Source organism: Brachyhypopomus gauderio, chromosome 4 (genome assembly GCF_052324685.1).
Source record: "Brachyhypopomus gauderio isolate BG-103 chromosome 4, BGAUD_0.2, whole genome shotgun sequence".
NCBI lineage: Eukaryota > Metazoa > Chordata > Actinopteri > Gymnotiformes > Hypopomidae > Brachyhypopomus > Brachyhypopomus gauderio.
In genome coordinates, this window is record NC_135214.1 from 21,216,732 (window position 1) to 21,273,356 (window position 56,625).

Genomic DNA, 56,625 nt, shown 5'->3' on the forward strand with positions numbered 1-56,625 from the left:
AAGGTCCCACACACTCCTCCTGCGGGTAAGCTCCTCCCTCTCCCTACACCCAGGCAACCGTGGACACATATCCCTCTGGACTTCGTCACGGACCTCCCTCCGTCTGAGGAGAACACGGTCATTATGGTGGTGATTGACCGATTCTTGAAGATGGTTCGCTTCCTTCCCCTGCATGGCCTGCCCACCGCGTGGGAGACAGCGGATCTCTTGTTTCGGCACATATTCAGGCAGTTCGGTCTGCCCGAGGATATTGTGTCGGACAGGGGACCGCAGTTCCACACATTCCAGCACGGGGAGGACACCATTTGAGTGCATGCTCGGTCGCCAGCCGCCGCTCTACCCCTGGAACACCGGCTCCTCGGATCAACCCATCATCGAGGAGTGGTGTCGGAGAAGCGAGCGGGTGTGGGAGGATACCCATTGGCGGCTGAACGAGGCGATCAGGCGGTTTAAGCGGAAGGCTGACCGTCGAAGGGGAGAGACCCCATCGGTAACACTTTATTTTAAGGAACACAAATTAGGCACTTATTAATGTCTTATTATTTGCTTAATAAAGCCTTAATTCGACATTTGTAAATGATTTATTCACTGCTTATTAGACTTTATTCTGTGTAAGTGTTATTGGCGCTTAATTAGGGGTCTGTTATGTGGAAATGACTAATAATGGCTATATTAGTACTTATAGTGCACAATAAACAGTTATGTTAGCACCCTGTTAAGCAGATTATTAAGCATTAACTATTAGCTAATTCTACATGTTATTAGTGTACAATTGGCAGTTTGTGAGTTTGGCAGGGTTACGACTGTGCTGGAGTTTATTGAGTTAATAAAGGCTTAATAAGTCACTAATAGACCAAGAAGTGTACCATATTCTAAAGTGAGGTTCTGTTCATCACTAATTAGACACTAAAAAGCACAAAATAAACATTTAATAAGTCAATCTCCATCAGCATTAGCTAATATGAGCTTAATAAGTCACTAATAGACCAAGAAGTGTACCATATTCTAAAGTGAGGTTCTGTTCATCACTAATTAGACACTAAAAAGCACAAAATAAACATTTAATAAGTCAATCTCCATCAGCATTTAGCTAATAAGAGCTTAATAAGTCACTAATAGACCAAGAAGTGTACCATATTCTAAAGTGAGATTCTGTTCATCACTAATTAGACAATAAAAAGAACTGAATATACCGAACTGATAAAGAACTCTCACAGATTCAGAACCTGTTCATACTTTATTTGCAATACAATCTATGATGTCAGTGTGTGTTCAATATAGTCAATTTTGGTTAGAAAGAGTTTATCATTTCAGTTAATTAATTAATTAATTGTAGGTGCTATCACAAAGAACCAAAAACATGCAAAAGAAAGAAGCATGTTAAAATAAAATGTATTTAAGCCAGTAACTAATGATCCAGAGTCTAAGATCTCAATTACAAATAAAATCATTTAGAAGCTTATGGAACAAATCAAAATCAACACATGCTAAAATAAAGTTTACAATGATATCTAACACTTAAATGAAAACACTAACATCCACCATTAATGCATTGGGACAAATATGGACCATTCCACAATTTCAACCTCATACAGTATATTTTTTCTTATGTCATGTAAAAGCATGCCAAGGGGACCTCCACTGTGCTTATTTCCCCTCCAGTAGGTCCATTCTATTAAATCAAAATGTTCCTTCAGGGATATTTCAGACCTGTTGCCTCGTAGTCTCCATACAGAGGATTTGCAGACTCCCCACATCCGCTCAATGTTTTGGGTGTGTGCTCCAGTCATAGGGTCAACAAAAGACTCTTTATGATTGACTATGAGATGAAGATATCCCTCATTCTCAAGACAGCTGTATGCTCTCCATCCATCTGATATCACTGTGCTCCCATGCTTCACATACTTCTTCAGGATGGGCATCAGGTGTCTTGTGGATCTGTTCTTCACAATGCGTAACACAGGTCTCCTCCCCTGATTCTGAACACCCAGCATCCCAAACACCCAGGAATTTCGGTTACTGCTTCTTCCCCTGTTGTACTAAATGCAAAAACAAATGTTTAAAATGTAATATATATATTTTTTCAAACCAAATATCATGGAAAGATACTTATCACTCTGCTATGGCCAAAGATTAAGCATGAGACAAATACTTAATGTAATTTATATAAAATGAGTTCAATACAGAATCTGGCCTTATAATGTACATGATAGAATTCTGACATGACTAATTTGAAAGTGAAAATAGAACACATGTTTAATGCCCTTACCACAGTCAGTGGTTACTTAAGGGTCTTAGATCTACAATTGCAGATCTTCTTTCCTGAAGGTTTGACGACCTAACCATATTTAACACACTCATACAGATAACTACTGGTGTCTGAAGCCAGTAATTAAATGAGCCAGGTTCAACTGAATAAAGTTGGAGCTGAAATCTGCAGGAAGCAAGATGTGTAAGAGTACAGTTGATGACCACTGTCCAAGTAACAAAAACACAAAACAGACATGGCTGAATAAACTTACTTTGCGTTTGTGGCCAAACTTGCTTTCATCAATCATTACAACTTCACGTGTGCTTCCGATTCTCTGCCTTTTATCTCTCCTCATTCTTTTCATGGCAGATTTGCACACCTTGCGAAGTTTGCTAGCCAGTTTGCTCAAGGTTGTGGAACTTCGTGTAATGCCCTCCTGAAGCATATCTATCTGGCAAAGGCGGAGCCCTTGGGCAAATCTATATAAAAATGTGTGGATATAAAGAAAGATACTATGTAATTACATTACATTTGATGTTGTACATAAATGATAACTGGGTGTAAGATGAAATCAGATTTAATACTTAGACTTAATAATTCTTTTCCACAGCAAATGCTATGATTAATCAAATCTGAATTAAACAGTATTTATAGATCAGCACTCAATTTCATTTTTCTTTTTAACTTGATCTTACCAACCTCAACTTGCAATTTGCAATTCTGAGTACTGTGAACTTTGGTGTTTCACACCTATAGTTGGATGGAATTACTTAAAAGGTTTGGAGCATTTTTTGGTTTGTTTGTTTTGTTCACATTGAGAAAAATCCGAAACGTGAACCGAAATGTGGCAAAAAAAAACCCCAAAAAAAAACATGACCATGTTCTCTCTGTTTATTGGTCAGAACTGTCTGGGGTGGAAGAAAGTAAATAAGAACATAAATATAGTAAATAAAGTCAGATCACACCTCTCCAGAGTTTTGGCCCGCATCTTACCATATTCAAACCTGCCCAAACGAATCAAGGGTGAATAACTTCCATACACGACTGCCCCATTGTAACGTGTAAGCAACAAAGTAACTGAATCTGGTGAATCAACGAAAGTAATTAGTAGTGAAAAACAATGTGTGTGTGCTGTGGTGTCTGTACAGTTACATGAAATGAAAAAAGCTGCCAACTTACCAATCTGGTTCTTGCTTTTGCCATACTGGAGCTTCATTTCATGGCGACAGGAAGGACATTTCATATGTCTTTTGATTAGTCTATTTTTCATTAACCAATGAAAAAATGTTTTGTTTTTTGCAGAATGTATTTTATGCATTAAATCATAATGCGATGCCATGTCTACAAAAATTCTCTCTGTATGGCTCTGGTCCCGCTTTCCTGTCTGAGCCAATCAGAGTGTTACCTTTACCCGCGCAAGTAATACGCATGTGCATTTAAAAATGTAAAATAATTATATTTATATAAAACATATAGCTTGTTTTCATGTGTATTTTACAATAATACAAAGAATAATAAAAAATAAAATAATAGGAAGAATAGGAAGGTAGAAAGGAGGAGGGGAATAAATTGCACATCGCTAGAAGCGTGGGAACAACGCACAGTCATACACTGTCGAACTGCGAAGAAGCTCAGAAGCAGAGAGAGATGGTGAGTACTGTTTAGCTAACCAATTGGTTTAACCTTAACTTTAACTTGTTTTGGGGATTGGTATTCATGTCCAGCGCTTACACATACACAAAAATAACACAGGAAAATGAGTGTAAACGAATTGTTAGGCTATTATTTACTACATTTGGTTAAATCAACTAGCTGGCGAACTAGCATGTATCTAGGTGGCTAGTGGTAACTAACAGCTAACTAGCTAGCTAGCCATTGTAGCTAGCTAACGTGTATAACGTTTAGCTCGGCAACATTAATCAATAATTGTCATACACTGCCTGGCCAAAAAAACGTCGCCACCTGGATGTAACTTAGCAAACAGGTACTAGCCTCCTATTGGATAATTACTGCACGGGCGATTATTTTTCAGCTGGCAACACGTTATTTAACCCCAACTGGTGCAATGAGTTGTTTCTCATGCGAACGGAACTCAAGGGATTCGGACAGAACAGCTGTGTAGCCTTATGAAAACCACTAATCAGTTAGGCTAACCGGAAAAAGGCTTCAATTTGTTAGGGAGCATAAGGATTGGACTCTGGAGCAAAATGAGTCAATTCTGGCCGTTCGATTCATTCACAGAATCTATATAGCGTGTTGGCCAGAGTACCCACATTTGTGGTATTGCTGGAGTGTTAAATGAAAGCTCAAATTTTAACTAATTTAAATGCACATGTACGTTGTTTAATTAATGCTGTTATTCTTTATCTTTGGCTGTCTTTATGTGCAATTTCTATTGTAAAATCTTAAAATGTCACAATTTAGTGAACTTGATTTGCTTGTGGTGTGTTTTTAATTTCAACGTTAAAGTTATCACTGTAATCCACAGGCTAAAAGGCGGGCAAACAAACAACTTAAAGCCCTTGGAACTGAAGAGGACATAGTTACTAAAGAAAATGAGTGCCAAGAAGGAAAAGGTAAGAAAAAAATAACATTCATGAGAGTCCTCTATAAAAGTTAGTTGAAAATATTTAAACATTTGATGGTACTATTTTCCTGTATAAATACAGTACTGGACCTGGGGACAAGGGACAAGGGAAACTCCAGGATCAAGTAGAAGCATCACATCAGACTTCAGTAAGCAGCCAACTTGTAAAATAGTAAATGTCTATAATGCCATGTGTGTGAAAAATAAAAAATAATGTTAAGAAACATTTTTATTTCTTATTTAAAAATAACAAACTGTTATTTTGTTATGATTATTTTTGGCTGCAAATATGAATGCCATTACCCTCCAGGTTTTTTTTTTTTTGTGAACATTGATGTATTTATGTTTTTAATTTGTTGTTCTTAATTCTAGGCACTGCCTCTTCAATGTCTAAATGTGAATTTCTGGAAGAAAAGTTAAGATGGCAAGAAAAAAAGATAAGGGATTTAGAAGATGAGAGAGACTTTCTTAGGGGCCAGCTCCAAAACAAAGGTTTGGAAGTACACTCAAGGATCATTGTAGGTTTTTTTTTTTTTTTTTTAGTTTTCCGAACTCTTAGTTAAAAATTTTGGAATGACTTAGCTTTATTAATTTTTTAGAAATTACCTGAACCAGAAATGACATTGCAGGGTCTGCAGAAAGGGTGCAAAACTTTAATAATGCTTAGTATTCCGTATTCTCATACTTAAAAGAATCAGCATTTCTTAATCCCCTTTCCCTCGTAGTACTTAAATTTATTCATAACCTACAAGCATGCAAATTTTAGACCGTCAAAACTGCTATGGTCATTCTAGCTGAATCCTGGTCTGTCTAGTATTATTTTTCTATTATAAAAGTAATTTAATTTCATGTCTGTCATAAATTTTTACAATAAACATTTGTCTAATTATATTTTTGTGGTATAATATGGTATAATAATGAGAAAATATATGTAGATCGTTGGCTCATTGCCTCTGCAACTGTGCTGGAAAAGCACAGCCAGTTTAACAGTGTCAACAAATTTAAAACTTTTGGGAAACAGTTGCAATACTGTTGTTCTTAAAGTTGTTTGGAAATGTATTGGGTCAGTTGTTAGCATTAAATGCACCAAGAACATTTGTGAAAAGTAGTACATTTTCAATGTTTTTTTTTTTTTATGTAATCAACTTTTTTTATGAAAAGAAGTGTGATTGAAATGACACATTTAAGTTATATAAATTCAGAATCCTTTTAGATTGCACTTAAATACTTATAAATCACTTGTTTTCTGAGCATTTACAGTTTTTGCAAAATGGCTAAACATTTAAATGAATGTCATATGTCTGTACATAGGTATGATTCCTGATCCTGTAAATAAGGACATCAAAGTCAGTGTAGATGATTCTTCATCTGAATCATCTAGTTCACCTGGAATCAGTGACTCTTCGGAATCTGATAAGGCTTACAAAAAGGCCAAAAAAAAGAAGAAGCACATGAACAAAGTAGCAAAACACTTTCATGCTAGAGGTAAGTTAAAAGACTTGTCCTGACTGAATTGCTCATAGTAACGGGAGTAACAACAACACAGTGTACTGCATAGTGATCATCTATCTCAGGGTTTTTCAAACTATGGGTCGCGACCCTAAAATGGGTCGCGAGGCAAAAAAAAAGGGTCGCTAAAAAATGTTAATATATTTAATAAATTATATTTATAGCGCGCGACTGCACGAACGGCGGATGCGTTAATACTTGGCGATCGATCGCGATATAATAGTTAAACTCCGTCAACAACTAGAAAAAAAGTTTGAAAAACACTGATCTATCTAACTATGACTAAAGTCTCTAAGACACAGGTTTCATTATCAGTTCTCCAGTTAGTAAACCTAGTAACAGCGGTTCAGCTGAGTTTGTCAGACAGACCTGCGTGTGTTGTACTGTGTTGAACAGAATGGTAGTTAGCATTAGCTATGATGTATCTAAGTGAAGTCTTCTGATTAACTGTGCTAAACATTGTTTAATTGTCAGACTGTTTAACATTTACTGTATGACTGACTTGCTGCTACTTTTTAGTCAAAGTACAGTGGGGCAAAAAAGTATTTAGTTTTCCTCAAGAGAGGTCTGTAATTTTCATCATAGGTACACTTCAACTATGAGAGACAAAAAGAGAGAGACAAAATCCAGGAAATCACATTTATCACGTAGGGCTACGCCCCCCTCTCCCCGCTGTCACTCCAATGTCTGTTCCTCGTGTTTTCTGTTATTCCTTGCCTGTTTATCCCGCCCTGCTCGTTGTCTCCGTGAGTCCTCGTTTGTTTCCACGCCCCCGTGTCATTATCACCTGTTCCTTGTTTCAGTTCTATGTATTTAAGTCCCGTCATTCCCCCAGTCGAGTCATCCGTGGTTTTGTTCTATCAGTCATTTTGTGCTTTCACGTTCGCTGTTTTTCTAGCCCTGTGTTTCCCATCATCTGTTTGTTCCTGCCTGGTCCATGAGTCTTCCCTGTTCTCGTCTCGTCATGCCTGTTTCTTGTTCTTGTTCGGACTGCTTGCACGTTATGACCCCTGCCCGTTCTATCGACTCTGGTTTTGGTATTCCCTGTATTAAATCTCGCTCATCTCTGCATTTGTGTCCGTCTCCTCGCTCCGTGGCGCGAGCCACGTTACAACATTGTAGGATTTTTAAAGAATTTATTTGTAAATTATGTTGGAAAATAAGTATTTTGTCAATAACAAATTCAATGTAGAAGTGCAATCACACTCTTATTCAGAATCTGACCAAGTTGGCTGTAGGTCAAATTAAACATTAAATGTATTTTTTGTGATCAAAATGAGTTTAAACAATGTGCTGGTTGGCTTCAGCATCATGCCAAGCGACTGTTTAGTGGAGTGATACAGTTAATACAGCTAAAATAGTCAGATAACGTGGCTATTAATTAGACGTAATTTATATACTCCATGGCTAAAAAGCTAAAGTATTCGTAAAAGCTGTCAATGGTCTACGTAATCCCCAACATTCCATGTGACCACCTTTTTAAAAGGAAAAGTGCAGGGTTTAGAGAAAGCAGTGAGGAATTACAAATTTTCAAAAAAAAATTCCACTCCTCATCTGCTGACCTTAAAGCTTGTCAGACATAGCAACATTAAACGTTGGTTGGTTAACAAATCAAGTGCAGTGTACTACATTTAATGACTTTGTTACTTTTATTATTAATGTTTTTTTCCAGCTCAAAGTCCTGAGGAGGTCATCATTCGATACCGCAAGGTGCTCAAGACTTTTCAGAGGGTACGCACCATGACTGAAGCATTCAACCGCCATAATGTTGACCGCGGAACAATTGCTTTCACTGCGGCAATTGCAGAACTTGCGATTGTTGATCCCAAAGCTTATGAAAGTCTTGCTGCTATGTCAACAAAAGAGACCTTGGCTGCATTTGCAAAAAAATGTGCAGCCCACATCAATGAAGAAACAAAGAACAAGATTGAAGACATGAAGGCAAAGGGACAGCTTCTTCCCATTCGCTGCAAATGAGTTATTTGTTGAAAATAAGGTATAACCAAAATATGTAGGCTCTGTTTTTTGTTGTTGTTTTAATATATTTGGGAATAATTTTACATATTTGGGAATGTTTTAATATATTTGGGAATAATTTTACATATTTGGGAATGTTTTTGTATATGTGGGAATAATTTTACATATTTGGGGATGTTTTTGTATATGTGAGAATAATTTTATATATTTGGAACAATTTAGTATATTTAGGAATGTTTTTGTATATTTGGGAATTATTTTTACAGACTTTCTAGTTTTTTGTAACAAGTATAATTAAAGTCATGTTCATGTTGCCTTTGCTGTTACTGTTGCCATTTTAGCTATATTGGTATCTGCACGTAAAACCAGTCAGTATTTCTGCATTTTAAATTTAGAAGTTGAGAGTCTACATCTAACAGAAAATAAAACTGCTTGAATTCAAAAGAGAGTAAACATGCTAAAATGTGTTTTCTGTTATTCCATTAAGACAATTGCATTTTTGACATTCAACTTCTGTACATGGGAGGTTAAATACACAGTTCTTTTTAGTGTCTAATTAGTGATGAACAGAACCTCACTATAGAATATGGTACACTTCTTGGTCTATTAGTGACTTATTAAGCCTTTATTAACTCAATAAACTCCAGCACAGTCGTAACCCTGCCAAACTCACAAACTGCCAATTATACACTAATAACATGTAGAATTAGCTAATAGTTAATGCTTAATAATCTGCTTAACAGGGTGCTAACATAACTGTTTATTGTGCACTATAAGTACTAATATAGCCATTATTAGTCATTTCCACATAACAGACCCCTAATTAAGCGCCAATAACACTTACACAGAATAAAGCCTAATAAGCAGTGAATAAATCATTTACGAATGTCGAATTAAGGCTTTATTAAGCAAATAATAAGACATTAATAAGTGCCTAATTTGTGTTCCTTAAAATAAAGTGTTACCACCCCATCTTATCAGGTGGGGGATAAGGTGTGGGTTTCCACCGGAGACAGGCGCTTGGGCAAAAAAGGTAAGCTGGGGGAGAGATATGCGGGCCCGTACGTCATCTTGAGGCGCATAAACCCAGTTACCTATCGCATCAGTCTGCCCGAAGACCGGCGTGTCTCGCGCGCCTTTCATGTGTCCGCCCTCAAGCCCTACAAAGAGGGTGCGCTGGAGGAGGCCTCGACCACGAGGCCGCCCTCGCCGCTGCAGTTATCGGACGGACCCGCATACCTCGTGGAGAGGCTACTGGACTTGCGGCACAGAAGAGGTGATTTACAGTACTTGGTGGACTGGGTCGGATACGGGCCAGAGGAGCGCTGCTGGATTCCGGCGTCTCAAGTGGTAGGCCCCTCCCTTATCGCCGACTTCCACAGGGAACATCCAGACCGGCCAGCCCCGCGGCGGCGGGGAAGACCGCGTGGGAGTCGACAGGAGGGGTCCTTGGGGAGGGGCTCTGTCACGGTGAGGGGGCCGGGTCACCACCGGAGGGCGCACATCCCGGTCAGCAGCCGATCCCAGCACACACCCCCGAGCACGCAACCACTCCCACCATCGCAGTATCCCGAATACTAACACCTGTTCACAATTACGTTGCTCTTTTTAAGCCCGCAGGTCGTCCAGTCCGGTGCTGCACATTGCCGTTACGAGCCGTACTGGACCGTCAAGCGCTGCCTTCGAGTTACCATTGCCTTTGCTCATTACGAGTCATCTCGTTTGCTTTGCTTACATTTTGGTTGTCGTATTATGGAGAATAAAACTCGTTCATTCCACCTGCGTCTCTGGCTGCCTCTGTCCCGATGCCTTCGGTGTCACACTGGCTAGATTTATGCCCTGGGCGAACACGAGCTAAAAGCTCACGAGACACCAACCACACAGAACTGACGCACAAGGACCAGTGAGAAATAACCTGAGACCATTGGAGCACGCCCCACGATTCTAATTCGATAATATGATTGGTTGATAAAACTGCCAATCTATAATAAAAGCTCTCAATGTAAAAGGCAAGGGTATGCGACCAGTGACGGTATATACCAGACATGTGAACAAGTCACTAAGTTGCAAGTAACAAGTAAGTCTCAAGTCTTCACAATCAAGTCTCGAGTCAAGTCCCAAGTCAATACAAACGAGTCTCGAGTCAAGTCCCAAGTCAATACAAGCGAGTCTCGAGTCCTAGTCAAGTCACCAGATGTAATTTCAATATTTAACACAATTGATGCAGTTGATTAGTACTAGGGCTGGGTATCGATTCAAATTCCAAGAATCGATCCGATTCCGATTCTGAAGATTAAGAATCGATTTATTTTGATTTAATCCGATTTAATCGATTTGATCCGATTCAATCCAATTCAGGGTTTAGTGTTATTAAAAATGTATTCGAGCTGTTTCCTGACTATGTACAGAAGCAACATGTTAAAACTAGTATTATATCAATATTAATCAGCAAATAGTTACTGATAGTTGGTAGTTACTGATGGCTGGAAGACTGGTGAAAAGGGTCATCATAAATCTACCTTCAAGAAAGGTAATCCAGGACAATAAACAGAGGACATCTTTGAGGTGTCTATATCTGCAACAGTGGACTCCTACTGGGACACTAACCAGTGCATTATTATTATGATTGAAATAATTAAGAAGTCACCCAAAAGCTGTTGCTACCAAATGCATTTTTATTTTTAAAGTGCTCACACTTAATAAACTGAAAGTATAAAATGTAAAGTGTATTTTTCTTTAAAGTGAGATTATAAGAACAGAACTCTCACGTTACGGTCCCCGACCCCTCCCTGTTGGGCGTGTGTTACCGTTGTCTGCGTCTGTGGATCTCCGTGGGTGCGGGTGCGTCTTGTGATAATCCTCACCTGTGACTCGTCTCGTCATCACGTGGGGTTTATGTGGTTTGTCTATTTAATGTGCGTTCGCGCAGCGTCTGCGCTTCGGTAAATTTAATAAACGTAACGATTTGGAAAGTGCAAAGGATTCTGTCTCGTCCATCGCCTTACGCCCAACGTTACAAGAGCATTTTTAACTTTTTTAAACTGTAAAAACACTGGGTAAACTGTCAGTAACATGGACTAACTGTAAATAGTCACTGACACTGGATAAACTGTCCTTCTGTTTTTAGATTGCAGATTTGACTATCATTGTTACCGTCACTTTCCGACGCCATGTTGTTTTACAGTTAGTTAGACCGAGCGCGCCTGCGTGAATTCAGTGACGAGGCGGGGGTAAAAGTTAACTAAAAAAATCGATCTTTGGACTTACTAATCGATTATCAGATCATCATATGCGAATCGATTCTGAATCGGAAAACCGATTTTTTCAACACAGGCCTAATTAGTACTATATTAAGTTAGTCAGACTAACTAACATTAGGCGTTTGAGTGTTTCCATTTGCTTGAGTGAGATGTCGTCGCAATTGTCGTCGTCACCTACCCCCCCACCCCCGCCACAGTTACTTTCGTCCGTCTGTCCGTCCGTGTCACCACCCACCCCCCCGCTGTCCCCGCTTTTGAATTATCGTTAGTGCGGACACAAATCAAGTTGCTCATGTGGACCCTTGTAAAAGTTAATTTTTGACCCCTGAGTTATCACATCCCAGCTAGCTAGCTAACCGTTATAGCATTATGTTAAATATACATAGCAGAGACTTGCTTTTCTTTGTGCAGCCTCAAATGTCGAACAAAGTTTGAAGTGGTTGCATCTCCATCTCTTATCCTGACTCCACATGTCTTGCATGTCGCAGTTCTTCTTTTATTCACAACAGCATAATCTTTATAACTGAACAGGATAATTTTTGGGAGCATGTTGCATGTCCTCTCTGCACAAATTCAACGCTGCTGCCGCCCCTCCCCTCCCCCGATCGGTTACGTATAAACTGAGCTGAGCAGTTCATATTTTACAGCACCATTTAATACAAAATAATCCAGTTATGTGATTCTATATTACTTATTTATTATGTTAAAATAAGGATTTCAAGTCTTTTCAAGTCTTAAAGCTCAAGTCCGATTCCAAGTCCAAGTCAGTAAAGGTAAGTCTAAGTCAAGTCGCAAGTCTTCAGTGATGTTGTCGAGTCAAGTCACAAGTCTTCAGTTTAGTGACTCGAGTCGGACTCAAGTCCAAGTCATGTGACTCGAGTCCACACGTCTGGTATATACCAGTGGCATATTCCACTCGGGTATATCGCACTTAGCTGTACATTTTCTAAAGGTACACTGCTACATCAGGTAACGTTAGCTTAGCCTTTTAGCCTAATGTTTTTTTCTTTCGGAAAATGTTTAAAGTGGGAAAGTCCACTAAAAGTCGAGTATATTCCTCTTAGACAGTGGCATATACCACAGGACACCGGAAAGTGCCAGTGGCACGTGAAACATCATTTCCTTTTATGCCAGTGGCATAAAAACGTCACATGCCAGTCCACAAAATACTGCTACCCTGAAGCCACCCCGAAGCGAGAGTAGGGTTATAGTTAGCGACAGAATAAAACAGAAAAGTTTAGCTAAATTATTTGATTATGTTTATTAATGTGATTAAACATTTTCTTGAAGGCCCTTGGAATAAATAATCATATGTTCTTATAAATGCCAATATAATATGCCAACTCGAAGACCATGTCATAACTTCTTTGTATTATCAGGTTGATGCTACTTTTAGGATGGAGGAATTTATACAAAGTAACCTGTAAACGTATAGTAAACATAACACAAAGGGTGTTGATAAGGGAGTAGAACAAGAGAATTTCTGTATTGTGACTGTGAAATCAAATCCTTAATCTTCAAGAAACTGCTTTAAACAGTTTGTGATAATCTGTTGTCTTATTGATGTGTAAAATTATTAAAATAATGAATTATTTTTGATCATATATTTTACCATGTTTTTTACTATGTACTTCACCATGTTGCACTTTGAGGTTTGTTTCAAATGTAAAGTGCATTACAAATAAAATGTATTATTATTATTAAAATATTATTCTCAGCTTATATCACTTGTTCACTTACTATGCAGTATGTCTTATTTTGTATATTTACCATTCAGTTGCATATTGTGTTAAAGGATTCCAAGCCTGTGATTTTGACCCACTGTCAGTGCTCTTGTGTTGCTGGAACAGTTTTATGCAACCATGCTGTTGCTTTACTGTACCAGACAGCACATTATTCCCAGCTGGGAATACATGTAGTTCCTCCTGTCCGTAGCTGTACAGAGAAGGAGCAGGCTTGGCACAAACCTCGAACAATGGTATGCCTGTTTGAAAACTTTATGAATAGTGAAGATTTAAGTAATATTCCCTTATGTACATGTTTTTGTTTATTTTTATATTGCCAGGCAATAAAACCAGGCCCTGTGAAAAGTATGGCAACTGTTTCAGCAAAGCTTGAAGAGAGGAAAGTGGCTGAGGGAGTGAGGTAAGATATAAAACATATATCATTTTAATTCTGACTTTGAATTTCAGTAAAATACAACAAATGTAAAAAAAATATACACTATATTGTGCTTGGTAGTGTTACGAATTGACCTGGCGGAGAGGAATCCAAATGCGGAAGTAGGTCGCTTTTATTTACATAATTCACATACACAGAGAATGACTAGTAAATTGCTAGCATAACGCTTAGCAGTGGTAACGTTCTCTTGGGGTGGTCGTGACGGTCCAGGGTCATAACGGGCGAGCAGAATCCAGGAGGTACAGGAGGGCAGGAGATGAGGTCTATGGAGCGAGCAAGGGTCAGAACACGGGAGATCAAACAGGAGAGAGAAACGCTCGGTATGTGGCATGAGTCAACGTGCTGGGGAAGGTGTATAAGTGTGACTGAAAGGGGGCGTGGTAATGAGAGGCAGGTGAGGCTGGTTAGGGAAGATCAGGTGGCATTCCTTACAAGTAGAATTTGTTTTGTTTTGTGTTTTGCGCAGGAGCACAGTCTTCAAAGCTGTGACTGGGGATCTGCCTGATGTTTCAGTGCTTCGAGTGGCAGAGGCATATGCTGGTTTCAAGAAGGGTGTTGCACTGATGATTACAACAATGTACATGTCCCCCGGTATTCCATTGGTTGACTCAGCCCATGGTGAAGTTCAAGTAGGTAGTGTGCTTTCTTATCAGCAGCCAGCAAAGAAATCCCCGCACATCACACGACATAAGGATGCTCCACCTCCACCACCCAGTGAGCAGGAGATGTTACACCTGATTTCATTGGCAGTAACACCTGAGATCGCTAACCAGATTGAGAAGGCAACAAGGTCACAGAGTTCATATCGAGAGTGGCATGAACTACGGAAGCCACGCGTGACAGCTTCACGCTTCAAGATTTGCCATGTCAGGGGGTGGAGTTCAGCAGAAAATCTGGCTGAAAGAATTTTGAAGGGCACTCACCAGACAGCTGGCATGAGACGGGGGCTGGCAATGGAGGCTGTTGCTGTGGAAGAGTACTGTGGCTTGAGAAATGTCAACTTCTCACCTTGTGGTTTTCTTGTACACCCAGATGCTCATTGGTTGGGGGCCTCTCCTGATGGTCTCATTTAAGATCCCAGAGAGTACCCACCTTATGGCCTTGTAGAGATTAAATGCCCAAATATCAGGAGTTATTTTGACTGCACTTCCTTGGTGCTATGAATGGCACCCTTGCTCTGAGGCACCAGCATGTCTATTACTGGCAAATTCAGGGACAGCTGTTGATCTCAGGGTTGAAATGGTGTGACTTTGTGGTTTATACACATGATGACATATTCAATTGAGCGAATTCACATTGATGGCCAAGTGAGAAAGACAATAAGAGAAAAGTCAGATTTGTTTTTTAGATTTATCTGCATAAGTGTCTTTCTTAAAAGATGTGTTGATATAATGGCTCATTTGTAGATACACCACATAAGCCCAGAGTTGAGGACTTCCCAGTAAGGTATGTGGGTGACAGTGTGTCTATGTTAATTATAAGAGTGAAATACAATTTCTTTTAATGCAGTTTGTGTTGTGTGTCCTGGGATCAGTCTATCCCCTCCCCCTCGCCCCCCTCACCTCCTCTTACACACACAACCTGTATGACTCTCACTCCACAGTCTAACCCTAACCCTCTACCTAACTACCAAAACAGGCCAGTTTTGATTATTTATTTATTTATTGACGACGCTCGTGCGCCCTCAAATAGATTGCGCCCTGGGCAGTCGCACACATTGCCCATAGCTAAAACCGGCCCTGCTGGTGATGGTATTTAAATGTCTTCATGGTCTTGCTCCTCTTTACCTCAATGAAATTATGGTTAGATTCAGGTCTTCAAACAGTAACTACTGTTTGATTCCATCTACTGGTGATTCCTAAAAGCAGATTAAAGATTGGCGAGGGTTCTTTTAGCCACTATGGCCCAAAGCTCTGGAACTCTCTTCCTGAAGAGCTCAGAGGCATTTCATCCCTGTACAGGTTTGAGAAGAGTCTCAAAACCTTCCTGTTTAGATCTGCTTTTAGTTAAGTAAATCATTTTATAACATTATCACATTATTTTACATTCTATGTCAGTTCTAATTATTTGAATATTTACTTTAATTTACTTTATTACATTTTTTTGTCTATAATTTTAGTAATTTGTCATTTTATTACATTATTTTATTATGTTTGTTTCCTTTTTAGCTTTAATTTCTTTTAATGTTTTTTACGATCTTTGCTTCATTTTAATGTTTTTTTTATTTATTCTGTAAAGCACTTTGAGTTGCATGTACGTATGAAAGGTGCTATATAAAGATTATTGTAGTGGCAAAATTTCGGTCATGGGGTTCATTAATTAACCACTTCGTGCGTGCAGCCTAAGAGTTTCTGACTCGTCTCCATGTCCAATGTTTAACCGCTATTCGTATTACTTCAGTGTACTCACGGACCAGTTGAGCTTCATTTTGGTTTCGTTTATTCTTGTCGACGTGGTAACACAAAAGTATCTTGGTACAAAAATAAACACAAAGGGAAAATATATCGCTTAATCAAGCACCATTTGTCTTCCTTTAAGGCACTGGGCACATAGACACGGGCACGGTCAAAAAGCTATACGCCTTCATTGCTGCACGAACTTCACCTTCTACCAAAACTCCACCCCCCACGTCTTTTTAATCATACTTATCCCACCAGACCCTGCTAACCAATCAAAACTCAGCATCAACATTATGCTTCTAAACAAGCATATTTAAATTACAACTAGTCAAAAAAAACAATGCTAAACATTATTCTGGAATATACATTCAACAAATACTCATCAAAATCACTTTCAATAATTTGGCTCTAACAATTATTATTATTATTATTGTTATTATTATTATTATTATTATTATTATTATTATTATTATTATTAATCTCCCTCTGTTTTTTAAATGTCGAATGGGCCAAATTCATATGAGTGCTTTGATGCAATCCATAAAATTGTATTAGATGTACAGAGCTCTGATGTTTTCCCATTGCATTGACTTTAGGTTTCACTTCAACTGGGCCTGTACTCATTAAAACACTGAGTTTTATCCCCATCTGGTGGTCACAAAGCATCGATGCACTACAAAATGGCAATAACTTTTTTACCCCCAAAAAGTTTCGGCTCTTGCGTAATGACTTGTTGTTTTGTGAAGAAAACCAGTATGTACAGAACAATTTTATAGTCCCATTTAAAAACATCTACGGCAGTAAATGAAGGATAATATCAGCTTTATCCTTAACCCAGTTTTCGAGTAAGGCTCTGCTTGTCAAAGAGAGTATATAATAAAACTGAAATTGACGTGTCCATTGGGAAAGGGGTAGAATATTTTCCCAAGAAATGCTGTCCCTAGTAGCTAGGTCTTGTGTACCGTCAAAGACAGCTGGACACATACAAACTCCTGTCCACACAACAGAGAACTCCAGCTGTGGACACAACAGAAGCCCGATACAGAGCTCTCCAACCTCAACACGAGTCCTGTCCCAACGTGGGATGTACTGGGCAACTCACAGCACCATGGTTCTGGGCTATCTGCAACACAACGCAATGCTTTGTTAGACCCCATAGCACAGCCATCTGCGTATCCTAGCATGAAAAGACTTTGATAAGTATCAGACTATATCTCACACAATAATGCATGTTTCGGAGAATACATACATCTGATACTTCTGTTTACCACATTTCTCCCAATAATCCATGGTGTGTTCTTCCAGTAGCATTACCCATTGTGCAAAACTGAAGTCGTACTTAGGAAATGCTTCTATGAACTTTATCTACATTCATTACTGACTGCATTAGATATTGCGTACAAAGATTCAAATTCAAAAGACTGCCCTCAGCTGTCCTTGCATCAGCCCCGGTTCTGGACTGCTTTGCTTGGGGGGGCAGTAAAACATAATGAGGGGGCATGTTGATAGTCATGTTTATGAAGCCAGAAATATATTCAAGGCTTGATTTGTGCATGAATGATGACTATTGATACTGGCTTAAAGTGATGTATTAGGTAAAGAAATAAAAATGCACATTTTCGAACTTAAAACTTAAAACACAATGATTAAAAAATACATGTTGATTATGTAAATGGAGAACAAAGATTATCTAATTGTATTTCATTTCAATACTGCCATTACTAATAGAACAACTCTATTTCTTGAAAGGCTGACCAATGTACCTATACACAGACTGAGAATATTCAAACATGGAAATAGGAATGAGTGAGAATATTTATATTACTGGGAAATTAAAATATAAAGAAAACAAAAGAATACAAATTCTGTTATAAAAGGGAGTATTCGTCACATTTCTATTTTGAAAAAGAAAAAAATATGAAAGTACATAAAATAAGAAATCTATCTACTGCACTTTAATGGTAAAAAATCTGGTAAAGTATTGAAGTTTTTATTGATGTTATGAAACGTACTGGTACAATGCGGTATTTATGCACAGTATAACAATACTGGCTGTGATGGCGAGGAACTTTAAACCATGAGCCGCGACGGCTTGCACGGGGGAAAGAGCAGCCTCGCGCGCTGTCGTGCACCTCTCGAATTTTGTAACTTCGCGCGCGCCGCGCCTCAGCGCAATGAACAATGTCATGTTTGCCGGGTTCATACCTATACAAGGTGGAATTAAAGCACTTGTACCTCACTTTAAAGGTCCAGTTCAATATTTCTCAGCACGTTAAACTTAATTAAGTTAAATATTTATACATATACTCAAAATAATTCGCTTTTTTAATCACACTTTCAAAACGCCCAATCTTAACGTCTTCACGTTCTCTCATGTTTCGTCCTGGAATTACAAGAGGCTCGTATTTGTTAACCTAAGACAAGAGAACTGTTCATTCAGACAGATATTTGTTGTGAAACGAAGTAGTTACAATTTCAACATTTTCAAGTACTTTAGCCTAAATTCCAGCACTTTTCAAATCTGAAAAAGCAACATTAAAATTCGTCAGGTAAATGTTCATTCCCCTGTTTTTTATTACCACATATCGTTTCGGACAACACTGCGCGGCAAGTATTTAAACGCTTCCGCCGTTCGCGCAGGTTTAGGAGAACCAAGTTAGCCTAACCGCTAACGGCTAATAAAATAATTTAAGCAACACCTATGTAAGAGGTGAGTAACATTTAAAGCAACGAAAAACCACAGTTAAGCAAATATTACCATGTGGAAGTCAGTTTAAACTCAGAAGAGTGTTTACCAGTATACATGTCTTTCACTCACAATAACAGAACATATACTGCCGAACTGAACCGTTTGGGGCGGTCTGCCGATTTTTATATGACTCAAAGAGCCAATCAGGAATAAGCAAGGAAATATCTTCACGCTGTAAAGCAAAATGCATTTTTGTGATTGGTTCAGAGATAATAAAAAAAGCCGTTGCTTGCATTGTGCTTGGGGGGGCAAAGACACAATTTGGGGGGGCAATGCCCCCCTCTGCCCCCCCCTAGCGCCGGCCCTGCCTTGCATGATAATGAGTGTGAAGCTCGATCCAGAACTTTCTAGTCATGTGTAAGGTGAGTCCTGTTCCTTTCTGTCGAGTATTTTGTATTTTGTGATAGTGTACATGTCGACCTGCCTGCTCATAGTTTATAAAATAAAGAAACTTAAGCTTGATTAATAAACATGGGTTAGATATTAAACACACTGTTTACTTCATACTGTACAGTAAATCTGTCCAAGTAATACACCACACAAAAATAATACATCCTTGGGCAAGGCTCCTAACACCACATTGACCTCTATAACATCAGGTTGAGACAGTAGGTTTCAAGGGTAGACAGATGTACAACTTCATGTGATAGTTCATGCAATTCCATGTAAGTACTGGATCATGTATTCTGATGCTCCTTATGTAATTTATCATCCAGGAGACATTTACACTAATAGTTCATTTACACTAATAGTTCTTGTGTGCCTGTTCATGATTAAAGCAATTTATTAATAAATTGCATTGGGATAAGAAATTGCCAGAAGCTTTTTAAAAATCCTATACTTTGGCACTTGATGAAGATGTTAGATTTTTGTTAAGTCGAGTTGTCCAAAAAGTATTTATTGGACCAAATGTGTTTGTGTTAGTTAACTTACAAACAGACTGATTGCGTACTGCTATCAAAAGTAATGCTGACTTTAAGGATGCATTAGTAAACATTCAGGAAACACCACCTCTTGTAGGTGAACACAACAACACGGAGACTATTGTAAACTGTGGATGCTCCAGTTCAGGTGTCCTAGCATTAGAAAGTTTGTCTTCACTTCCGAGCGATGAGGTCGGGTGTTCGTGAATATTGCTAATTTAACAAGTTATAACAGTTAAAGTGCGTGTGATCTCAGGGAGGAAGTGCTTGATAATTAGGGATCATCGGGGAAGCCATGCTGCAATCCCCCTGCAACCATTTCGTTGATCCTTCTTGGCAACTTAAGATGACAATAAATGTTAATTTCCTCCAGAGAGACGTATTATCTAATCATGTTACCAAAGTACAAGTTCTTCTTGATGGCGTGTGGCCAGTAATGGGGCGATGAGGAGTGTCTCAAAGTGACTGAAATGATGTCAGTGTAAACACAAAACAAGATATTTCCCAGTTTATCAAACACTAATTCCTAATACACGCGGACTGTTGCCACTGCTAAAGTAATATTTGTATAATGTTATGCGTATTTCACAGTTTATTTGAATTATGGCCAATGCACCTTTATTGAAGCCATACTGCTGAATGTAATGAGCAGTGAAACGCTTCAGTCTACTGGGTGGACCCGTCCTGCAGGACTGCGGCGTCGCCAGAGAGGACGCTGTGGTCCCGGGGAGTCATGTGATCCGCTCCCCGGGTTCAGAGTGTTTGCCCCACCCCGCCTCCTCAGCGAGCTGTTTGCCCCACCCCGCCTCCTCAAGCGAGCTGTTTGCCCCACCCCACCTGCCCAGCGCCGTCTATATCCCTGCCCCGCTGCCGGAGAAAGGGGAAACAGCGTTAAAATCAAGCCCTTCGCCGAGCTTACACAACCAGCGGCGTCGCCGACGGGGGGTTCCGCGTAGGAGCGGAGGAATGTGCAGACGGCGCGCGCCTCGCAGCCCGCGCGCGCCTCGCAGAGCGCACGCGCCTCTCGGAACGACGCACGCGCCTCGCAGAGCGCACGCACGTGCGTGAAAGCGGCGCTCGAGCCCGTAAGCGAGACTTGTCAAGCGGAGCCGCGAGCCCCGCCGCGCGAGAGCTGCGGCACAACCGCTAAAGACCCGCGGCTGTGAGGCGGTTTGGTTGGTTGTTTGTTTTTTTAGCGCGTCCGGGGAGTTCGGAGTCTCCGCGCCGGGTGAGACCGGACCGGGCCGCGTCGGGAGGGTTTCCGGAGGAGGAGAAGGACACACGGCGTGTGTGGACGTGAGGAGCGAGAAGGCCCCGGCGGAGCGGGGAGGGTCAGAGCAGCCATCACAGGAGCGGGGAGGAAGATGGAGGATCTCTGCACGGCGGGGGAGGACGGGAGGGTGTAGCCGGAGAAACGCACCCCACACACGGGGACACACACACGGGCCTGCTGGGGTGACCACCGCCGAGAAGACACCAGCACCGCCGCCGCTCAGGCTAGGCTAGGCTAGGCTAGGCTAGAGCAGGAGGAGGAACACGGCCTAGTGCTGGTGAGATGATCAGAACCGAACCAGTACCAGTACCCAGTCAGTACCAGTACCAGAACCACAGCACAGAACCAGTGTTTCTCTCGGTCTGGTGCGACACATCCGTGTCTTCACGTGAACTGTTCCCTGGTTTGCTGTAGTTGAGGGTGGAGGCCTGGGGTGATCAGTGTATGGGTGGAGAATCACCTTCACTTGTGTCCAGGACATCAGCCTACGCCTGTCAGGTGTTGAAACCTACACAAATACTTAAAAACACAGCGTTATTGTAAAAAAATAATAATAAACCAGGCTCCTCGAGCCTTTGACCCAGTTGAAAACCCACATGATGGACTGACTGGTTCCACACCAGTGTCCCCATTGAACTTTAGGAGGGCTGCTGGTCGCACTGGGCGGGTTTGAGGATGTGTAGCCTACACCTTACCAGCAGCTCGGATAGTTTGGTAGATCAAACGGATATATAATAGCGTGTTGACCTGCTTATTTTGGACATCCCCTCTTCCCTGGACCGCTCTTTCACGAGAAGATGGGCTGCTTGGGGAACAGCAAGACTGAAGACCAGCGAAACGAGGAGAAGGCACAGAGAGAAGCGAACAAGAAGATTGAGAAGCAGCTTCAAAAAGACAAACAAATCTACAGGGCCACACACAGGTTGCTGCTGCTGGGTGAGTCTCTCAAACGTGAACAGTGATTTTGAAGACGTTCGTGACCATTCTTGTTTGGTTTACAGTGTTTTCCTGTGTTTGCCCTCATGTCCGACGTGTAGACCCCCGTGTCAGAGCTGTAGTCTCACTGCACTGCTGCTGTGATCAACTCCAACAGTCTCACATTTATACTGTTATAGTGGGGTGTTTTTTTTTGACATTAGTAATGTGCCGGACTTGACCAGATGCCCCTGAACACCATGTGCGACATGTGTGGGCATGTGTGAGTGTTGGAGTGTAGTGAGAGGTGTAGATGTGTGGGCCGCCACCTCTCTGTAGTACACCCACCCCCAGGGCTTAGGCCTGTGTCCTGCACATCTACACCCATCTACACACACACTTTCCCACTCAGTTCTGTCATCGAGATTGCACTTCTCAGCATTATAAACTCTGTGTTTCTAACACAGACTCACCGTGGCCTACCGGTAGTGTGTTTCCGTCTGAGCGGAAGTCGTGTAGATAAACACGGTTGACCGTCATAAGTCCGGTGGTTACAGCTTTCGTGCAAATGAACATGTGAAAACAAACCAAAGAATCGCAGCCGATACTCATGGGCTGACGACGGGCGACCAGGTGCTGCTTCAGATAGTCTCATTGTCGCTCCAGAGAAACTTGTTTGTCTGTTTGGTTTTGATATTCTATCTTATCAGTTTTTTTTTTTTTCTCTCGTGGGAGCCACTGCTAAATGGACCGAGATTTCCACTTATTGTATTCATGAAGAATAATAGACTACTAACTTTTGTGAACAGGACAGGTATTGCTTCAGTATGAATTTCAGGATTATTGTTATGATTTTTTTTATTAGAATTGATTATAGGTATGTTACAGTCAAAGCAGTTTATCTCCTTAGAGCATCAGGCAAAATGCTTTTTAAATCTATACTGTGGTCTTTATTTGGATTTTGGACATGCACAAAAGATCACACTGAATCACACAGTAAAGAAACCAAACACCTTTTATGAATATTAAACCCATTTCAATTTCAAGTACCTTGTGCTATGCTGCTCAAAATATCGATGTATAGTTAAATACCACAGCCATTTCTATATAACAGTTTTACCAAGCAGTGTGCATCTATCATGCAGAAGATGTTTACCAGAGGAGAGTTGTCTCAAGAGTTCCTCCCCATTGATCATGGTAATATGAGCCTTTTGAAACACTCAAAAATATTGTCAACATCTGCAGTCTTTTTGTTAAACCCTAGCTGTAGTCCTAGTGCCCTTGTGTGACACACAATGCAAACAGACAAATCAGCCTTTTAGACATACATGAATATTTACCTGCTAAGAGACTGAAGTAGACTGAAAAAAGTAGGTTTGTTGACTAGAATTAAAAAATATGTTGCTTTACTGAATAAAATCACATGAAAAATCTTAAATCTGTGGAATTTAGTAAATATCGAGTCCATGTCACATTTCCTCTATAACATTCCACAACTGCGTAAATTCCGTAGGACCTGGATAGTGATGACTCTACAAATACAAATATACCCCCCTAATCTCCCCTTAATCTTCCAAGTTGGTATTTTAGACTTTTTAAACAATGCTATATTTCACTCTATCAGTGAATTGCAGCTGTCTGTTTGGGTTCCAGTGTAGTTTTCCGGATAGCAGAGTGTTTTCGTTGTTCACGACTTGCTGTCACTGAGTGCATCATGCTATGTCAGCAATGAATTTTACCTACTGTGTATTTCAGAGCCAAAACACCCCCAAAGCATTAAAGACATAAAAGAGTCTTAAACGCTAAATGATTTTACAAATGAATTCACTGAAAAGGTAAGCACGTGTAATGCAGTAGCGAACCGTGAGCATTAAACCTGGGCCCGCTACCACCCCCCCCCCCCCCCCCCCCCCCGAAAAAAATTTGTTTCCTCTCCTAATTAACTGCATAAAATTTTTTTTACAAATTGAGACGACAGTACAGCTTTAAAAACGCAATAAACAATAGTATCTGTACTAGATAACTTCTTAAGCAAAATAAGGTTCCAACAAAATAAGGTTCACAGCTTCGTGTTCCTCGGGAGCGGAATATGTAAACAACGTGCACGAGGACGTCAAAGGACTGAATCGAAACTAGCTAGCAGTGGTACGCTAACGACAGCTAGCGTTGCCACAGCGGGCGGAAATTATCATACAGTTAAGCCCGCCCACTAAGAGGGAAGATATGATTGTTCAATTTTACTGTAATTTGAAACTGATATTGCGCTGAATTATAACGGCCAGGCCCTCTGTAAACGAACAGCGGGCATCACAGTCCTGATAGGGGGAGAGACAGGCTCACAGGCTTCCACTTAACCCCTCACCTTCCAACACAGATTGAATAGACACGGGTGAACAATTTATTTGCTTATATTTTTGTAATTGTTTAGATGTCGATTGTCAAACTGTAAGTAAATAAAATAAAATTGGATAAATTATATGTATTTATGTTTTAAGAATATTTTAGGCCCTCTGAGAGGGCGTAGAGGGCCCTGACGGTTCCCCACTGGTGTAATGTCCTTAAGGTTTGGTAATTGATACATTGCACATTCTTGGCTTATGAATGAAGAAACAGCTTTTTGGTCAGTTCTAGGGGTGCACGATATGGACTAGAATTGCAATGTGCGATAATATTGTTGGATATCCCGATATCGATGTGAACCACGATAAATTAAGATTAAAATACAGAAATGTAGTGTCTCTCTGAACAGCAGCACGGTAATTTGTTTTGTTTTTTACTGTGTAATGAATCCAGAATAATTCCAAATATTTTGCAGGTCTATTCAACAATAGATTCAATCTAGGTTTATACTTTCACGAGTGACCGTAGCGCGCAACTCCGCACACCTCGCGTGAACCTCCGCGAACGGCGGAAGCATTTAATCTTGCCGTGTCACATTCTTTGCAGTATTGTCCGAAACGATATGTAGGCCTAGTAGTATTAAAAAACACCCCTCAAATACAGGGGAATGAACATTTACCTGACCAATTTTAATGTTGCTTTGTGTTTCAGGTTTGAAAAGTGCTGGAATTTAGGCTAAAGTACTTGAAAATTCTTGAAATTGTAACTGCTTCGTTTTACAACAAATATCTGTCTGATTGAACAGTTCTCTTGTATTACGTTAACAAATACGAGCCTCTTGTAATTCCAGGATGAAACACGAGAGAACGTGAAGACGTTAAGATTGGGCATTTTGAAAATAAACAATCATTAAATAATGTGATAAAAAAAGCGAATTATTTCGAATCATTTCGAGTATATGTATAAATATTTAACTCAAGTTTAACGTGCTGGGAAGTATTGAAATGGACCTTGAAAGTGACGTACAAGTGCTTTAATTCCACCTTGTAAAGGTGTATGAACCCTGCAAACATGACTGTTCTCATTGCGCTGAGACGCGGCGCGCGCGAACTTACAAAATTCGAGAAGTGCACGACCTCGTGAATCGAGAGCGCGCGAGGCCATCGCACACGGGCGAAGCCACCGCGATTACGTTATTTTCGCCGGGTCAAGTGTAAACCAAGCTTAAACCAAATCGCGTGTCTGATGAGCATGTTCACCTCACTCTGCCTCTTGCCTACTTGCGTCACGTGATCATAGTCTGCAGCACGAATAGCTCCCTCTATTGCTGGACGAGGATAATGCAATTTGAATTTGCCGTTATTGTGGCTCTTTCGATGTGTTTATCGCGAAACTTCACATCGCGATAACGATAAAAATACGATTAATTGTGCAGCCCTAGTCAGTTCATATGTATGTGAATTACACACTGAAATGTTTGTGAATTAGTGAGTTGCACTTTGTGAATGTCACAGGGTTCATATTTAAAAAATATTAATTCACTAGGCTATATAAAAGTCCAAATTAGGTAATAATTTATTTTGTCCTATACTTAATATCTATGGATTTTATTAATTTTGATTGTGTTTAAAATGTGTTAAAAAAGTAATTTGTAAATTTCAAGTATAAGTATTTACAGTTGAGAAGTTACAGTTGAGGTATTTCCAATCTCTACATTCTCACAATCAACTCATTATGACAAAAATCTTCCTTTTTTAGTCAATTTACTGTTGTTGGATTGGTTGTTAGAAGACAGCATGGCTTAAAATTGCATTTTGTGTTGTTGCATCACGTTCTGACTTAACTCATAAAAATGGCACAGTTGTTTTGGATAGCCAACATTCTCCCTCCCTGACTCTCTCTCTGTCCTCCCCTCCCTCTTTATCTTCCCCTCCTTCTCCCTCTCTCCTCCTCTTCCTCTCTTAATAGGTGCTGGGGAGTCTGGGAAGAGCACCATCGTCAAGCAGATGCGGATTTTGCATGTGAATGGCTTCAATGCTGAGTGAGAGTTAATGTGATCGTTTTGTTTAATCTTGTTTAACTGTGTTTATTAGTCTTTGGCATGCTACACAACTCAACTGATTTTGTCATTATTACAAATATCAGTAAATAAGGGTGTTGCTAAAGCAACAGAGCGTTTAGAGGTATCTTATGATTTTGTTTGTAATTAATTTGATCTTGGTCTGGCATAAAGTCTGTAGGAATCATAAAAGCAGTAGGTTAATATTAAGCGTAGTGTTAAGTACACATCAAAAGATATGTTGTTTAAAACTCAGCAACACAGTTGGTTTTCCTATAATGGATTTAATATCCATGAGTCTTCATTTCTCACCGCTGTGTAGTCATGCTGAGGGCACTCGCAGTCCCATACAAAAAATTATATTTCCATAAATGATTGCATGACTGCAAATGATGGTGTTTGCAATGGACAACAGATAAACAGCTGTGAGATGTGTGCTCCTGTCATGAACCCAAGTTGGGGAACCCCTCTCATGGGGGCCATCTCATGTGGGATCTAACGGAAACTCTTGCTCAAACAGCACCACTTATCTTGGTACAGATAGCTTTAAAGCCCAGAATGACTGGCGTGGATATTGTTGTGAAAATGTGGACATGTCTTGGAAGGCGTCCCAGGATGAAAGCAGGAATCTTGAAGAAATGAATGTTGGGCCGAGCATTACCAAGTGCCTTTCTGTCCGTATCTATAAACGCTGTGATTTGAGTTCAGCAGTGCTATCTGGTATGGGTGCAAATTAAAATCTAAAATTAAACATCTTGTAAACTGGGGGGAAGGGGGCAGATGTCATCTTTATCAGACATGTTTATTCATGTCTCCAAGAGCACAAAAATTACCCTTTATTTTAATTAAATTTGCTACTGATTTGTCATGATTTCTCATAGAGGTTTGAGACGCTGTATTAATGGAATACTTTTGTAGGGCTTTTTATTAATTAATGGATCTATTCACATGTTGGATGTCTAGACAACATAAAGTTGTGCTACAAGAATGGTGTTAAACACACATCTTCTGTTTTGCATATTCTGTTGCCTGCTCAAAAATAGTTTGAATGCACACCTTTGACATCAACAGTTTTTGGATACATTTTGAATACATGTCCTCTTTGTGTTTGTTTTCTCAACTACATTTTTTTCTCAATGTGCAGAGAGAAAAAACAGAAGATTCAAGACATTAAGAACAACATAAAAGAGGCCATAGAGGTTTGGACAATTTCAGCTTTTTACGTCTATTTAGATATTTAATTTATTTAATATACAAGTGTTGTATAAGAGGTACTTGAGCTATAAAGGAAAAAGCACAGAAAGTGAAGTCAAGTCATGTGACACTCCTGTCTGGTCACCACTGTCGCACATTTTGGCTGCAGTCTGAATGAGTGGGTCATATCTCCTGTCATTAGCCGTTGTGTCTTGTTTCAGACCATTGTGGCTGCTATGAGCACACTGACTCCTCCTGTCCAGCTGGCCTGTCCAGACAACCGCCGACGGATCGAGTACGTCCTCAACTTCGTCAATCACAAGGACTTTGAGTTCACAACCGTAAGTGTTCAACCTTACTCTGACACACACACACAATGTATGCATATACACACTGCTTATCCTTAATTCTACCCTGAATAAACTACATTTAAGTACTATTAAATGTTCACTCTTAAATATCCTAATAAGCATACAAGTATTATCATTAACCCTAACATTAGCGGTTATCTTACAGCTGTGAAAGGCAGAGTTTCATCTTTAAAAGGGTCGTTCTTACCCACTTCAAAATGTTCAAACTTCCTCAAAGTTCGACCTCTTTGATTAAGGGGCTTGACTAGAATTCAAATCCTTTGTCTGAATGCATTCACTGCATTGAATGTGGTTGTGTGGCTTTCTTTGTAAACGTACATCGTTTGCTCACTGACTTTCCGTCTTAGGAGTTCTATGAACACGCAAAATCTTTACGGCTGGTTTTATTTCTGGTTCTAGAGAGGGTTATTGGACAGGTGTCAATAGAAAATATGATGTAGTTTGTGATTTAATAGGTTTGAGGTGAATGGTAATATTGAATGACTGTCACATCCTGTTGATGCAGTGTACAAGTGTACTAGTAAGAGAGTTAAAAATGTCATCGCTATAGTGAACTACATCCTGGTAAAAGGTGGTGGTCATATGTCAGGGCAGAGACATCTCATCATAAAGACATCAGCATACCCAGTCAACGTGCCACACACCCCAGCGTGCCACACACCCCAACATGCTACACCAGGGTGGCCGCGGGTCCTTAAAAAGTCTTAAATGGTATTAAATTTCATTTTTGTCAAATAAGGCCTTGAAAAGTCTTATTTTGTCTTAAATTTTCAACCACAATGTCTTAAATTTGCGGAGCTAAATTTAGGGATGAATAATTCCGTTAGCGGTGTGTTGAACTTAAATATTGCTCGCAAGTATTTCGGGCATAACGAGCACCGGTAGTTGTTGGACTGGCGGGATCATAATTTCATGCGGGCTGTATGTACGTTAACGTCTGTTCGGAGAGATGGGGAAATGCAAACTTAGCCAGAAATAGTTGGAAGACCCGACATATTCTTGGTGGCTCAGAGCTGTCACAGATACCAGCGAGGCTCGTCAGCAGCAGCCTGCAATATCTACGTTTTGCCCAACAAGAGAACCATTCAGTCGAGCTCTGCTCAACGTCGCATTCACGCTGTAGGCTATGCGGCTCTACCAATACTTTGAAGGCTTAGGTAATATGGGCGCTAAAACAGTTAAGAGTCACCAGTCATACAGATCCAACGAAGGAATTGACTCATTGTTTAAAACCATGTTCCCTGATGCCGCCTTCAAGTCTGGTTTATACTTTCGCGAGTGACCGTAGCGCGTGAACCTCCGCGAACGGCGGGACCGTTGCAGTGTTGTCCGAAACGATATATGTGTTAGTATAAAGAAACACTCCTCAAAACAGGGGAAGGAACATTTACCTGACCAATTTAATGTTACTTTGTGTTCCAAGTTTGACAAGTGCTGAAATTTAGGCTAAAGTACTTAAAAATGCTTGAAATTGTAACTGCTTCATTTCACAACAAATATCTGTCTGACTGAACAGTTAACAAATACGAGCCTCTTGTAATTCCAGGACGAAACATGAGAGAACGTGAAGACGTTAAGATTGGGCGTTTTGAAAATAAACAACCATTAAATAATGTGATAGAAAAGCGAATTATTTCGAGTATATGTATAAATATTTTACTTATTTAAGTTTAATGTGCTGGGATATATAGAAATGGACCATGAAAGTGACGTACAAATGATTTAATTCCATCTTGTTACGGTGTATGAACCCTGCAAACATGACTTGGTTAATTGCAAGCCGCTCGCGCATGGGCGAAACCACCGCGATTACGTCATTTTCGACGCAGCGGCTGACGAGCGGCTCGCGCGCTGTCGTACACCTCTCGAAATTTGTAAAAACTTCGCGCGCTTCAGCGCAATTAACCAAGTCATGTTTGCAGGGTTCATACACCTTAACAAGATGGAATTAAATCATTTGTACGTCACTTTCAAGGTTAAGTATAAACCAGTTATAATAATAATTTACTTGCTGAACAAGCCGAAGGGAAAGCAGGAACCCTGATGGCCAAAGTGATCACAAAATCAAACATCCTTAGAAAGAGTTTCAGAGAAAAAGTAGCAGAACTGAAAGGGGTTGAGCATGAGCTGGAGTGTGGATCAGAAAAACAGGAAAATGGCCGTGTGTGTGTGTGTGTGTGTGTGTGTGTGTGTGTGTGTGTGTGTGTGTGTGTGTGTGTGTGTGGTATGATGCTGCTGTCAGTGTTTGAATTTTGTTTTGTATAAAGTTTCATTGTGTATACTGTACAGTGAAAAAAAATGTAATGTTTGTGTCTTGTATTGTCCGTCTTGTGCATTAACATTTGAAGTTTTCAAGCAGCTAGATTAATTAATGTAAATAATCAGTTGGTTTTTGTGCTTTATTTTAACGTGTATGATCTTGCGAGTTGGTCTTAATTTTATTTGGAAAACGGTATTAAAAAGTCTTAAAATGTCTTAATTTTCCCTTGGTCAAACCTGTAGACACCCTGTACACACCCCATACTTGTTGTATTTGGTGTAAAGCACTTTGTCGAAGTGTACTGAAAGAAAAAACCAACCAAACACGCGTATATCATGGAGTAGACTACAGTTTAGAACCAGTTCATTCCTGCAGTCCTAACCCAGATGAGCCAAATAGAGACTTAAGTGCTGGCACAGAGACTTAACATACCTCAGCTATATATTGGCTTTGTGTTGGCTATATTTTAGCTCAATGTTCGCTTTTCTGCTGTCACTATGCTTGCAAAATCACAGCATCAAAATCTCTCAGCTATTTAAATGTTGTTTGATCAGAAACAGGTTTTTCATGGAGAAATGCAGATCGTCTGTTTGGTGGTGAGCTGACTGTACGGTTAGCAACTCTTAACGCGTGGCTTGCTTCCACGACTCCAAGCAGTCCCGTATTTTATAATAATAATAATAACTGTTTCTTCTCTTCACCTTGTCCAATAGACTGTGCTGCTGTTGCAGGCTCCTGTGCAGAGTATATCGGTGGATAATCCTAAAATAATCCTAATCCTGCCATGTTTTTGGGAGAACCAAAACCTGCACTCCTGCTAACCAGTGAAATTGTATCAACCCTAACACGCGGCACTAGATCTGACCGGGGATACCGCACTATTACATTAGTCAGACCCTTTGAGATTTTCCATATGTGTGAATTGAGTTGTTAAGAGGTTTGGAGCAAGGGGGGAATAATGAACACTTGGTCTCTCTTCAGTTCATTAACCGCCTCAGGGATCCAAACGGCCCTTGAAGTGCACAGGAAGGGCGGCCATATTCCTCTGGGTCACACAGTTAGCGCACAGGCCCCAACATGATCGTTCAGGCACACACAATTAGCATACGCGTAACCTTTCCAGCGCGTCCTACGCTCGTGTGTGTGTGTGTGTGTGTGTGTGTGTTCGTCTTCCACGCCCACTGAGGTCTGTTTTGCGGTGATGTATGAGATGTGTGCTCCTTTGTGACGTGTTTAGAGACTCTCCATCACCACTGGTCCTAGCAGTAAGGGAACGAACATCTGTGCAAAAAGGCACACAAATTTGTCCTTGCAAGCAAGTGTGTTTGATTCTCAGCGCAGTAGTAACATGATGTTGTAACTTTTACTGTTTTTAATTCAAACTGGATGTCTTATTAGCTGACCTGAGATCAGTTTTGATAAATGATTAAGCAAAGTGATTTGTATAGAAGTACATTCCACACTTGAAAACACTGCAGTGAGGAGCGAAAATAGGATTAACAAATTGGCAAACTGTCCTTATTTTGACTTTATAACGGTGATGGTCGTTAAAAATTGTCCGAACTCGTCAGCTGATTGAAGTGTTAGTTTGCAATACTATGGCACTCTTTGAACCACATATGAGTTACAACGTGCACTGTGCACTCTGCCCTCCTCTATAAACCCAGGAGCAGAGAACAGGGAGACTGAGCGTGGTTGTGGTACAGGTATTGATGGGCAGCACCCTGGGTACAACGGTGCGGGCTCCATAAAGGAGTCCTCTGTCTGTCAGAGGCTTCAGCCTACCCTATCTGAGAGAGTGTGTGTTATCCCGGCCCATAAAATGTGGACGTGGTGTGTGTGTGCAGGGAGTATTTTTGTTTCACCTGGTAGCTACAGATTCCCCCCCCCCCCCCCAGTATGAATCTTGATGCTGCTGTTTTGTTCACACATGGTGTAGGGCTGAACGATTTTGGAAAATAATCGAATTGCAATTTTTTATCTATAAATTGCGATTGCGATTTAAAATCGCGATTTTTTTCCCACTGTTTTCAGGAAACTCTGTTTCGGCATTTTTTTATACAGCTCAGATACAGGGTTGCCAACTTTTCAAGATTGCTTGGAGTGAGACTTGAACCTGGAGTGGGTGGCGAACGTAATTTGTTGTTATCGGGGCGGTATTATATTATTATTATAAGTATTATTATTATATCGCGATCGATCGATCGCCTGTGGTTGGCGCCAGAGCAAACTAGTAACTTTTTAGTCTAAGACGCTCAGTGCGTTTGAGTTGGCAACCCTGCAGGTATAGCAACTTGGCTAAAATATGTGCATGAGGGCATTTGGTAGCGCATATCCAGTGTGTTTAACAAAGCCATGAAGCCGGGCTTGTTCACTATATTAACGGGCATCATGTCTTTCACTATGAACTCCGTTACTGCCCGAGTTATTTCAGCATGCCGCTTCGAATTATATCAATAAGGAGTTACACTTTCAAACGGTTCGGTCAGTGAACTCTGTCTGCTGGACCACGGTCAAGCTATCCGCGCTTTTGCAATTCATCCGTGCTTTAAATCTTATTGCGCCTATATGCGTGATTTTACGGTATTTCGCTGCTCACCGCATACTAAGGCTGTGTAAGCGCAGAGAAACACTTTTGCGTATTTGAAGACGCAGCACTGGTCGTTGGCATTTTGGCCTTACAAATATCATACGAGGCTTTGTGGTGTTTTTTTTATGCTGAAGGTTTGTAGTGTTACCTCGCGTCGTAGCGACAGTAGCAAGACACGTTTTGCAGGGTACCTGACGTTGAGCAGCATCTTTTTTAAAGCCAAAGTAATTTCACACAACCGATGGGCTGCCCCTCTTTGGTATTAGACTTTCAGTTGTTAGCTTCTGTCGAGCCTGAAGCCATTGTGCAACAAGTTAAAGTGCGCTGTGTTAACTTCACTTCTCCACCTCCCTGCCTCCTGCAGTGACCAGTTTAAATCGCAGCCTGTGCGATTAGAGAATCGCATTTTAAAATATCGCGAGATTATCGCAGATGCAATTAATCGTTCAGCCCTAACATGGTGTGTTGCATTTTTGCTTTTAAATGGATACACAGAAGCAATGAGGGCCCACGTCATTCTATAACTAAATACTGCTTATCCCTAATTTTACCCTGAATAAACTACATTTAAGTACTATTAAATGTTCACTCTTAAATGTCCTAATAAGCATAAAAGTATTATCATTAACCCTAACATTAGCAGTTATCTTACAGCTGTGAAAGGCAGAGTCTCATCTTTAAAAGGGTCGTTCTTACCCACTTCAAAATGTTCAAACTTCCTCAAAGTTCGACCTCTTTGAATAAGGGGCTTGACTAGAATTCAAATCATTTGTCTGAATGCATTCACTGCATTGAATGTGTTTGTGTGGCTTTCTTTGTAAACGTACATCTTTTGCTCACTGACTTTCCGTCTCTTTTAGGAGTTCTATGAACATGCAAAATGTCTGTGGCAGGACGAAGGAGTGAGAGCGTGTTACGAGCGCTCCAATGAGTACCAGCTGATCGACTGCGCACAGTAGTGAGTATTTGTGCCTGTGGGGTGTCCTGCAGTAGTGAGTATTTGTGCCTGTGGGGTGTCCTGCAGTAGTGAGTATTTATGCCTGTGGGGTGTCCTGCAGTAGTGAGTATTTGTGCCTGTGGGGTGTCCTGCAGTAGTGAGTAATTGTGCCTGTGGGGTGTCCTGCAGTAGTGAATATTTGTGCCTGTGGGGTGTCCTGCAGTAGTGAATATTTGTGCCTGTGGGGTGTCCTGCAGTAGTGAGTAATTGTGCCTGTGGGGTGTCCTGCAGTAGTGAGTAATTGTGCCTGTGGGGTGTCCTGCAGTAGTGAGTATTTGTCCTGCAGTAGTGAGTATTTGTACCTGTGGGGTGTCCTGCAGTAGTGAGTATTTGTACCTGTGGGGTGTCCTGCAGTAGTGAGTATTTGTACCTGTGGGGTGTCCTGCAGTAGTGAGTATTTGTACCTGTGGGGTGTCCTGCAGTAGTGAATATTTGTGCCTGTGGGGTGTCCTGCAGTAGTGAGTATTTGTGCCTGTGGGGTGTCCTGCAGTAGTGAGTATTTGTACCTGTGGGGTGTCCTGCAGTAGTGAGTATTTGTACCTGTGGGGTGTCCTGCAGTAGTGAGTATTTGTACCTGTGGGGTGTCCTGCAGTAGTGAGTAATTGTACCTGTGGGGTGTCCTGCAGTAGTGAGTATTTGTACCTGTGGGGTGTCCTGCAGTAGTGAGTATTTGTACCTGTGGGGTGTCCTGCAGTAGTGAGTATTTGTACCTGTGGGGTGTCCTGCAGTAGTGAGTATTTGTACCTGTGGGGTGTCCTGCAGTAGTGAGTATTTGTACCTGTGGGGTGTCCTGCAGTAGTGAGTATTTGTGCCTGTGGGGTGTCCTGCAGTAGTGAGTATTTGTACCTGTGGGGTGTCCTGCAGTAGTGAGTATTTGTACCTGTGGGGTGTCCTGCAGTAGTGAGTAATTGTACCTGTGGGGTGTCCTGCAGTAGTGAGTATTTGTACCTGTGGGGTGTCCTGCAGTAGTGAGTATTTGTACCTGTGGGGTGTCCTGCAAGAGCTCAGATGTTCTTGCTCACATTCAGCCTGCATCAAACCTCTGTGCATTCAGTCTGCATCCAGGATCATTCTTTTTTATTTTCCTTTAGTACTCCTTATAAATTGCATTCACCAAAATAAGTCAGGCAATGGGGGGAGGGTGTCTTGTAATGCTCTTTTTTAATTAATACTTGAATTGCTTATTAAATCATGGGCTACCTGTGTTGAGCCAATAATAGCATGCTCACAAACCAGGTTACCATGCTCACCAAAGATCTGGACATTTCTTTTCATAATATTTTTACAGACTGAAAATGAAAACATTGCAAAAAATAGAAGTATTTCCCCTTTTTTTGAAACCCAGGGTTCTTAAATCTATTTGTTATTGTCGCTCATCTAGACATACAGTGAACATATACAGAGTATGTCCTGAAAATCATCAGTCCAGTATCCACTGGTCTTCATCGGTCAGCGTGGAGTCTGCCCTCTGTTCCTGCATCATCTCTTTAGCCCTGTTCTGATGCGACTGGCTGTTCATGGGGATGTTTGTAACGAAACATTTCATACCTCTCCTCTGTGATGAAACTAATAAAATTAGAACTCTGCATTAAAATGACTGCAGGACGAGCAAGTTTGAAGTGTGAGCCTGGATGTTATTTACACGTCTTTACAGTTGAATAGGGTTTAACAATAGATCTGTTAGGAACTCAACAATACCACTAGTAGCTGTGATTATAATATTAATTAATAACCCTAATCAATTTTCTCATTGATTCAATTTTTCCTCTGTATAACGCTCTCCCATGTAGCGTTTGAAGTGGAAGATTGCCACCCAGACTAAGTAAATGGTAGAGGCAGTATTAAAAAAACTATTTGAAAACTTGCAAAAAAATAAATCCTATGTGAGATTTGTATCCAGATGGGATTAAAGACGAGTGTTGAATAAGGAGGAAAACAGAAGGAAATTCTCTGTGTAATTTTCTTAAGAGAGGAAGAAGATGTAAACGGACATGGTTGATTCGGACAGAAATAGTCAGACAAGCAGCAACCGTAAAAGAAGAAATGACCCCAGGGCCCCTACAAACTTAATCCCATCTGCAAAGGGCTTTTGACTCTGAACTGCCTAGTGACTAAAAAGCTTCGCCATTCATTCAGTAGCATTTACATCTCTGCAGGTGGTTAACTGTAACGTTTATACAGTTTGGGTTTTATAAATCACACATTCCCTCACAAATGAGGTGCAACTTTTTAAAATGAGTTCATTCAAATTTGAGCAAACCAGGCTTTAGATCTGGGAACACTGACTTTAACTACAGTGAGTCCGAAAGGTAATGCTTCAAGGTGTTTTTTTTTCTTCAAGGTGTCTGTGCCACTCCCAGACAGTTCTCACCTAGAACTGATCAGCCTGCTTGTTTTTTGAGCAGTGACTTTTTTTTTGTATTTTATTGAATATGTATGACATTTAATATATGCACAATTGTTTTGCAAAACAGACTAAGATGGTGTTATTATGCTTCCTAAACTTCCTGCATTTCTCTTCCAGCTTTTTAGACAAAATAGACATTGTGCAGCAGAGTGATTATACACCGTCTGACCAGGTATTTCTGACATCTACACTACATCTATCACTTCTGCTGGAGTTGGGTGGTGAATTTAGGATCAATGCTTTATAACATTTTAATGACATAGCTGAAATTGTAGTGGGAAAGGTCTTTGCATTAGTGTATATGCGTCCTTATGTTCTGGTGCTTGTCTTTCAGGATCTGCTCAGATGCCGAGTTCTCACCTCTGGTATTTTCGAAACAAGATTCCAAGTGGACAAAGTGAATTTCCAGTAAGTAGTTAAATATACTACATAACCGTGGTCTTATATAATTAATCTCTGCATTATTTGGGAGATAAAGTTTGGTGTAGGAAAACGGGATGGAATAAGTTTGCTTTAACACCAAAGTAGGATAATGTTAGTTTTACCACTATTAATTCTAATTTATGGTTCATAAATAAATTATAAATGGTACATTGGATCTATAATCCATTTTCTACAGTGTAATTTTTTTCTTTCTATTCGGAATAAATATGCTTAAGTGTGGCTGATATTTACTATTAAATATTAATAATGTGCGTTTAGAGTCGTACCATTCGCCTTCCTTCAGTTACATTTTAAAGGTTTTTTCTTTGCACGGTGCTGCCTCTGTTACAGTAGCACAGTTAGGATGTGTTGAGTATCTCCAGTGTTTGCAGACTTGAGAACCCCACCAGAGAGAGAGTGGGCTAGGTCATACATGTTCTGAGAGTGGGCTAGGTCATACATGTTCTGAGAGTGGGCTAGGTCATACATGTTCTGAGAGTGGGCTAGGTCATACATGTTCTGAGAGTGGGCTAGGTCATACATGTTGTGAGAGTGGGCTAGGTCATACATGTTGTGAGAGTGGGCTAGGTCATACATGTTGTGAGAGTGGGCTAGGTCATACATGTTGTGAGAGTGGGCTAGGTCATACATGTTGTGAGAGTGGGCTAGGTCATACATGTTGTGAGAGTGGGCTAGGTCATACATGTTGTGAGTGTGGGCTAGGTCATATATGTTCTGATGTTGCAAATGGGGCACTTTCAGTCCATGATTGGTTAATTGTTTTAAATCATTATAATCTTTGCAAATAGACCCCACTATTGCAGTACCAGTCCTGTAAGTGTTAAATTGGTTAAGACTTCCAGAAATACCAGTCAGGTTTTTTTTTTATTATTTCTTGTATTCATGTGTAGTGTTTCAATTTCAGGTCTTCAGTATAGTATAGTATACTATAGTGTAGTCACACAACAACTTTAAAACAGCTTTAGTTTTTCTTGTACTTTTCTTTACAAGAAAAACCTTTACGTTCCATTAGTGTCTTTTGCAAAAACGGTGATTTAGAAGAATTTGAGTCAGGCACCTTCTTTACTATGAACTTGAAATAGTGTTCCTCAATTACATGGGGCTGTATATGCATTAATGATCTTGTCGCCTTCATTTAAATCGATAAAGCACACTTATGGATGGCTGTCATGAAAGAAGGCTGTCTTTGTGATGTTCAAATTGGGTCAATTAAATATCCTACTCAGTACATGCATCATCTAAATTCCTAACTACAGACATGGTCTGTAGAGAAAGATCACATACACATACATTCTGTAGTGGATGGATGATAGTTTTAATTACAAACAAAACAAAAAACAATCATTAACATTGCATTTTATCTAACTATACTGCTACTACTAGGAAGACATTTTGTTGTTGGAGTAATGCCATCGTCAAGTGTGTAGCGTGTGTGCAGCAATTGAACCCATCGTCAGTAGAAGTTGCATCCACGGAGAGAATATAAAGGAACCTGGTATAAAAGCCTGTCGTACAAGTTTAAGAGCACTGTATTCCTGGAGATGATTCAAGAATGTATTGTGATTTTAACAAATAGACCAAACAAGTCAAGAATTCCACAAATTGGAACATGATTTATCTCCGTCAAGGACCATTTCACCTAATCTGAAACCAGACTGAAATTTCTTAAATCTTGCTTTCACTAAGGTAGTCCTGAAAGTTTGAATATAACTTTGTGGAAGCTTTTTATTCAGACAAGAATTTCCAGATTCCGGATTGCTGTTGGGACTGATGAATGTTGATCGTACAGAAGCTCCCTGTCTATGTTGTGCTTAAACAGTGAGAAGAATGATTCGTTGTGATGTGTAAAATATTTGCTTTGCCCCCCAGCATGTTTGATGTGGGAGGCCAGAGAGATGAAAGACGCAAATGGATCCAGTGTTTTAATGGTAAATACATCTCTCTGCTGTCAGTGGGGTGGCATAGGAATCATGCATGGACTTTGGTTGGTTCGGGGGGGGGTTCATTCATCTCTCTTCTCTCACTCAGATGTAACCGCCATCATCTTTGTGGTGGCCAGCAGCAGCTACAACATGGTCATCCGAGAAGACAATCAAACCAACCGCTTACAAGAAGCACTGAATCTCTTCAAAAACATTTGGAACAACAGGTGAGCACACACACACACCTGTGAACTCCCCGACACTGTTACGATGTTAACGCTCTTAACACCTGTGAACTCCCCGACACTGTTACAACGTTAACCCTCTAACACCTGTGAACTCCCTGACACTGTTACAACGTTAACCCTCTAACACCTGTGAACTCCCCGACACTGTTACGACGTTAACCCTCTAACACCTGTGAACTCCCCGACACTGTTACAACGTTAACCCTCTAACACCTGTGAACTCCCCGACACTGTTACGATGTTAACGCTCTAACACCTGTGAACTCCCCGACACTGTTACGACGTTAACCCTCTAACACCTGTGAACTCCCCGACACTGTTACGACGTTAACCCTCTAACACCTGTGAACTCCCTGACACTGTTACGACGTTAACCCTCTAACACCTGTGAACTCCCTGACACTGTTACGACGTTAACGCTCTAACACCTGTGAACTCCCTGACACTGTTACGACGTTAACCCTCTAACACCTGTGAACTCCCTGACACTGTTACGACGTTAACCCTCTAACACCTGTGAACTCCCTGACACTGTTACGACGTTAACGCTCTAACACCTGTGAACTCCCTGACACTGTTACGACGTTAACGCTCTAACACCTGTGAACTCCCTGACACTGTTACGACGTTAACGCTCTAACACCTGTGAACTCCCTGACACTGTTACGACGTTAACGCTCTAACACCTGTGAACTCCCTGACACTGTTACGACGTTAACCCTCTAACACCTGTGAACTCCCTGACACTGTTACGACGTTAACGCTCTAACACCTGTGAACTCCCTGACACTGTTACGACGTTAACGCTCTAACACCTGTGAACTCCCCGACACTGTTACGACGTTAACCCTCTAACACCTGTGAACTCCCTGACACTGTTACGACGTTAACGCTCTAACACCTGTGAACTCCCCGACACTGTTACGACGTTAACGCTCTGTAACAACACGCGTTGCTTGTGTTTGTCTCCCTCAGATGGCTGCGCACCATCTCTGTCATTCTCTTCCTGAACAAGCAGGACCTCCTGGCTGAGAAGGTCTTGGCAGGAAAGTCAAAGATTGAGGAATATTTTCCAGACTTTGCTCGTTACACCACGCCAGATGATGGTGAGATATGACCTTCGCTACCACACACAAGGTCAAAGTTCTGCAGGTTTCCACAAAATCAGTTTGCAGAACTCTATTGGCTCTTATCATGCTCAGACACTATTCCAGTATCCATCTTTGCAGCAGACGTAGTAACAGTAAAAGTAATAGAACACAGTCACAGTGTAAACCGCAGAGGAGCACAGAGTCCCGACGGCCTGTTGAAGGGGTTTCACCACCGAGCATCTTAGCATCTCTTCTAAAGCTTCTGAAAAGGCAGATTCACAAGCTGAGAATATTCAGAGGTCTAGAAATGGCTTCAGATCTGTCAGGTTTTTGGATGTGTGCAGAGATGGTTTCTAAAAATACCTGTTTTCAAGCGGAGTAACCGTCAGTAGTGTTGACACTTTTTTTTTTCCATTACTGTCATAATTTTTTCAGCCCGTTAGCTTGTTCTTATTTGGTGTGAGGAGTTCTGAGTGAAGATTTCCACAGTTCTAGGAATAGGAACACGTATCTGAACCGTTCCCTCCCCCCACAGCAACCCCTGAGGCAGGAGAGGACTCTCGAGTCACCAGGGCGAAATACTTCATCCGGGATGAATTCCTGGTGAGTAGATGAGTTTATTGGCAGGGCTGGGAAAGTGCACCGTGACGCGTGGGCCGGTGCCGTCCGCCTACTCGGACGTAAAGGCGCGAGTCCTTTGGCATTGAGCCGTGCGTTTTGTGTCTTCTCCTCCAGAGGATCAGCACAGCGAGCGGTGACGGCCGGCACTACTGTTACCCACACTTCACCTGCGCAGTAGACACGGAGAACATCCGTCGTGTCTTCAACGACTGTCGAGACATAATCCAAAGGATGCACCTCCGCCAATACGAGCTCTTGTGATTGGAGGAGGTTGAGCCTCGGACTATGAAAGCGCTCTTGCGATTGGAGGAGGGTTGAGAGTGATGGACTGTCTAAGAGCTGATTGGTCGAGGAGAGAAAAATGAGAAGATCTCTCTCTCGTTACCTGCTGACATGCTCTCATGCTGGGCTCCCTATACACACACACACACACACACACAGTTGCCCAGGAAAACCTCGTTGTCAGGGGACCAAAAAAATAATGATGACACAGCACCCATGTGACGCAGGTCCATTTCAAGACTGGCTGCATACAGACCTTGAGACTAAACTAATTCATATGATCATTTGCACAAATAGATGCACCATACAGACATACCACCATACAGACATACCGTCATCGCCCTATCTGACATAAAATGATGTACCTGCAAAGACGGCTCACGTTCCTCCCCTTCTATTAGCTCACCCTCTGATCAAGGTGCGTGCCAAACCACACACCTACCCAGACACGGCTGACCCTGGCAGTGCTGTCGGCGGTCTGGGTCTGCTCTGTGATGACCCCTGTATCACATGACCATGCCTGGCTATTTTTAATGTCTGGATCTGCTTGGTTGACCTGCTCTCCTGCCCAGAGACTAATGGTTTCTCACCGAATTGTTAAACCGGCAGGACGGACTGCGGCGAACAAGAGGGACACGGAGATGTGACCTTTCACACGACTGGTTAGGTGCTTCAGGAAGGACGGACTGTAATGTTAGAAGGACCACAGCTCCACTCCACGACCCCACTCCCTCCTCCCATCATCTAATTTAATGCAAATAATCTGATTCCACATCACTCTTGCTTCAGAAAAAAACAAGTTCCAGTAAAAAGAGGGAAAGACAGCTATTGCCAATGGAACACTGCTCTCTTCTATCATGTCTCCTCTCTCTCTCTCTCTCTCTCTCTCTCTCTCTCTCTCTCTCTCTCTCTCTCTCTCTCTCTCTACCCACCCAGCACCCAGACCTCCTTTTCCTGCCCTTTTCTCTCTATCTCCCTTTCACACTGTTTTTTTTTTCCTTCCCTCTCTTTCTCTCACCCTGTTTTACAGCTGGACTATTAATCTTGTACAGACTGTAAAATGTATTATTTTGTACTTTATTGAAAAAAAAGACTTGTAGAAGATCCCTGTGCCTTGATCACAACACTGCGTGGAAAAGAAGAGAAAACAGAGCTAAAGGTGTGTGTGTGTGTGTGTGTGTGTGTGTGTGTGTGTGTGTGCGCGCGCTGTAGCGCTTGGCCCCCGGGCCGCCCCTCCCCCGCCCCTTTTCTCCAAACGTCATCTCTCTCATGTCGTGTTATTCCAGCTTGTTTTACGTCCACGTGTCCCCAAAAGAGAGATATAATAAGTATAACAAATATGGATGTAAAAACAGACTTCTGTTTCTGAGTTTTTATAGGATGATAGAAGTATCACGCGTTTGTGCATTGTTACAGTACGTTACTGCAGTCCTGGTCCCGGAGGGTGAGGAACTCCCTCACCATTTTATCTCAGTTTTAGCTTTAAGGTTAAAGGTGATGGGAGATGAGCAACCAAATGCAAAATCTGGCTTGTTTCTACATTAATTCCATTTTTCCTAACTAAAGAAGAAACAAAAATAGTTCTGTTTGGAGTCATTCTTCTGAAAGGGAAACACAGTTGATGGGGGGGGGGGATTCAGTCATTCTCTTTATTTAACAAACTGAAAGTTGCATGTGTCTCATCTCAGTGAATAGTTGTATAATCACTTAAACATTTCTTCTTACATTAATATGTGACCATGGTACAGTTGTTGCTTTCTTTCCAATCCATTATGTAGAGCCGTGAGGCCCTCAGATCAAACACAGGCATTAGCTGATGCTAACCACTAGGTGGCAGAAACCTGCAGGTTTGTCTGAGTGGTCCAGTACAACAGAACCGTGTTTTCTTTAGGTGGATGTGTCAAAACGACCTTTCTACATGCTGGGGGTGATGTACTCAAATCACACTTGAAAATGTGAGATTATCGTAAGGCTCTCGCCAATCAGAGTTCATTTAATTTAGCACATGCAGATACTGTATGCAATTTGGAACAGGGTTTCACTAAACACGTGAAATCATGGGAAAAGGTCACGGAGAAGAATCTCAATCAAAAGACAAGCCAGCTGTGATCTCCAACACTGGTTTGAGCGTTTTGACCAGTATGGAATGTACCCAGTGTGAGAGGACCCTGCGTTTTGATGTATGGCAGCGTGTGGATCTATTGAACAGATATCTTGCAGTACTTCACACCACAACAGTATGGTGTTTGATGTGTTCTGAAGTGTGTTCCAACTACCAGGCTACAAATTCACAAAGCAAAACGGACCTGTCTAATACCTTTTTACACAGTGTTAATTTACCCCCCCCCCCCCCCCCTTACATTTATGGGTAATCAATAAGCTATGAAATCCTTAAGATATTAATTAAGATCTATATTATTGCTGTGACACAAAAACTGCTTAAATCTGTGTTATATGATCATGTGATCACAAAATGGATTGTCACCACAGAATCACTACAACTATGGCCATCTGGGGCAGCCCGGGTATAGATTCACCCTGATTTATTTTTTGAGTTTATACTGTTTCCTTAGACTAGGGAGCTTCTGTCAGAAAAGCTATATATGAACCAGTGAGCTAATGCTAAGCTATATAAACCCCAGTGAGCGAATGCTAAGCTATGTATTCTACTGTACAAGCCATACAAATGAAACTAATGTAAAAAATCACCTAAAAATCACCCAATGAAAAGCTACACTCAACATTTTGAGAATGCTGTACCGTACTGTGATTTCTTAAAGTACATTTCCCTATACTGGGGAAGAAATGTGTATTCCAAAGCATCAATAACATATTGCTATGTTTATAATTTGGGCTTTCCACTGATCTTAGTTAATTCAGCAGAGAACAAGTCGGAGCTTTTTGCAGAGAATTGAAAGTAGTTATCCTTGTTTTTGTAAAGCATCTCATCCCAAGATGGAAACACATTCAACACGTATGATTGGCTGAAGGATCTCCACTAGAGCTAAGGTGATGAAACCATTTCATTAGCATAGCTGTAGATACTTGTATGATCATTTGAATCTGATTTGAAGCGTGGCTCTTTCTGATTGCCTTTATGATACTTGGACAATTACAGAATGTGGTGAAAATGAATTAATGAATGAATGAATATACAATATGGAACAAGGTCCGACTGGTTCTGAAAATATGACCCACAACGTTTACCCATAAATGATGGGATCGGTTCAGTTGGGCTCTTAAGAACAAGTATATCCTGTTGCAGTGATATCCTCTCACACTTACTGACATCTAAATCCTCATTTCAAACCTGATCCTTATTCCTACACTGTAAATGCCCACATCCACTCCAACACTGTTTCTCTTATATCTGTGTCATTTTCGCATTTCATTGTCAGAATTCATCAAGAATTATTACGTTTTGTCTTTAACATTCTTCACTAGGATTTTACAGATGAGTCACTGTCACTGTTACTGTGGTACATTAAATATTTTACTGGAACATCTTAGAAAGCTCAGTAGGAGCTCCTGATAAACTGTGGTTTAAATGGCACTTACTCCCCTGCACAAATTCTCTTAGTCCACTTTAAAAAGCACTTCTCTGGACAGCTTAGTGTGTGTTTCTGGTTACAGTGTAAGGTTTTTGGTATTTGACAAATGTTTTGGATTATGAAGGATATGTCTTCTGAAATAAAAAGGAGACATTTTTTACAGTGGAAAACCACATACTTAAAAAAGACTGGCTGTTGTATATCCTGCGCAGTTAGTGTTCAAGTGTTGTGTATCCTCACACATCTTCAGTGTGTTGTGTAGCCTGCTACACATCTTCAGTGTGTTGTGTATCCTGCTACACATCTTCAGTGTGTTGTGTATCCTCACACATCTTCACCGTGTTGTGTATCCTTACACATCTTCAGTGTGTTGTATATTCTGCTACACATCTTCAGTGTGTTGTGTATCCTCACACATCTTCAGTTTGTTGTGTATCCTGCTACACATCTTCAGCGTGTTGTGTATCCTGCTACATATCTTCAGCGTGTTGTGTATCCTCACACATCTTCACCGTGTTGTGTATCCTGCTACACGTCTTCAGTGTGTTGTTTTGCTGTGGTTATTTGATATTTAAACTACTTATTCTAATCTGAGGGAGATTAGGCTGCTTATTTTTTTTAAGGAAATCCTGTATCATATATAATAATATGGATGAAATATAATGGAAAAAATAATGAAAATCAAGAACATCTTTGCTTTAATAAGATTCACTGAGCCATTATTTAATAAGATTCACTGAGTGGTTCTTTAATAAGATTCACAGAGCGGTTCTTTAATAAGATTCACAGAGCGGTTCTTTAATAAGATTCACAGAGCGGTTCTTTAATAAGATTCACCGAGCCGTTCTTTAATAAGATTCACCGAGCCGTTCTTTAATAAGATTCACCGAGCCATTCTTTAATAAGATTCACCGAGCCGTTATTTAATAAGATTCACCGAGCCGTTCTTTAATAAGATAAGATTCACCGAGCCGTTATTTAATAAGATTCACCGAGCCGTTATTTAATAAGATTCACCAAGCCGTTATTTATTAAGATTCACCGAGCCGTTATTTAATAAGATTCACCGAGCCGTTCTTTAATAAGATTCACCGAGCCGTTCTTTAATAAGATTCACCGAGCGGTTCTTTAATAAGATTCACCGAGCCGTTCTTTAATAAGATTCACCGAGCCGTTCTTTAATAAGATTCACCGAGCCGTTTTTTATTAAGATTCACCGAGCCGTTCTTTATTAAGATTCACCGAGCGGTTATTTATTAAGATTCACCGAGCGGTTATTTATTAAGATTCACCGAGCGGTTATTTATTAAGATTCACCGAGCCGTTCTTTAGTAAGATTCACCGAGCGATTCATTAATAAGCTTCACCGAGCCATTCTTTAGTAAGATTCACTGAGCGGTTATTTAATAAGATTCACTGAGCCGTTCTTTAGTAGGATTCACTGAGCGATTCATTAATAAGCTTCACTGAGCCGTTCTTTAGTAAGATTCACTGAGCCGTTCTTTAGTAAGCTTCACTGAGCCATTCTTTAGTAAGATTCACTGAGCGGTTATTTAATAAGATTCACTGAGCCGTTCTTTAGTAGGATTCACTGAGCGATTCATTAATAAGCTTCACTGAGCCGTTCTTTAGTAAGATTCACTGAGCCGTTCTTTAGTAAGATTCACTGAGCGATTCTTTAGTAAGATTCACTGAGCCGTTCTTTAGTAAGATTCACTGAGCGGTTCTTTTCCTTCATTTTCTATTTCCTGTTTCTCTGCTCCTTTTTAACGACCATTAACGTCGTTGCCAAGACAACTCTAAATTTTCCCGTTTAGGAAATATATTCGGAATTCTAACAGCACAGCAAATGTTACGATGGTACTATGGATTTATTATGTTATTTATGAATTAGTGGCAAACGTGAATTTATTTTAAAAAAAAGGAAGATATGCTTAAAAAACCAAAGAAAACGTAAAAAAATAAAAAATAAAAACGTTTTAAACCTTATATCTCCTAGATGGGCTACAGATGTTACTTCTGTATACAGGAATATTCAATTTTTGTCTCCATGTAGTGTTGACAAGTTTTAGCCCCTCAATTTCGAAAACGAAGCACTTCATTGAATATCAAGATACGACGAATTAACATTGTAGTCCTATGATAGTTTGATAATTACTTAGTTCGACAATTGAGTTCGAAGGCACTGACAGCGGTTGTTGAAAACGATATATATTTTATTATTGTATATGATTATTACGTCTTTGACATCTATTATAACAAAATTAAATGTGCAAGTAATAAATCTAATAGCAGTTGTAGTGACATGTAGTGATTTGTGGGAGCGTGTGTGTGGTCAGCGCGGAGATGCGCAGAGACTCCGCACCTGACGCAGAACCCGTCCCCGCTGCACCTGTGCGGTACCAGCGGTACCTCATCCTGGGGCCTCTGCTGCTGGAGCCAAGGCCAGGCTCATTCTTACCATATGCCGGGTTTAGAAGGCTTCTGAAGGCTTGATCCAGGGATGTTTCACACCGTCACGTGACAGCTGTGAAGATGGCGCACCGGACCTCTCTTACATTCTCTCGAACCGCGACGATCAGTTCGAACCGATGAGTGTGTCGACAGCGTTCATCGGTACTAAAGACAGGCAGGTTCAGACATGTGAGTAGATGTGCATGTAGACTAGGCTACGTGTGAAATTGCTAAATAAATAAATTAGTTCAACTCGGTCCACTCCAGCTCGCTCACAGACACTGCAGCAATAACAGAAGATCAGATTTCCGTTCATTACCGGGTGGAGAGACCGGGCGCCGCATGACGGACTGCAGATGATTCATCATCGGGAATAAAGAAGAGGGACTATGATAGATGGAGGAATGAAGATGATATTCTAACGGTGGTTTTCGACAGTGTTCCGACATGCAGCCCGTTCGGTTCACGTAGCTGTACATGTAGTGCTGGAGTAAAGGCGACACACAGTCCTTCATCTTCATCCTCCCACACCAGCGCAATGGACATCGGTTTTCAGGGAATCTAAATTCATCTTTTGAAATAATGTGGATCCCAACAGAGGATGAAAAATTCGGAGTTGGTAAGTGTACATATTCTTCTCGACGTCATGTTTTTTTGGTATTTAGAAGGTAGTTCACGACTCAGATTTAGAGCAATGCAACAATTCCTCCTTTGCGAAGTGCTGTGTTGATAACACTAGCTGGCGAATGTACAATTACTCGTTTACGGATCAAATTGTCATCTCATACGTTCATTAACTCAGTTTCAGTTAAGATTGTTATTAAAATGTTAGCTGTTTCAAAATGTCATACACAAAAAGATCCGTTTGTCTACACGTGATCTCCTGAACTGATCATTTATATTGGACATGGCGTTTTTTTATTATAATACAAGTCAGTGGTCTGTAGGCCGGTCTTCCATTCTCATGTCTTATCTTTGTCTTTACTTCTTCCGCTACATGTCGAATAAAGTGTGGTTTTGATGTAATTAGAGTAGAATGAGCCTGTTCGCTCCCCACGGCGTTGGTAACGCAGTAGCACTAACGCGCTCATCATGACCGCAGAGAGGCGCTGATGACGCTCTAACAGGTGCGCTCGGAGCAGGGCTGCGGACCTCGCGCACGATGGGGGCCAGTGCGCCTCCGTAGCAACGTTCCTTAGCAACTGTTCTCAGCGCTGCGAAATATATTTTACGAAGAGAAAGTGAGAGAACTTGATCCAAAACCCCACACAAAACCCCACACCTTCAGCGCCACTCGCAGCGATTCGCTACAGTCTCGACAGTAGGGAACCCCACTGTACCAAACACACGCAGCTCCATTGGAACCGTCAGCAGCACCTTGGAGAGCTCCCCGGAAACAGCCAGCAGCACCTTGGAGAGCTCCCGGGAACCCGGGGTGCAGTTTGTGGACGTCATGGCACAACTTCACATTAGAGCCGGACACCACAGTGACAGTTAACCAATATGGCCGACGGCATCAAGGTAATATGAGACCGGCTGTGTCCCAATAGTCCAATTTTATCTCCTCTGTTCATCTCCTCATTTTCTCCTCTCCACATGACCTCAAAAAATGTCCAAATGTGCCGTGTTGAGCACTGGCCCAGTACTGAAAGGGACGAGTGGACAAAGCTAAAATTTCCCTCAGACGTCTCTCAGCGGCACCTGATGGAGGACGCTGAAGTGCGGAGGAGAGCTGTATCGTTGGGTGACAGCCATGTGTGATGCTTGTATGCACACATCATCCAGAAGCGTGTGGTGGAATGTCCTCTGTCTCCTCGGCTCAGTTCTGTCCCCAGGATCTAGTTCAGAGTTCACAGAGCAGACGGGGAGAGGACACGGGGACACGTGGGTAGAGTAGGAGAAGCAAACACATACCAGCACATTCGTTTCAGGTCCTCTGCACCTTGGGGGTGACATCACCGAGCAAGAAGGTGCCCTGAAGTAAACATTAATCTCATTAATCATAATCATAATCATAATCTCATTAATCTCATTTCTCATTTCAATCTCAGTCCAACTTTGACATAATTATATAAGTATGTCCATCAAAGCTTTTAAAGATATCTACTTGTGCATTACTGTTATTTCTGTATGATTTATTTAGTTTACGTTTTTTAAAGAATAATGGGACCTTGTAAGCATGGCTGACAACCTGTGGTATCTTATTGATGAGAGTATGTAATATACTATTGTAGGCTGTCACAGACGCAAATGAAACCATCCTCATTAAGAAGATATCAGTGCATTCCTTATATGGGAACAGCAATGGCTTTCACACACAGTCATAATGCAGATGTGTCACCCATTGCGATTGTCCTGTGGTAAAGAAAGATTCGAGCATCACCCCCACATCGAGGAGATGCCTGCGGAAATGGAGCCTCCGTCTCCTCATCTCTCATGCTACTGGAACAGCACTTAGGGCATATTTGGATATATTTCCAGGTTGAGAGGAGACAAGAAGACGAGTATGAAAGTACAGTATATTTCAGCACAGGCACTTGTTATAAATGAGTGACTGGTCAGCAGAAGTGTGCCACATTATTTACACAGCGTGTAATTCATACGGTGTCCCCTCTGTGTGTTCTGTGCCACATTTCAGATTTCATACTTGTTATTGCTGCTCATCTGTATATATTTATTGTTGTATGTATGTCACAGTGGACATTAATCCCATAGGACACACTGTCCTAATCTTCAGTCCTGCTTTGGGTTAACTGGGATTGATAGCTATCTGCACTGACAGTCCACCACTGTGACATTCTTTCCTACTATATTACTTCTCCACAGTTTTGTGCCCCTTGATCACAACCACAGTGTGCTAAAACAAACAGAAGATTTTTGATTGCTAGATGAAGCCAGCAGTGTGCTGTGGACCACGGCTAACTCTCACAGTCCTACAGGTGCCTGGTGGAGACCTGAAAAAACATGTGCAAGAAATTATTAAACTTTGTTTACAGCCTGAAATTCAGCATGTTCGCAATGTGGAGAAGGTTCTTCTTGATCGTTTAACTGATTTTTCTCTCAAAGCGTTCCCTCTTTCTCCTGCTGCTGTGCGTGACCTGTTTCCACACCTGCACGTTCCCTCCCGTAGTTCGTAATCATCGCAAGGCCGCCGTGTCTCTCCCTGAAGCACCTGAACATCACAGCATCACTAAGGACTTCACCGCACCTGTCTGCCACATTTGGCTTCTCTAAGAGACTGAAATTCATTGGTGCTGGTGAGAAGCAAACTGGGACGACCAATATCACTGGTGACTGAACCCAGGATCCTGGCTGGGTTCATTGGATCAGGCCTTTGCCATAAGTCAGCCCGTAGAAGATAGCAGACATACTGTCAAGGACAGAACTTCCATGCAAGAGTCCAGTGTTTTTCTTTTATTTTACCCTCTTTTGGACTCTTCTGACATAATTCTTTTAGTTTACAATTATGTATCAGACAATGTGTTGTATGAATCATTGACTGTGAATACATTTGCACATTTGATAATCAAAGGTGCATTGATTTATCTAACCTGTGTGAAAGTTCAGATGTTGTATCCGCAATATTAAAGCTTGTCCAGTCAGTCCTGCATCTACTGAGAGGAAGATCTGCAGCCTGTGGTCACGCTGTGGCCGAGCCGTCACGGGCCGAGCCGTCACGGGCCGAGCCGTCACGGGCCGAACCGTCATGGGCCGAGCCATGACTGGAGAATCCCAGTGTCGTTCCGATCAGGTTTCCATCCAGATCAGTCTTTTAAATGGAAGTCGCACTAGCATATTTATACATGTTTATACATGTATATAGCATGTTTATACACATGTTATATGTATAGACGGCTGTGGACAGGCAGCACTGACCATGATGCACTCTGTTTCGCTCTATGTGCCGTCACACAGAAGCTGCGTAACATTCCTGCCAAAACTGTTGGTGTGATGAAACACTGACAACATTTCACTGTTGCCAGTTTACACACAAATCTTTGTTATCTTGTGACCCTTTTTTAAAATACTCAGATTATATTTGTGTGCCCATTGGAAGTATTAAGCACTAAGCCCTTCTGTTTATGACAATGAATGAAATGATCATAACACAAAATGGACACAAAACTGGACTGTTGTAAGATGGTAGCAGTATCTGTTTCCTGTCATGGGGTGAGCACCTGTCTCCTCTAATACAGGGTGTGTATATAGTGGTATCACCTGTCTCCTCTAATGCAGGGTGTGTATATAGTGGTATCACCTGTCTCCTCTAATGCAGGGTGTGTATATAGTGGTATCACCTGTCTCCTCTAATGCAGGGTGTGTATATAGTGGTATCACCTGTCTCTTCTAATACAGGGTGTGTATATAGTGGTATCACCTGTCTCCTCTAATGCAGGGTGTGTATATAGTGGTATCACCTGTCTCCTCTAATGCAGGGTGTGTATATAGTGGTATCTCCTGTCTCCTCTAATACAGGGTGTATATATAGTGGTATCTCCTGTCTCCTCTAATACAGGGTGTATATATAGTGGTATCACCTGTCTCCTCTAATGCAGGGTGTGTATATAGTGGTATCACCTGTCTCCTCTAATGCAGGGTGTGTATATAGTGGTATCACCTGTCTCCTCTAATGCAGGGTGTGTATATAGTGGTATCACCTGTCTCCTCTAATGCAGGGTGTGTATATAGTGGTATCACCTGTCTCCTCTAATGCAGGGTGTGTATATAGTGGTATCACCTGTCTCCTCTAATGCAGGGTGTGTATATAGTGGTATCTCCTGTCTCCTCTAATACAGGGTGTATATATAGTGGTATCTCCTGTCTCCTCTAATACAGGGTGTATATATAGTGGTATCACCTGTCTCCTCTAATGCAGGGTGTATATATAGTGGTATCTCCTGTCTCCTCTAATACAGGGTGTGTATATAGTGGTATCACCTTTCTCCTATAATTCAGTGTCATATATATCCACTTGTTCTCATGACAACAGCAAACAGAACAACCAAACTGAATTATTAGTCATTTTGGTTCATATTTAATCTAGTAAAATAAAGCTGCATAGTTTTCAACAGTGCACGAACAGAAGGCCCAAGTCGTGAACTCTGACCCCTAACCATACACAGCACACAGAGAGGCAGTGTGTAGTGTTAAAGGCAAATGCTGAGGCTAAATGTGAAGAATGTGCCTTTCTGAGGATATTAATATCATGAATGATATTTCATGATATGTCTCAAAAACAGAATTATCTCCTAGGCTACTGCATAATGTTGTAAACATCATGTAAAGCAAATGTTACTGCAGAAGAGCTGAAAATTCTAATGTTGATTCATTCAAGGAGTCATGGTATCCCAGTAGACCATTTTGGAAGCCAGGTGTCTGTGCCCATGAAGTTGAGTCATCTCTACCAGGCTAAGCTCAGTTCTGGCATCAAATGGGGGTGTAAAATAACGTTTCTCTTTTTTCTTATGAAAAAGGGGAGATTAATAGTTTTGTATTTCTACGTTGCGTTCTGTTGTAGTGATTCTGTTAGCTCTACACAGGCTTACATTACAAGCTAATCAGCTAGTTAACAAAATGGTATGTAGAATAAGAAAGCTGATATGTATTTATTTTCTAGCTGGTCACTCCCAGGTTCAAAGAGTGGTTGAGAGCGACAGGGCTGAGCCTGTGGGACCTCTAACCCTGGACAGATAGGGTGGACAGGTATGGACAGATAAGGACAGGTGAAATGAGTAACATTACTAATCTCATTACAATGGTACCTGTAAAGAGATGAGTTATATTGGACAACAGATAAAGAGTCAATCTCATTCACCTGGAGAAAATGTAGCACTAGCAAGCAGGTTCAGTGTGATGTTCTGGCCAATGTCCTGCCTGGAAACCTTGGTTTCAGCAGAATAACGCACCTCTCACTGCAAAAGGTCTTTAGAAATGGTTTGAGGAATATGTCAAGTTCAAGATGTTGACTTGGTCTACAAATTCCTCAGATTTCAATCTAGTCAAGAATCTGCGTGATAGGCTGGAAAACAAATCTCGATCCTCCTTGTAGCTTCCAGGACTTAAACGGTCTGCTGCACAGGACACCTTCAGAGGTGGAGATCATGCTTCTATAGATCAGAGGTGGAGATCGTGCCTCCATAGATCAGAGGTGGAGATCCTGCCTCCATAGATCAGAGGTAGAGATCGTGCCTCCATAGATCAGAGGTAGAGATCGTGCCTCCATAGATCAGTGGTGGAGATCGTGCCTCCATAGATCAGAGGTGGAGATCGTGCCTCCATAGATCAGAGGTGGAGATCGTGCCTCCATAGATCAGAGCTGTTTGGGTGATATGAGGGGGACCTACACAATATTAGACAGCTAATCTTAATGTTATGGCTGATACCTACATACAGTACATACAGGTACTTCCTCCTGTATGTCCTTCTGAATTAGAAAGAGTATTGGCAATCCTCTTACTAATTCAGAAACACTATTCTTACACAGACCTTTATCTGAAACGTCCAGTTTCTCGGGCAACTTTGTTTTTGAATATCTCTACATCTCTTAAATGAGCAAAGCAAATGAATAAATAAAACTATAATCAATATAGTGTTTTTTTGGTACATGACTGCATAGCTAAATGACTATAGAGTTTGACTCCTCCCACTCCAGACTATTCTATTGCTCACTGGCTCATTATAATAATGATTCATATTATCTTGCAGCAAGTTCACTTGGGTTGGTTATTGCCTCCAGCAAGACTATATATATTTAAAATGTCCAAAATCTGTTGATTTTCCACTGTATGTGATCTACATACTGCAGTTTACATAGTTCACTGCATATCAAGCTTAAATTGCACCTATAACTGTGGGTTCTTTAAAAAGTACCCAAGCAACTCCTGAAATATACTTGATGTGGGTAAACCATGAGTAGATTTCTGTGAGGTGTTTTGTGGTTGCATCTTCCCGAGTCTTCAGAGACTTTTGTAGAGACGTTGTAGTGGAGGCCTTGTACTGATCTATGCTGATGATAATAAAATACCCCATCACATGTACAGTTGTACTTTACCTTCGATCATGTATTGTCCGACCATCCATGAATTTACCTAAACTGCTTGTGTGTGAATGAATGAACAAACAAAATGCTTCAAGTGAAGGGGACTCTCCTCCCCCACAGCCAGTGCCTAGCACCTCGAAGCCAGGATTACACTGGAGAAAATGTCTGGCCTTTGTGATTAAGCTTTTGAAATACACACAGTATAGGGCATTACAGTTAGCAGTTATAGCATGAAATTCCACAGTGGCGTGTCTGTGAGGAACTACATCTCACACTCCTCCTGGAATACCATTTCATCATAGACTCCCATCATTTCTGTTTTTCCTCCGTGTTCAGCGATGCTTTTCTGTCATGCGTGTTTCTTCTCCGTGGTCCTCTCTCTCTCTCTCTCTCTCTAGAGCATCAGTATCGATTTCTCTTTCTTTCTCTTTAGTGATAAGCAGTTTCCGTAGCTCTGTCAGCCAGGCCCTGGTCCTAGAGCTTGGAGAGACTGTCCAAATCCTCGAGAAATGTGAGGGTAAGACCCTGTAGTCTCTTAATCAATCAATCAATCAGTGAGGGTAAGACCCTGCAGTCTCTTAATCAATCAATCAATCAATCAGTGAGGATAAAACCCTGTAGTCTCTTAATTAATCAATCAATCAATCAGTGAGGGTAAGACCCTGTAGTCTCTTAATTAATCAATCAATCAATCAGTGAGGGTAAGACCCTGTAGTCTCTTAATCAATCAATCAATCAGTGAGGGTAAGACCCTGTAGTCTCTTAATTAATCAATCAATCAATCAGTGAGGGTAAGACCCTGTAGTCTCTTAATCAATCAATCAATCAGTGAGGGTAAGACCCTGTAGTCTCTTAATCAATCAATCAATCAGTAAGGGTAAGACCCTGTAGTCTCTTAATCAATCAATCAGTGAGGGTAAGACCCTGTAGTCTCTTATTCAATCAATCAATCAATCAATCAGTGAGGGTAAGACCCTGTAGTCTCTTAATCAATCAATCAATCAGTGAGGGTAAGACCCTGTAGTCTCTTAATTAATCAATCAATCAGTGAGGGTAAGACCCTGTAGTCTCTTAATCAATCAATCAATCAGTGAGGGTAAGACCCTGTAGTCTCTTAATCAATCAATCAATCAGTGAGGGTAAGACCCTGTAGTCTCTTAATCAATCAATCAATCAGTGAGGGTAAGACCCTGTAGTCTCTTAATCAATCAATCAATCAGTGAGGGTAAGACCCTGTAGTCTCTTAATCAATCAATCAATCAGTGAGGGTAAGACCCTGTAGTCTCTTAATCAATCAATCAATCAGTGAGGGTAAGACCCTGTAGTCTCTTAATCAATCAATCAATCAGTGAGGGTAAGACCCTGTAGTCAGTTAATCAATCAATCAATCAGTGAGGGTAAGACCCTGTAGTCTCTTAATCAATCAATCAATCAATCAATCAGTGAGGGTAAGACCCTGTAGTCTCTTAATTAATCAATCAATCAATCAGTGAGGGTAAGACCCTGTAGTCTCTTAATTAATCAATCAATCAGTGAGGGTAAGACCCTGTAGTCTCTTAATTAATCAATCAATCAGTGAGGGTAAGACCCTGTAGTCTCTTAATCAATCAATCAATCAATCAGTGAGGGTAAGACCCTGTAGTCTCTTAATCAATCAATCAATCAATCAATCAATCAGTGAGGGTAAGACCCTGTAGTCTCTTAATTAATCAATCAATCAATCAGTGAGGGTAAGACCCTGTAGTCTCTTAATTAATCAATCAATCAATCAGTGAGGGTAAGACCCTGTAGTCTCTTAATTAATCAATCAGATACTTGATGTCTTTCATCAGACGTAAACCAGCGTCTGTGTCAGTGGATCTGCTGCTGAATCTGTCCATGTGGTTTTATTGTAGGATGGTACAGAGGATTTTCCACCAAAAGACCCACAGTGAAGGTACGACTGGAGCTGCTGGCACACTCTTCACACTTCACTCTACACTCTTCACTCTACACTCTACACTCTTCACACTTCACTCTTCACACTTCACTCTACACTCTTCACTCTACACTCTTCACACTTCACACTTCACTCTTCACTCTACACTCTTCACTCTACACTCTTCACTCTACACTCTTCACTCTTCACACTTCACTCTACACTCTACACTCTTCACTCTTCACACTTCACTCTTCACTCTTCACTCTTCACTCTACACTCTTCACTCTACACACTTCACTCTTCACTCTACACTCTACACTCTTCACTCTACACTCTTCACTCTACACTCTACACTCTACACTCTTCACACTTCACTCTACACTTTTCACTCTACACTCTTCACTCTTCACTCTACACTCTTCACTCTACACTCTACACTCTTCACTCTACACTCTTCACACTTCACTCTACACACTTCACTCTACACTCTTCACTCTTCACACTACACTCTTCACTCTACACTCTTCACTCTACACTCTACACTCTACACTCTACACTCTTCACACTTCACTCTACACTCTACACTCTTCACTCTTCACACTTCACTCTTCACTCTACACTCTTCACTCTACACACTTCACTCTTCACTCTACACTCTACACTCTTCACTCTACACTCTACACTCTTCACACTTCACTCTACACTTTTCACTCTACACTCTTCACTCTTCACTCTACACTCTTCACTCTACACTCTACACACTTCACTCTACACTCTTCACTCTTCACACTTCACTCTTCACACTTCACT

The 56,625-nt window shown here is 41.1% G+C and overlaps 2 protein-coding genes and 2 long non-coding RNA genes across 6 annotated transcripts in view; 3 read left to right on the forward strand and 1 right to left on the reverse strand.

Annotated features, from left to right (window-relative positions):
* Positions 1–1,252: 1,252 nt before the first annotated feature.
* Positions 1,253–11,357, reverse strand: LOC143512545 (uncharacterized). Of its 2 annotated transcripts, none has more exons than XR_013130478.1 (3): positions 2,523–11,357; positions 2,270–2,434; positions 1,253–2,039 (listed from the first exon to the last, which is right to left on the reverse strand). It is a non-coding gene; the product is annotated as an uncharacterized LOC143512545 (long non-coding RNA). The 2 variants fall into 2 exon arrangements; XR_013130479.1 differs by lacking the exon at positions 2,270–2,434 and having other exon boundaries at positions 2,523–2,730; positions 2,951–11,336.
* Positions 11,358–13,472: 2,115 nt separating this feature from the next.
* Positions 13,473–16,054, forward strand: LOC143511640 (uncharacterized). 2 transcript variants are annotated; one of them, XR_013130208.1, is made up of 5 exons: positions 13,473–13,562; positions 13,650–13,729; positions 13,826–13,866; positions 13,976–14,085; positions 14,232–16,054. It is a non-coding gene; the product is annotated as an uncharacterized LOC143511640 (long non-coding RNA). The 2 variants fall into 2 exon arrangements; XR_013130207.1 differs by lacking the exons at positions 13,826–13,866; positions 13,976–14,085.
* A 4,590-nt stretch (positions 16,055–20,644) lies between these two features.
* On the forward strand, positions 20,645–42,430 carry LOC143512546 (guanine nucleotide-binding protein G(s) subunit alpha-like). Its single transcript, XM_077003005.1, has 13 exons — positions 20,645–21,607; positions 21,907–22,045; positions 26,333–26,405; positions 27,568–27,622; positions 27,839–27,958; positions 33,699–33,796; positions 36,360–36,414; positions 36,577–36,650; positions 38,556–38,614; positions 38,715–38,835; positions 39,832–39,962; positions 40,483–40,550; positions 40,683–42,430. The coding sequence occupies exons 1-13, from the start codon at positions 21,554–21,556 to the stop codon at positions 40,827–40,829; spliced, it is 1,194 nt and encodes a 397-aa protein (XP_076859120.1). The 5' UTR covers positions 20,645–21,553; the 3' UTR covers positions 40,830–42,430.
* A 4,320-nt stretch (positions 42,431–46,750) lies between these two features.
* The window catches only part of LOC143512547 (dedicator of cytokinesis protein 3-like), a 78,255-nt gene continuing 68,380 nt past the window's right edge, over positions 46,751–56,625 (forward strand). The window contains exons 1-3 of the mRNA XM_077003006.1: positions 46,751–47,474; positions 54,328–54,411; positions 55,790–55,830. Coding sequence (XP_076859121.1) covers positions 47,438–47,474; positions 54,328–54,411; positions 55,790–55,830 — 162 coding nt within the window. The 5' untranslated portion in view covers positions 46,751–47,437. The remainder of the gene's footprint in view (positions 47,475–54,327; positions 54,412–55,789; positions 55,831–56,625) is intronic.

Excerpts from the sequence above, each read along its gene's own strand:
- LOC143512546 (XM_077003005.1), top strand. The coding sequence starts at position 21,554 with ATGGGTGGAGAATCACCTTCACTTGTGTCCAGGACATCAGCCTACGCC. Across the intron at positions 27,959-33,698 it reads AGGACTTTGAGTTCACAACC|GAGTTCTATGAACATGCAAA; the intron begins GTAAGTGTTCAA and ends CGTCTCTTTTAG. Across the intron at positions 38,615-38,714 it reads ATGGATCCAGTGTTTTAATG|ATGTAACCGCCATCATCTTT; the intron begins GTAAATACATCT and ends TCTCTCACTCAG.